At 39.1% G+C, this 72,089-nt stretch overlaps 1 protein-coding gene across 2 annotated transcripts; it reads left to right on the top strand.

Moving 5' to 3' along the window:
- The first annotated feature begins 27,410 nt into the window (after positions 1–27,410).
- fam174b (family with sequence similarity 174 member B) lies at positions 27,411–53,711 on the top strand. 2 transcript variants are annotated; one of them, XM_002933308.5, is made up of 3 exons: positions 27,411–28,039; positions 47,296–47,433; positions 51,185–53,711. In XM_002933308.5, the coding sequence occupies exons 1-3, from the start codon at positions 27,765–27,767 to the stop codon at positions 51,189–51,191; spliced, it is 420 nt and encodes a 139-aa protein (XP_002933354.3). In that variant the 5' UTR covers positions 27,411–27,764; the 3' UTR covers positions 51,192–53,711. The 2 variants fall into 2 exon arrangements, with proteins under 2 accessions (XP_002933354.3, XP_004912715.2); XM_004912658.4 differs by having other exon boundaries at positions 27,412–28,039; positions 51,188–53,705.
- Positions 53,712–72,089: the final 18,378 nt, after the last annotated feature.

Genomic DNA, 72,089 nt, shown 5'->3' with positions numbered 1-72,089 from the left:
CCGTTTACTATAACGCAATACGAAAAAATCGCGACAGCGAAGAAATAATCGCGCAAAATACGATAAAGTCGCGACGGCGCCGAAAAAGTAACGACAAATACGAAACAATCATGACGGCGATTTAAAAAATCGCAAAATTTTCGTTTCCAATCCGTTTTTTTCCCTTTCGGGATTCGGATTCGGGGATTAGTAGATGTGCCCCTAAGTCTACTAAAAAATCAATAAAACATTAATTAAACTCCAATAAGGATTAATTATATCTTAGTTGGGATCAGTTACAAGGTACTGTTTTATTTCTACAGAGAAAAAGGAAATCAGTTTTAAAATTCTGAATTATTTGATTAAAATGGAGTCTATGGGAGATGGGCTTTCTGTAATTCGGAGCTTTCTGGATAACGGGTTTCCGGATAAGCCATCCCATACCTGAATTTTTATGTGTAACTGAGTATTCAGCTATTCAGGGTCTTTGCCACGTCTGTGGACTGTTGGGTGTTTGTAATTGTGAATTAGATTCCTGCTTGCAGCTCTTTACTTATTCAAGTTGTGATTAGGTGCTGGTGCATCTGCCTATTTCTGAATTCTGGCAATATACAATGGATTTTGAGCAAAAAACATGGAGATTTATGTCCAAAAATTGCATCATGTACTTTGCACTCGCCTCAGATATAGGGCCTTGTGTTTCTTACACAGCATGATTACTTGTTGTGAGTTCCCCTTCTGCATGACAAAATATTACAGCTGACTTTTGGTTTCAGGGAAGAAATCGGGCAGAACAAACTGTACCCATTATCAAGCACCCAAGGTCAGTGGTTCAATGTCAATGTGTTTTCCATATACTAAGGAAAAAACATGTCCAAAGAGATGAATGGGCTACAGGCCATGTGATACATTTCCTAAAGCCATCCAAAGGTAACCAGTAAAACACCCTTGTATAACCCAGAGGATTACAGATAAGAGGCATGCAAGTCTATCCTCTTCTGTGAGCTGACAGCAAATAATCAGCAGTAAAGAGGTGCAATACATTTTATTGTGTATATATATACAGTATAAGTTTCTAGTCAACTGCCTGGCAACAGTATTGAAATGAGCACTAGCTAAAATACCAGCTTGTTCTATCTGTGTATTTTACAGATAAATCTATCATACAGAATTAAAGTGTGGCCTTGTAAAGGTTGTCACACCCTTGTATACTTTTTACATTTAGCTGCCTTACCTGTTTTATGGTCTAGCAGCTTATCCTTTGGCCTTCTACCTGCGGCTCTCCAGCTGCCTCACTTCATCTCTCAGTTTATCTTTCAGAGTGAAATGTCTGCCATGTGTTACATGCAGTGTATTTTTACATAAATATACATAATAATTGCCTATATATACAGATATATACAGTTATTTCTACATAATATACAGTGCTCTAGAAATGAACTAAGAAATGGAACTGGTAATAAATACTATTAATGAGCAAGAGGGAATTCTTGCTCTGAACAGTTTACATTTTGAGTGTATAGCACAGCATGCAGAAACAGCAGGTGTCCATTTATAGGGAAACATATGCATGCATATACAAGCGCAAGGGAAGATAACTGGGACAAATTCTATTTTACATTCTTCAAGCCATAGTTTAACCATCACCCTTCATCCCTCAATGCTTGCAGATAATAATAGTAAAAATCAAAATATTCAACAGCAAGTTCAGGACAGGAAGTTGAACTTTGGGCTTTCATTCTACTGTCTAATTGGAGAGTTGATCTTTCCTGCACAAAGTGAAGTTTCAGGCAAGTGCTTTGTAAGAAAAACAAAATCTGCTATTGAAATTGTAGTCACCAAGATTCTAATAGCTGTTAGGTGACAGATTTCACTGTAGAGCGTGGGTCTGATACAGCCCATAGGCCACCATTTGGACAGCCTTATTTAAATAAACACTGGCATATTTTATTAGTAGACTTTACTCTTAGGCAATATATATGCATTAAACCTTAATGGACCACAAATGTATATCATCTGCCCTACCTAACTTATGCGCCATTTATAAATGCAAGCAGGACCACACCAGAACAAAAAACACTATGACTGCCTGATTATTGCAAGCATGGCTTCCTTGCGCCTGTCACCAGCACAGGCACGATGCACCATCATAAAAGGATTATATGTAAGTATTTTGCACGGGGCACTCTTGCACTTGGGTCTAGCCCTCTGTAAATGACCCATTATATATCCCAATGAGACTAAATGGGACCTGGGCTATTCTGGATAAGGGATATTCCTTAAGTCTGCTAAAAATCATTTAAACAATAAATAAACCCAATAGGATTATGTTGCCATCAATATGGATTCATGCGGATTAGTTAGGATCAAGTACAAAGTACTGTTTTATTAATACAGATAAAAATGAAATCTGTTTTGTAAAGATTTGCTTAAAATGGACTCAATATAAGAGGGTCTTCCTGTAATTCAGAATGTCCTGGATAACATATTTCCGGATAAAGGATACCTGTATGCATTTTTTTTCTCCAATATTAGTAGGCTTTACTTATGTTCCAAAGGTATTTATGTCTGAGTACTTTGAACAAAATACACAAGAGTCATTTATATACTGTTAAATATTAAAGTTAATAGGATTATGTTGAGCTATTAGATTTGTTGATTTATGCATGGTCCATTTCAGACTCTGTTCCCAGACTTTGATAAATCTAGGGATAGATGTGAATCATTTAAAGAGCCAAAGTTACTGTCCTGCCTCACCTAGAACAGTGCAATTATTTGATTGAAGCACTTGCACTTTTCCATTTTTCATTTTCTTTGCTATAATTTTTGACGGTGTAGTGTGATTGCAGAGCTTTCCCTTACGTATTTTGACTTTTCATTAAGCTGCTCTCTATGTTCCCTCTAAGTCAGGGGTCGGGAACCTTTTTGGCTGAGAGAGCCATAAACACCACATATTTTAAAATGTAATTCCGTGAGAGCCATACAATGGCCGACGGGAGCTAGGCCGAAGCCAGGGCCTCGATTTGCAGCTGCCTGTGGAGGATGATGTGGCTTCAGGCCCATTCGGCCACGGATGCTGCGGGGCAAGGTAGGGTGGGTGTCATCTTTAGCTGTTCAATATGGCTAGTTAGTGGTATACTAGAGGGCTACCTAGCACAGTTGGCTTCTCTTTGTAACCCCATTGGCCACATTTTAATTTCAATTCAAGCGTGAACTGTCACAGGTTTCTGCTCCAATATCCCTTTCAGTTCCCTGGGCCCTGGTTCAAGTGCAACCCGGTAAGGATGCCGGATGTGGAGGAGGGCGTGGCCCACAGCGCAGGCCATGCCCCTTGTTATTGTTTTATTAAAGATTTAGCAGCGAGCCAGATGCAGCCATCAAAAGAGCCACATCTGGCTCCCGAGCCATAGGTTCCCTACCCCTGCTCTAAGTTGACCACTAGTTTTGTGTCCAGCACTGTTACATACAGTAGTTACATAGTTAAGTTGGGTTGATAAAAAAACTAAGTTCATCAAGTTCAACTCCTCCAACCAAACCCCAGTGCACATATATACACACTATTCCCAACCTATCTTTATACTCACATAAATAAACTAAACCAATATATACACATATACAATATACCAATATCCATACTAATTTTAAATTTCAGTATCACAATAGCCTTGGTTAAAGGCATTAACAGAATCTGCCATCACAACATCAATCGTTAGGGCATTCCCCAACCTCACTGCCCTCATTGTGAAAAACCACTTACGGTGCTTCAAAGGAAAGTTCTGTTCCGTGCGCTGGTAGTTGTTATTTGGAAAAAAGAACATCCCCTATCTGCCTATAATCCCCTCTAATGTACTTGTACAGAGTAATCATGTCCCCTCGCAAGCGCCTCTTTTCCAGAGAAAACAACCCCAACCTCGACAGTCTAACCTCATACCTAAAATCTTCCATCCCCTTTACCAGTTTAGTTGCACATCTCTCTGCTCTTTTCAGCTCATTAATATCCTTCTTACCAGTTACAGGGCACCGCTTAACTTTTTAAAGTCATGGGTAGAGGTAGAATCATATGGAGGGGAGCATTTCTCCTTTGAGCATATTGAGCGTAAGAATGAAGCACAGAAGAGGTTATGTATTAAAACTTTTTTGCTTGCAAAATTGAATTCAGATCTTTGCTGCAGCCCTTGTTTATTTTCTAATGCTGCATTCACAATAAACTTGTTCTCCTTCACTGGACAGGGATGTAGTCTGTCAGGATGTGTTTCACAACATACATGAGCTCATGTTCCAAAAAGATTTGTTTTTATTGTGGTTTCTTGCCTAAAATCCTTTTAGCAAAACTGTTTCCTGCTAAATGACACAACAAACGAAGTGGTCAGGAAGAAGGACTGACTATAAGCAAAGCAGGGATTGGGGGCGAGATCCTTAATTATAAGGGTTTCATTAGAGCAAAGCTATTTATGGGATTGAGGTAAACAGGCTTGCTGCGCGGCCTACAGCTATTGGATAGATCAAAAGACAGTAGCTCATTTGCATATGCCACTAAGTGACTTGATATATTGGCAAAGACAGAGATCTGCTTTTGAAGATGCTAACAGGATTTTTTTTTTTTACTAATGATTACCAGTCATAAGAAACTGGGATTCAGCCACATCAGAATTTTGCAGAAATTTCCAAGATTTGCCCAAATACCAATCAATGTATTGTTCATTCTAGCTTACTTGTAATTAAAGGCATCCTTGTTTTAGGATACCCGTTTGCTAAAGTTGTATAAAAATGTTTGAAAAGGAGAGAGTGAGGCACAGTAAGACTAAAGGTGGGCATCCACAGGCCGATTCTAGCTGCCAATATCAGTCCCTTAGACCGATATCAATTGGGCAGGTTAAAAAATTCAGTCGGATTGGGGACCGCATTGGCTCATTGATGTTGTCCCCGAACAGACTGCGCCCATTACCATCGTTATAATTTGATCATTTGGCCCCAGGGCCAACCGACCAAATTAACCTAAATTCCCCCGATATTGCCCACCTCTAGGTGGCGATATCGCAAGAAGATCTGCTCGCTTGGCGACCTCGCCAAGCGAGCGGATCTTGATGTGTATGGCCACCTTTAGGTGGACCATTATTTGATCTGGTACATGAATGATGTAACCTAGGTGCAATCATCTGCACCCACAACACCAAAGTGTAAGAACTGTGTAGCATCTGTTCTTATCAGTAGGGGTTTTCCCACTGCCCTCAAGTAAGGCAGTGCTCACATGATCCTCTAGCCAAAGAGCTGGACGCTATGGAGCCCTAACATTTTTGCAGCCCAGTCCTTGAACACCTGGATTGCCTTAAATAACACAGTGATTGGAGGTACCAGGAGCAAAAGCAGTAGTGCACTTTTGCTGTGGCACTTTAGCAGCAACTGCAACTTTTAACCTAGCCTACTGGGCATTGGGTGTAACTGAATTTTCAAAATCTGGCCAACAGGCTGGGGCTGTACACAGCCACTTTTTAATTATATTTTAATTACATAGTTACAGAGTCCATCAAGTTCAACCTTTCCAAGTGATTCCAGCACACACAAACCTATACTGACCTATCTATACACTCACATGCAGACTATGGCCCCCATACTGACCTATCTATCCACTCACATACAGACCCATACTGACCTATCTATCCACTCACATACAGACCCATACTGACCTATCTATACACTCACATACAGACCCATACTGACCTATCTATACACTCACATACAGACCCATACTGACCTATCTATACACTCACATACATAAACCCATACTGACCTATCTGTGCACTCACATACAGACCCATACTGACCTATCTATACACTCACATACAGACCCATACTGACCTATCTGTGCACTCACATACAGACCCATACTGACCTATCTATACACTCACATACAGACCCATACTGACCTATCTGTGCACTCACATACAGACCCATACTGACCTATCTATACACTCACATACAGACCCATACTGACCTATCTGTGCACTCACATACAGACCCATACTGACCTATCTATACACTCACATACATAAACCCATACTGACATATCTATACACTCACATACAGACCTATACTGACCTATCTATCCACTCACATACAGACCCATACTGACCTATCTATACACTCACATACAGACCCACACTGACCTATCTATACACTCACATACAGACCCATACTGACCTATCTATACACTCACATACATAAACCCATACTGACCTATCTATACACTCACATACAGACCTATACTGACCTATCTATACACTCACATACAGACCCATACTGACCTATCTATCCACTCACATACAGACCCATACTGACCTATCTATCCACTCACATACAGACCCATACTGACCTATCTATCCACTCACATACAGACCCATACTGACCTATCTATCCACTCACATACAGACCCATACTGACCTATCTATCCACTCACATACAGACCCATACTGACCTATCTATCCACTCACATACAGACCCATACTGACCTATCTATCCACTCACATACAGACCCATACTGACCTATCTATCCACTCACATACAGACCCATACTGACCTATCTATCCACTCACATACAGACCCATACTGACCTATCTATCCACTCACATACAGACCCATACTGACCTATCTATCCACTCACATACAGACCCACACTGACCTATCTATACACTCACATACAGACCCACACTGACCTATCTATCCACTCACATACAGACCCATACTGACCTATCTATCCACTCACATACATAAACCCATACTGACCTATCTATCCACTCACATACAGACCCATACTGACCTATCTATCCACTCACATACAGACCCATACTAACCTATCTATACACTCACATACAGACCCATACTGACCTATCTATCCACTCACATACAGACTCATACTGACCTATCTATCCACTCACATACAGACCCATACTAACCTATCTATACACTCACATACAGACCCATACTGACCTATCTATACACTCACATACAGACCCATACTGACCTATCTATCCACTCACATACAGACCCATACTGACCTATCTATCCACTCACATACAGACCCATACTGACCTATCTATACACTCACATACAGCCCCATACTGACCTATCTATCCACTCACATACAGACCCACACTGACCTATCTATACACTCACATACAGACCCATACTGACCTATCTATCCACTCCCATACAGACCCATACTGACCTATCTATCCACTCACATACAGACCCACACTGACCTATCTATATACTCACATACAGACCCATACTGACCTATCTATCCACTCACATATAGACCCATACTGACCTATCTATACACTCACATACAGACCCATACTGACCTATCTATACACTCACATACATAAACCCATACTGACCTATTTATCCACTCACATACAGACCTATACTGACCTATCTATACACTCACACTATACACATACATAACCCATATATACCAACATCAGTACTAACTGTAGAGTTTAGTATCACAATAGTGATACTCATCCAAGCTAGTGAAATCATCCAAGCTCCTTTTAAAGGGATTTACAGAATCTGCCATAATGACATCACTCGGACGGGCATTCCCCATCCTTACTGCCCTCACTGTGAAAAACCACCTACGCTGCTTCAAATGAAAGTTCTGTTCCTCTAATCCACTGATCCCCAACCAGTGGTTTGTGAGCAACATGTTTCACAAAACCCTTGGATGTGGCTCCCAGTGGCCTCAAAGCAGGTGCTTACTTTTGAATTCCTGGTTTGGAAGCAAGTATTGGTTGCATAAAAACCAGGTGTACTGCCAAACAGAGCATCATTTAGGCTGCCAGTCCACATAGAAGCTACCAAATAGCCAATTACAGCCCTTATTTGGCACCATCACAAACAATTTTCATGCTTGTGTTGCTCCCCAACTATTTTTACATTTGAGTGTGGCTCAAGGGTATAAAAGGTTGGGGACCCCTGTCCTAAACTAAAGGGGTGGCCTCTGGTGCGCTGATCGCTTTTATGGAGGAAAAAACACCCCTATCTGCCTATAACTCCCTCTAATGTACTTGTACAGAGTAATCATGTCCTAACCTCATAGTTTAAATCTTCCATCCCCTTAACCAGTTTAGTTGCAGTCTCTGCACTCTCTCCAGCTCATTAATATCCTTCTTAAGGACTGGAGCCCAAAACTGCACTGCATACTCAAGGTGAGGCCTTTAAAGGGGTGAGACCTGTAAAGAGGAAAAATTATATTTTCATCTCTTGCCTTAATGGCCTTTTTTTTACAAGACAGCACTTTATTTGTTTTAGTAGCCACAGAATGACACTGCCTGGAATTAGACAACTTGTTATCTACAAAAAAAAAACCAGATCCTTCTCAATTAAGGATACCCCCAACATACTAACATTTAGGGGCAGATTTATCAAAACACGAGTTCGAATCCCAAATGGGAAAAATTCGGATTGGAAACAAAAATTTCTGAAGATTGCAAATATCACGAAAATGCTTAAAAAAAATCGTATTAGTCACGATAATATCGTATTGGTGAAATACGAAATTTTCGTACCGAACTATTGTAAACAGCGGCAAAAAAATTGTGAAATCGCTGAAAAAGTCACACAAGCGTCGAAAAATTCGCGAAAAATATGATTGGACCGATTGAACGAACGCTCGGAACGTTCGTGAATAAGTAAATGTGCCCCTTGGTGTATAACTTGCATTTATATTAATTCTACCAAAATGCATAATTTTGCACTTTTCAACATTGAACCTAATTTTCCATTTTTCTGTTCAGTTTTCCAATTTAGTCAAATCGCTCTGGAAAATGGCAGCATTCTCCACTGAGTTTTGCACAATTTAGCAAAAATAGAAACAGTACTTTCTATGCCCACCTCCAGGTCATTAATAAAGAAGTAAAAAAGGACCAAGGACTGACCCCTGCGGTACTCCACTAACCACACTGGCCCAATTAGAAAATGTTCCATTTACCACCACTCTTTGTACTCTATCCTTCAGCCAGTTCTCTATCCAATTACAAATATTAGGTGTGGTACTGTATAAAATGCTTTAGCAAAGTCCAAGTAGATGACATCCACTGCCATTACAGGGTCAAGGTTCCTGCTCACCTCCTCATAAAAGGCAGTTAAATTAGTCTCCACCATATGTAATTTTTTTCTTTGGAATTTTATAAGGATTTGGTGCAATACATCTCCTCTGGGTCCTTGCATGAATGATATAGAGGAGAGACCAGGAGAGTGTGGCCAGTAAGCTCCTTCTCCCCCTGAAACCCTGCCCCACCGAGGGCACAAGCATTTTTTTCCCCTTTCTTTTTATATGCCTTTTGGCTGGGGGGGATTAGACAAAGGGACCCCCAGCCTTGCAGCAAAGGCAGTCTAAAGACTCTTGCCTCCTGCTAAGCTTTTAGTGAGGAAGGTCGGGGATAAAGGGGCCCACCCTACTCTCTGAGTGAAGGTGGGCCTGGATGGCACCTTGTAAAAACCAATGTTCAAATGAAGGTTCTGGTGTGGATACCTCCTTGGTTAATGGCCAAATTAGATGTAATGGTAAGAAGCAGAAATGCAAATGGTTTTGGAGTATAATAATCCCCCCCCCATCCTGTTGTAAGGCTTCGGTCTTAAAATAAACAGCAGATTTAATAATATTATATCCTTAAAATGGCAACTCATATGCGTGCAGAATTAGAGTAAGGAACCTATTGGTAGCCTAAACCATATGTCAGTTCCAATAAGACCCCTCTGCTGTGCATTACAGGTTTTTATAATTTGTACTTTTTAGAAGAAGGCATCTTAAATTACAAACAAGTTATGTTTAAAGGATCGTTTGAAGATCGGGAAAAGGAAATAAACAGTGTGACATTTCATTCTTTGTTTTTCTCCAACATTCCAAGGAGTTGTATGGTAAGTAAGTAAATATCACACAGTGCCTTAGAATAATCCTCCTATGCAAACAGCACAAAGTATTTAGCAAGAACAAACATGAAACCCAAATCTTTCTTGCTTATATGTTAATCTCTGTAAAAGCACTGCATAATAGTTAGAGCTACATAAACAATGGATAACAATAAGAGGGGGAACCAAGGAATAGCCCAACCATTTTCTAATATATTATTTAGAAAGTTGTGTTTTGCAATACACCAAACTACACCAATTAATTTCACAATACACATGTATGGTATGTGTAGTCAAGTATAATATTCTGCCATAAAGAGGTGATGAAACAAAGTGTTATGCATCCATGCTTTATACACAGCTTTTATACTTTCCATGCCAGAAATTCTTCACTTTATGAGTTTTTCCCCTTGACTTCAAAGGGTTATGCAAGGTATGGATTGAGGCAAAATAATGGGATGAATTATGTTAGTCATACAAACCTTTATGAAAAGGGAAATCAGCTCTTTGTAATTATTTCCACAATTGGTATACATGGAGGCTTATTTATCAAAATTCATATTTGTGTAATTTTTGTATTCTCTTCTACTTTTAAAAACGCAAATGCCTAATTTTAAAAAAATTACTAATAAAAAAAACTTCAGCATATAAAACAGTAAAAAAATTGAATAGCTGAAATTCGTAACTTTTGCGTCATTTTTAAAGGGTTGCAAAGCTCGTTACAATTTTGCCAAGGACAGCTCCCACTTATAAATGACCTTGCAAGCTTTTAGATGGTGAAGTTTTACATTACAGTTTTTTAGATCTTTGTCATTATTTTTTGCATTTTTGTCATCATTAGCCCCAAGATAAAAAATACAAGCTACATTAATAACCTCCTAAGTGTTAATTAACACAACAATGGAGTTTATAGTGCCATTTCTTCTTTTGTGTAAATTGTTTCTGTAGAGGGAAAAAAAATCTAAACAGATGTTTACAAGCCTAAATCATTACCTCAGGGCCGCATACAGCCTTATGCACATACATACACCAAGGGGCACATTTATTAAAGTACGACAGTTCCTATGGAAGGGTTCCAAAATCATGCACAGAAGGATCAAAGTCGGAAAGGTTTTCTGTTTTGTGACTTTCGGATCTCTAATACAATATTATCGTGACTATTCAGAATTTTTCATAAGCATTTTCGCGATATTTGCGATCATCAGAAATTATCGTATCTAATCCGAATTTTTCCCATTTCGGGATTCAAACTAGTACTTTCATGAATGTGCCCCCAAGAATGCACTTACTGACCTGAACTGAATTTGCACTTACAATTCTAACCATGTAACTGGGGGAAAATATACACTTACACCTGGATGCAGGTTCTCGGTCAGTTCAAAACTAATTTGGTATGTAAGCAAAATGAATGCATGACGATGACTAATATCACAAATAAAGTATATGAAATACTAAAGCAAAAATTTACGCCTGTAACATAATGATGTAAGGGGCACATTTACTAATCCACGAACGTCCGAAAAGCGTCTGAATGCGTTTTTTCAATATGAAAAAGTCGCGACAATTCGCGAAAGTCGTAATGGCTATGCAAAAGTCGCGACAATTCACGAAAGACATAATGGCTATGAAAAAGTCGTGACAATTCACAAAAGTCATAATGGCTATGAAAAAGTCGCGACAATTCACGAAAGTCATAATGGCTATGAAAAAGTCGCGACAATTCACGAAAGTCATAATGGCTATGAAAAAGTCGCAACAATTCACGAAATTTGTATTGGCTATGAAAAAGTCGCAACAATTCGCGCAAGTCGTAAGGGTTACGAAAAAATCGCAAAAAATACGAAAAAGTCGCAAAATGTTCGTTTTCCAATCCGAATTTTTCTCATTCGGATTCGTGGATTAGTAAATCAGCCCCTTAATCTACAATCTTTAAACACTAAGAAAATACTTAAGCTCTGTATCTATAAAAGGCACCCAACTACTACAAATATATTATAGATTCTTGGATCTGGAGAGGTACCAACCCTACTCGGACTAAATATCAATCTCCGTTATTATTATTGCATAAAAAATATATATTTTTCCTTGCTATGGATAGATGCTTTGAAAGAGATTTTGTAGCTAATTGCATAGAAGCAGCAAGAATTGGCACTAAATCATGTGTACTTGTTACTTGCTTATCTGTCAGTGGTTGCCCATTATATCTCAGTTTTATTAGTAAACTGGCCATCATTTTTTTGCAATTAAGTCTCCAATCGGTGTCAAAAACAGAACAGTTACTATGGACTTGATAGCTAAATGTTGGTATGAAAAAAACTGTTGGCTGATTAGTAGAATTATTGAGCTGTTGTTTTTGTAAAACAAATAATCCTGATTAGAATGGATCAAATTATCTTAACTGGACCACATAGCTGTGACAAGAACAGCAAACTGCATTATCAAACATAATACAGCACTTAGGGGCACATTTACTAATACCCGTTTTTTTTCTGGCCTACAAAGTTCTATAAACTCAACATAGTATAGATTCAAATTTAACTCGATCATTGCTGTATTTATAAGATGTCACAATAATGCTTAAATTGTTTGTACGAAAAAGTCTACATTCGAAAGTTGAAAGTATTGTTAAAACTTGAAAAAATTTGAGTTTAAACAGATGTTTGTTTCCATGAACTTCCCCTTGAAGCTGGGTGAAACTGAAAACAATGAGGGGATTAACTTCTCATTGAAAGATGAAGGACAGGCTGTTACTGACTATTCTATTCCTCTACTATTCTAAGCCTCCATAGGACTCAATGGTACTCGACAGAAACATTAATGAATCATCAGTTATTTTAGAAAAACTTGAATTTTTCGGGGGAACAATAATGAAAAAATCGAGTTCTGGCAAAAACCATTAGTAAATCTCGAAATTATCTAGAAGTAAGAAAAATCCGACTTTATCTCAAAATTGCTTAGTAAATGTGCCCCATAATGTACAAATGATATAAACATTGGATACATGTTATATATTATTTGCATTTCTGCTGCATTTCTGCACAATTGATTAACTAGTATTTCTAGGAAGAATCACAAGATGGTGTAAAAAACTTTTTTCAGAATGAAATAATAAAATGTGTGACATTTGTAGGGACCCATAGGGTTAAGCTCCCTATGGTGTTATCCCCTATCTTTTCCTTATCTGTGCTGTTATAGGGCAGAGCCCTCTACACTCAGATTACAGTTATTAGGCTGCCCCTATAGGTTTAGCCAGGTTGACCACTCCCCTTGGCAGACTATATAGTGTCTTGCACAAGGAAGTGTCTTCCTCTCTGGCTGCTGTTGTCCTAAGGCTTCACGTCACTGAGCCTGAGGCAATTAGGCCCCAGTAAGGAGAACCTGCCATTTGTAAGTCGGGGACAGGGCCCCGTGAATGAGATAAAGCCAGCACAGTCAGTCATATGTAATAGCACCCTCTAGGAGTGGTGAGCATAGATAGCTTATTTAGTAAGGGCAGCACTGGCCCCATCAAAGGAGATTGTAAGGGTTTAGTCTAACCCAGGCTTTGTATGCCTTGCTGTAGGGACCACAGTTAAGACGCAGGATTCAGGCAGTTCCTTACCCTGAACCATAGTTGGCTGGAGGGGATCCGTTCCAGTAAAGGGCATCCATTCCTGGCATACAGCTAATACTCTGCATAACCTCCACGTGGGCTATACTGTTTCCTTAAGTGTCACATCTGCTGCTGTTCTCTGTGACCAAGTTCTATACTGCTGTGACTGTGAGTATATACCCTGCTGCACTATTCCATATGTGCCTTGTCCAATAAAGTATTATCCAGTTAACTGCAAGAGCTCCTGGCATCCTATCACTTATTATATTGCACAACACCAGTGTGGGTTGTAGTTCAGCAACACCATAAAGCCCCTGACATAGCTCCCATATAGCGGAGGCCCATTCCTGGGAAAGGGGGTTGCTGTAACACGTGCTCTAATTGTCCAACTAGCCTGGTATAATACCCCTATTAAGCCAAACAAATGTTACACATTTTTTTGGAGAGACATGGAAGTAACAATATTACAGTCTGCACAACAGACAGTCCAAGGTACTATCACAGTAGGGAGATACAGATATTATGCAAGAATCCTTTCCTATTTGAGCTAAGGAAAGGGACATTTATACAGGCATTTTAAAGAGTTCCTGTCTGCTGCTCTCAGCAAAAACCTGTTTGTATATTTACACTAAAATGCATGGAAGTGCTTACATGTGCTATTTAATCTGAGGTGTCCTGTATTTCCATGGGATATTGCATGTGTCTTTTATGTATGAGAACAACAAATGATTTAACAATTAATGTACTGGTCTTTTTTTGTATCTGTGAAATATTAAGAGCTGGATATATTGAAAAATATATATTTATATATATATTATATATTTAAAAAAATCCTTTATGACTCCAAGATGGCAATCAGATCAGTCCCTGAGTCAACCTGTACTGAGAGCTATCTCCCATAACCCTGTTTTTCCTCACTTGCTAAAAAGCCATCCAACCTCTACTTAAAGCTATCTAATAGTTACATAGTTACTATCTAATGTATCAGCCAGTACAATTGATTCAGGGAGAGAACTCCACAACTTTACAGCTCTCACTGTAAAAAAAACTCTTTCTGAACATTAAGATATATTATCCTTTCTTCTATCCCTTCTTCAGACTTTTTTATATGGTGATCACAAAACAAAAACTGTTGTAGTACCGTGTTAGCCAGTGTCAAAAATGATTAAAAAAAAAAACACAAATACAAGAGTATTATAGAAATAATACCTATATTGGCTAACAATAAAAATACATTGCAAGCTTTCGGAGCTCTAAGGCCCCTTCATCAGGCAAAATACAAATGAAAACTGGAATGGCACAACATTTATACTGCTAAATCAGAGAAAAGTGTTCACCCTAATAAACCTTAATTACTTTTACTATCTTCACAAGTTATCTCTCTCTATCTGTAACTTCCTAATTTATTGCTTGTGAACACTTTTTTCTGATCTAACAGTATAAATGTTGGGCCCATTCATTAAACCACAATTTTTTTGTGGTTAAAATCACGATAGCAATAATTTCTAATGTTCGAAAAATGTCACGAAAATTCTTTTATCGTGGTACAAAAATATTGTGGTTGTGTTCCGAAAGTCGCGAAAACCTTTTTGGCTTTGAAACCTTCAATGTATGATTTTGGAAGCCTTCCATAGGACTCAATGGCACTCTACAGATCCAACCTGGCCAAAAGATAGTCACAATACCAAAGCTTGAATGAATTCCAAAATGGTTGTAGTCTTTGCCAAAAATATGACTTTTTCGTGGAAGTAAACGAAAAACCACAAAGAATTTTAACAAAATTATCGTAGACATTACGAAATGTTCTATAAGTTAGAAAAAAACAGGGTTTAATGGAATATGTTTCCTCTATTTCTCTTTCTCTGAGTTAAATGCATAAAATAAGTGAAAAGGTATATTAATTACCCATTGTATTTTTTGCTCTTTCCTCAAAAGGTATGGTCTAGAGCAAATGCCCTTTCTGCCCTACTCTAAAACTGCTGACAATCACCAGACTAAGAAGTATTAAGCAAGCTCCAGCATATTTCTCATCTGTTCATGAACTCATATTCCCATTTTGATACGATTTATTCAGTTTTATTATGCAATTCTGTTTACACACATGTTGTGATATTCCACATGCAAACTGCCCAAGGGGCTTGAAAAGCATGGCACTACTCCCTGTTAGGTATGTAATTATGGAGAATGAAGCACTGACACAACAGCAGAAAGAACTACTGTGTGTTTATTACATGAAAACGCAACATTTTGGGGGCGCCCATTCGGCTAGAATACAAACCTGTATAAGGTTCAACAATGTAATGCCGATAAATTAACATAAGAAATCAGTTATAATATACAATCATTTTCAAAAAGTCCAAATCAAAATCCAAATGGTTTGGTGGCTGCTGTGTCTGGCCATTTGACTTCCTGTTCAGTGATGTCTAACTAGGAGTGTGCATAGTTGCAGTCAGGTCTGGCGTCAACAGTGTATCCTTCTGTACAGCCATTGCTGCTAGGGAGCTAGGGGACAGGATATGGTGATCCCAACCCCAGGTTTGGGAGGGGAGCCTCTGCAGAAGACTTATGATTTATTTACAGTATAACATTTTCATTGTCCTTTTAAAATAGCAGGTACAAGTCTGAGAGAGCTCTTTGCTCTACGATTAATCCCACAAAACCTACTTTATATTGTAAGAACTGAGAGCAATGGCTCCCTCACACTTGACCTAGATGTAAGTCAGCAGGTAACAATAAACCTCAGTGCTGCTGTCAGACTTTTGATGGTTAAAGCATTTTATTAGCATGTTACCTAAGCCATTTGGCCTCAAAGGCACCAGCACTACCACCATGACAGGTATGGAATGCACAGCTGCGTCTGCAGTTAGTTTGTCTGCTTCCTTTGAAAAGGGGCACTCACTTTAAAATAATGTGTCACTGTATATCCTACCATCCTGTTATTATCACGTCATGGTGCTGGATAGGAGAAAAACTGCTTTACGTTACATGCCACTAAGGAGATTTGACAGGCCTCGCAGAACACAGAACACTTTCCCAATGCTGAATATGCAGCAAACTGTGTACAAATAGTGCTAGAGTCATATGTCATGCAAAGGCTCTTGGCACAACAAGAATTGGGAAAACCAGATCTATATCCTGGAGGTTGGGTTTGTTTACTGTTTACTTTAGAGGTTTAGAGATGTCAACCCTTTAGCTGCCTGGTACATTGTTTTATCACGTTATCTAGATATTCAGGCAAAGAATGTGAATATGAAGAGAAGAGGTCACACACACATATTTGATTAGAGATAATTAATAAATTAGATTTACCCGTACAACATACATCCCCAGAATCAGATTTGGATTAAGGTTTATAGATTTAATAGAACTAAATTTGATATCATGTGATCCTAAAATATCTTTATTTAACCAAGCATGGGAGACACCAAGTGCACACAACGTATTACAAGCAAATCAGATTAAAAAAAATAAACAGTTAATGTATTATGCTTATCAATGCTTTAGTTTATAATACAAAGAAATTTCATGTACTTAGATGCACTTAGAATTGCATTTGAACCTCTGTTGTCCTACTGCCAACTAAGCCTGGTCTGGCAATCTGTGGATTCTGGCAAATAAGAGGGGTTGCAAGATACCCTAGACAGTCACTATTTATTGGGCTGGTGGTGGGGAGGGGGGAAGTTTGGGCCTCTGTGTACTTAAAATGCCAGGGCCTATTTTGTATCCCAATTTGGACCTGCCACCAACAGCCATATTACCAATCATATAATAATTTATGCTTGGTGCACTGCAAGGACAAGGGTTACTAAAATTTTATATAGACGTCATATTCTGTATCACTACAAAGATTATACATCATTCACATTAATCCCTGGCTAAGAGAAGCTTGCAATCTAAATCCCTGTCATGCACTAGGGTCTTAAATGGGTTGGTTACCTTTGGGTTAACTTTTAGTATGATGTGGAGAGTGATATTCTGAGACAATTTGCAATTGGTTTTGATATTTTACTATTAGTTCATCAGCTCTCCAGTTTCGAATTTGGGCTGTTATCTGGTTATGAGGATCCAAACTACCTTAGCAACCAGGGTCTTGCAATGAGAGACTGTAATATGAAGATAATAATATGAGGATAAGTAATAAATAACAATAAGGGGCCCATTCATTGAAGCACAAATTTTCGCTACTAAAAAGCACGACTGGAAAAAATTTGGAGTAACCACGATAATTTCTGATGTGCGAAAATTGCGCGAAAATTCTTTTCTTGAACGTACGAAAAAATCATGGTTGCGATCCGAAAGTCACAAAATTTTTGTACCTGAAAGATCGTAAATGATGCGCAAACCTTTCTGGCACTGATGTTATAAGCCTTCCATAGGAAGCCTTCCATAGTTCCTTCCAGCTCAATGGCACTTTACAGACCCAACCTGGCGAAAAGATAGTCACGATACCAAAGCCTGAATGAATAACAACATTTTTGTAGTCATTGCGAAAAGTACGACTTTTTCGTGGAATAACGAACGTACCATGAAAAAGTTGTGAAATTTTAACTAAATTATCGTGGATATTACGAAATGTTCTATAAGTTAGAAAAAATTACAATTTTTCTCAATCGTGGTCAATCGTGCTTTAATGAATGGGCCCTAAAAACTGTATCCAAGTTCAACCTTAACCCGCACACCCTTAGCTCTCCAAAATAATTATCGCTCGGTGCACAATGCCTAGGGGGATCGGCACCCCCTCCACAGATTCTACACAAACAAATAGCAGTGGCACTCAAGAGCTTCAAACGGGACTAGCCCTTAAAAATATTTATTGCGGAAAAAACATGCAACGTTTCGAGGCAAACTGCCCCTTTATCAAGCGTCAATGCTTGATAAAGGGGCAGTTTGCCTCGAAACGTTGCATGTTTTTTCCGCAATAAATATTTTTAAGGGCTAGTCCCGTTTGAAGCTCTTGAGTGCCACTGCTATTTGTTTGCCCTAAAAACTGTAGCCTCACAGAACAATCGTTTTTTGGCTGCCGGGGTCAGTGACCCCCATTTGAAAACTGGAAAGAGTCAGAAGAAGAAGGCAAATTATTAAAAAAGGTACAAATAAATTATAAAGACCAACTGAAAAGTTGCTTAGAAAAAAGAAGGTGAACCACCCCTTTAAACTACAAGATGCTCGTTGGGGTTTCTTGCATCATATTTGTAACATCACTTGTATTATAAAGGGTGAATACATCCCCAACTAAAATGTATAAGGACATTAGACAGGGGTGCCCAATACAGGCTCTCTTGCTTTTTTATGTATAGTTCACAACATAGTAAACAAACAGTATCTCTGTGTCTTTGTTTGTTAACTGTACAACAAAATGCACTGCTTCAAAGGCGAGGCTGGAGAAACTGGATTTTGTTCTGTTATTCAAATGAATGCTGTAAAACTGGTCCAACTAGAAGCGCAGTAAACCAACTGCAGTACTCTCTATATTCTATGTCTATATTCAAAGTGGCTGAACTGCAGTAGGCGACTTTCTAAATGTGTTTCTCTTTTCCTTAAATAAAAAAGCCAATATAACATAATGGACTTCCTGAAACCCGCTCTATAAAATGTCAGCATTACACTTCAAGATGTGCTTTCTGCATAAAAAAAAAAGGTTAAAGGCTCTTCCTACCCCTTATAAAATAACGTAGACTAGGCAACTATATTAAAAAATAATGGCACTTATGCGACTACAAAAATATGGGCAAACCACATAAAAAGATGCACTTGTTATTTTAGGATCTGCCTCTTATAATTGGTCGTTTAAAATTTGCTGCCGCAAAAAAATGCCATAAACCACACTACATTTATAGCAGTGTGAAGCTGTCTCCAGACTGTTTATGCTTTGCTCAGACTCATTGTAATGAAACTGTTTTCTGTTAAAAGCTTCAGCTGCTTGGAATTAAATGTGAAAATATTTAAATGTCATCCATCTGTATATAAACGGAATATCAAGCATAATCAGAGTGAGAAGAACAGTACAATAGATATGGACGGTTTATTAAGCTTCCCACGTTTATTGGTTCTTCTTGCCTTTTGGCTCAGCCTTTATGTATACTCCGGCAAAGCAATTACAGTCTTCCTGGATTCTTCTACAGTCACTATTTATTAAAAATGCTAACCTATTCTGCTTTCAGAGCAGACCATAAGAAAGTTGCTAAAGCCCTACCTGCACCAGATCCAAATGGTAATGAGCATGTAATGCACAAACCAAAAATGTGCCTATAAGACAGGACTTTGAACTGTCTTTTTGCTGAAGTCTGACAATACTGTGCATGCTGTTTAGATGGCTTTAACAAAGAGGATTGGCAGAAGCAAACCGAGGTAGAAAAAGTTGCCACTCTCCATTAAGTGGCCCTTGGGGGCACATACCTTGTACTTGATCCCAACTATGCTATAATTAACCCTTACTGGTGGAAAAAAACATCCCATTGTGTTACGTTAATCGTTAAATTATTTTTTAGTAGACTTAAGGTATGGTGATCCAAATTACAGAAAGACCCAGAAAACCCCAGGTCCCTAGCATTCTGGATAATAGGACTCATACCTGGTACCTGCCACAGATCTCTTTGATATTCATGCAAATAGGAAATGATTCAAAATGGTAATAACTGCTACCTAAAAAATGCAGGATACGTGCCCACACAATACACAGGAATAATCATACAAAGTCCAAACCTACTCCTAATCCAATACTTCATACATCATTATTTTTATGGTGTACTTTTTATTTCTAAATTACACTGTTTACATAGCAAATAATTCACTCTGTTTAGTTGTAATAAAGGAGTCAGCACTACATATTAGAACTGCTTTCCGATAACCTATCATTTCTCCTACTCCCATGCAACTGGAGTCCCAAGCAGGACTTGGATTTCTTACCATTGAGTGCTTTTCTCATATCTTTTGGAAACTCCTATCTTGCTCCCTTCCCATTGTTCTGCTGATCGGGTGCTGGGAGTGGGGCGATTTCACTCCAACTTGCAGCTCAGCAGTAAAGTGTGACTGAAGTTTATCAGAGCACAAGTCACAAAGTTGTGGCACCCTGGGAAATAGAGACTATGGCCAGCTCCATGAAATTTTAAAATTAAATAAAAATTAATCTAAATAAAAAAATGTTTGTGTTTTTGAAAAACAGTTTGAATAAGGTGACTAAATCTTCAGGAAACTTCAGGGACATGTTTAATAAATACAAATTGCAGGACGGCACCAGTTGCACTTAAACTGGAATCAATTCAGCCCTGCTAGCTGGATTTTTAGACATGTGCCTACATTTTCAAGTGATCTGATCACCTAGGTTTAAAAATCATGCAGTTCAACAGCTGTTTTAAAGGAGAAGGAAAGGCTAGTAAAGAGTTAATCTCAAGCTGCAGGCATACCTTCAGTTCTCTCAATAGTGCCTTAAGTCTCCCCATATTTCACCTGTTCAGAAGATCAGAAGCCAAACAGGAATAAAAAACGCTGAGCTGTGTAAAGAAAGTTCCCATAATGCCTCACTCCTGCACAGACACCCAGACCAAGTGAACATGCTCAGTTAGTAAGACTATGGGGCACATTTACTAATCCACGAACGTCCGAATGCGTTTTTTTCGTAATGATCAGTATTTTGCGATTTTTTCGTAAATTGTTGCGCCGAGTACGAAAGTTTCGGATTCATTCAAGCTTCAGTATAGTGACTTTCCTTGGGCCAGGTTGGAGCTGCAGAGTGCCATTGAGTCCTATGGGAGGCAGAGAGCTGCGTGTCTCTGGCACAGGAATTACAGACACAGAAATCTTTTTTCAGAGAAGTCAGTGCAGTGTTTCTGTGAGTGCTTATGGCTGTATTTACATAGACCTTTCTGATAAAGCTTACTTAGCTTTTACCTTTCTTTCTCCTTTAAAGCAAGAGTCTACTGTGTAATTATAAACTTAAGCCAATTATATCTTTCTTCCTAGCTCACAGTTCAGACTTGTAGCCCAGCCATGGCACTGAACATTTAGAACTAGCCATAAGGATTTACTTTGGCAACAAGAAATTAAACATTTCCTGCATCAGTATCAGTGTCAAGCATTTGCGTTCAAATTTTAGTTTTCTTCTGCCGAACATTTGTATATTGGTCGTATGTTTAAATGCAACAATCTGAAACTAACATTCAGACTGAAATTGTAGGATAAAGCCCTTAAAATACAAATCAGAGGATGTTCTGAACATGAAATAGTTGGGAGACACCAATCGTACGAAAGTCACTTCCATTGTAGGTCCCCCAAGGATACGCATGTCCGATACACAATACATTTATCTTTATCTGACCAAAATTTTTTAAACTGGCCGATCGACAAAACAACTGATCGCCACGGTAAGAAAATTATCGTGATGGTAATTCGGAGCCCACACACAGTTTGAAAAAACTAAATTTCGTACGATTTTAACTGTACATGGATGGCCAGCTTTATTTTATTCCCATAGTCCAGACTTCCTAACAGATATGTAATTTGATTCAGATGGTTCTGACAATTTATAGTCTAATCAACGGCAAAATATAAAATATGAAGAATATAAATTTGCACAGGGGGTAAATAATTTTTTTCACAGCTAAATTGCTCATTTGTCTCTCTAGATCGGGGATCCCCAACCTTTCTTACTAGTGAGCAACAGTCAAATGTAAAAAGCCTTGGAGAGCAACACAAGCACCATAAAAGTTCATGGAGGAGCCAAATAAGGGCTGTGATTGGCTATTAGGCAGCCTCTATGCACACTATCAGCTTACAGGAGGCTTTATTTGGTAGTAAATCTAATTTTTATTCAACCAAAACTTGCCAACAAGTCAGGAATTCAAAAATAACTACCTGGTTTGGGGGCACTGAGAGCAACACCCAAGGGGTTGGTGAGCAACATGTTGCCCCCAAGCCACTCGTTGGGGATCACTGCTCTAGATAGTACCTGTATACATACGCCAGCAGAAAATTGACCGGCACAACGAGTGTGATGCAAGTGGGGCTTTGCGTGTTTATTCAAAGTATAGCAGCAACATTTTGGGGGCGTACCCCTTCATCAGGCATATATGTTTACATACTCCCATTCCTGAATAGCACACAAGCAAGCTTAAAGGAACAGTAACACCAACAAATGAAAATGTATAAAAAAAATTGAAATATAATGTACTGCCCTGCACTGGTGAAATCTGTATTTGCTTCAAAAATAATACTATAGTATAGTTTATATAAAGACAGCTGCTGTGCAGCTATGGGGTAACTATTCAAATTGAAATATTCCTAAAAAAAGAGGAAAAGGCACAGGTTACATAGATAAGCTCTGTAAAACATCATTGTATTCTAAGCTTATCTGTTATCCGCTATTCAGCCTGCTATACAGCTCTGTTCTAAAAACGACAGTAGAGTTTCTGAAGCAAACACAAACCTATTACCAGTGCAGGGCAAGAGTGCATTATTTTTAATTAATGTGATACACTTTCATTTTTGGTGCTACTGTTTCTTTGAGCCATAATCCTATTCCTTAGTAGTACAACTTCTATGGGGCAGATTTATCAAAATGTAAGTTTAGAGCTTAAAGCTGGCCATACACGCACCGATACTATCGTACGAAACCTCGTTTCGTACGATATTCGGTGCCATTCGCCGATCGGCTAGGTTAGAAAATTTTGATCGGGCGCCATAGAAGGCGCCTGACCAAAATCTGCCGTCAGGGCTGAATCGGCGGAGGTAGAAATCCTATTGTTTCTACCTCCTTATCTGCTGTTTCAGCCCTGACTGTGTGTGGCGGATCCACACACAGTCAGTCGCATGAAACATCGTCAGATCGCCACGTGTATGGCCAGCTTAAGACATAAAAACTCACCCATGTTCTATTCATTCCTATGGGATTTTTAGAAGCGTATTTAGCAATGAGTTAAAGTTAGAATTCACCAATTGATAAATATGCTTCTTAAAATCTAATAGGAATTAATAGATCATAGAACGTGGGTGAGATTTTATGTATTAAACTCACACTGATAAAAGGGGCAGATTAACTAAAACTCTAACATTTCTCATTTTTTTCCACAAATGTCTGGCATTTACTAAAAAATCTGAAATGAAAAAGCACCTGCGAGAAAAGTCGCCGAAAAGTCATAAAAAATGATAATTTTTCAACTTGTGCATGAAAACTGCAATTTTTTAGAATTGTCGCACAAAAAACAGCGTCAAAAATCCAAAACCTTCTACATGATCTTGGCAAGTTTTAGCTGGCAGATTCTGATTTTTAGGTGTTTTGACACATAGAAAATGTCTTTTTCTGCAATTTTTAGCGCTAACAATCTGAATTGGGAAAAAAAATCCAATGATTGGTAAATGGCTTATATATCTACATACATATTATTATAAATGCACCTTATTTTGCCTTAAATTTCCAATTAAATAAGTAAACCACAATTTCAAAAATGGCTGCCAGTATCTGGGTAGGATGTCTGTCAAGCACTTCAAGGACACAAACACCCATTAACTAATGTACAATATAGCACACTGATCACTTGTGCCAGAAATAATGCCAGAGCTAGTTCACTAAACTCGGACCACATCTGCAATTGTTCATTTACCTTCTTTTAAATATCAGATTGCATGCTCCTGGCTATTGCGAGTAAAATCTCTCAAGCTCCACATTAGGTACATTCTTTGTAACATTCCCTTTAAATGAGGGAGACGATTGAGCCCACAGTGCACTGCTGCTAATCTAAAAAGTGCATCTTTTTAAAGGGGATATTTTGGAAACTAGAGTGCGAGTAATGTTTATCTTTCTGGGAGGCATGCTGATACCATCTAACCTAGTGACTGCCAGTTGATGGCAGATAGCAAGCTAAGGCTTGTTGTAGCCTTCATATCAGATTTCTGTTGCTGGTGCTTTAATGGCAGTGGGTAATTATAAGTTTAAGTGTGGAACTTTAAGCAGCAGCTGGATAGAACCTATTTGCCCTTGTAAGTAAACTCAAAAGAAGGATTATAACCACTGCACTGTGTTTTTAATAAAGCAACTAGCAACATAGTAAATGTATAAGTGACTCCTCATTTTAAGACTCAGATACAATCATTGCCAAATTTCCTTTATTAAAATATTTCTCTTTCATTGTCATGCACTACTGCATGACTCTCTTGCTAAATATGTCATACAAATAAATCTGTTGCTGTTGGGTTGTTTCCATTGCTACTGCTAAGCTTTCTTACATTGGACCCTTACACATAGGGGGAGATTTATTAAGACACAAATGCTCGGAGTGTATTTTCGACAATTTTTTCTACCCTTGCGCAACTTTTTCGTATGCCGGCGTGACTTTTTTGTACGCTTGCACGACTTTTTCGTATGCTTGCACGCAAAAATTCGGAAAGGTTTTGCAGCTGTTTACAATCGTTTGGTATGAAAATTTTGTGACTTTCGGATCGCCAATACGATATTATCGTGACTAATATGACTTTTTCGTAAGCATTTTCGTGATATTTGCGATCTTTAGAAATTATCATATCCAATCTGAATTTTTCCCATTCGGGATTCAACTCGTGTTTTAATAAATCGGCCCCATAGACATTTGAATGTGCTTCTAGACATGCATACTGAACATGCCTAAAGGGCTAGTTCTTTTAGTGTGCAGTATAAAAAGTGCTATTCTGAGACAATGTGCAATTGATTTAATGTTTTTTTTTTACTATTTGTGATTTTTTTTTTTTTTTATTCGGCAGCTCTCCAGTTTGAGATTTTGCCAGCTCTGGTTGCTAGGGTCAAGATTATCCTAGCAACCAAGCAGTTGTGTAAACGATAACTGAAATATGAGGACAGGGGCCGAATAAAAAGATAAGTAAATAACAATAAAATTGTAGCCTCACAGAGCAATAGTTTATTGGCTGACTGGGTCAGAGTCAGAAGAAGAAGGTAAATAATTAAAAAACTGTAAAAAAATATAAAATGAAAAACAATTGAAAGGTTGCTAAGAATTTGCCATTCTAGAACATACTAAAAGTTAACATGAAGGTGAGCTACCTCCTTAAAACTCAAATATTGCCATTCAAGGTGAGTTCAGCGTGTATTTTCCTATTACAAATAGAGTGTTAAAAGCATAAAAATGCAGCATGCTGCCTTTATTACAAAATGCAACAGAATGGGATTGTGCAAAGATGAGAAGGCTTATTTACAAATACAGTATAAAATTCAAAATCCTATTTTCTCACCAAAATGCAGCATCTTTGCACAGACTTCTAACATCATTGCAGCTGCATGTAAAGTTGCATCCAACTCAATTGTGTGTAATGCACCAAAATGTGCTTTAATTATCTTGTCACCTAGTTGTAGCTATTGGCACAACCTGCCAAGAGAACATACCAGGGCATTCAGGTAAGGGGTAACCCTTTCCATCAATGCCTGCACTTGAGCACAATTTATCAAAGCAGGGTGGACAGTCACATTGGTGCCCCCTGAAGTGCAAGGAGCATATTGGGTATTAGTACCTTTTATGAAAGGAATTGATACAGGTGCAACTTTGCATCTAAAGCTGCCCATATACTGAAAGATCTGCTCCTTTGCTGAGATCACCAAACATATTGATGGGGTGCATGCTTGGCCCAAGGGAATATTTAAACCTACCCAATCAACATCTAGTCAATTTGCAGCCAGATATTGGTCAGATAGGCCCATCAGAGGGTCCCAAACACAGGGCAATAAGCTGCAAATGCAGTCCATCAGCTTTTATTTGCCCATGTATAGCCACCATAAGAGCATTGGAACTGCATTCCATTCCAAACAAACCTTTTTGCTGTAACCTGGTACAACAAAGGATCTTAAGTACTTAGGAGAGGTCCCAAGTGAGCAGATATTTTTACACATTTCTGCAGTGCTTTACAGAGATTACACATTATTCATATCAGTCCCTGCCCCATAGGAGCTTACATTCTAAGGTCACTATCACATTCAGACACACTATGGTAAGAAGCCTGTATGTTTTTTGGAGTGTAGGAGAAAATCCACACAGACACAGGGAGAACACACAAACTGCTTGCAGATAGTGCCCTCTTTGGGACTGAGCATCTGTAAGGCAGATGTGCTACCCGCCTTCTCGATATGCCCATCAAGTGATCCGAAGTAATGGATCACAATTAAAGTATGCAGGCTGTCCGGGCTAGGGCTCATCCCATCAGGATTTTTAAACCTGCCCAATCCATATGTGGCTGATTTGGACCCATTGGAGGGCCCATACACAAGCAGCTATGCTTCCAGTTTGGTCTGAGCCATATAGGCAGCTTTAAGCTGGCCATACACGCACCGATAATATCGTACAAAACCTTGTTTCGTCTTCGGTGCGTGTATGGCATGTCGGCGAGTTGACCAATATCGCAGAAAGCTGCTGATATCGGTCGACTCGCCGACTGGACCAGTTAAAAAATTTTGATCGGGCGCCATAGAAGTCGCCTGACCAAAATCTGCCGTCAGGGCTGAATTGGCAGAAGGAGGTAGAAATCCCATTGTTTCTACCTCCTTATCTGCTGTTTCAGCCCTGAACGGTGTGTGGCGGATCCGACGATGTTTCGTGCGACCATCGCCACGTGTGTGGCCACCTTTAATCTGTATGGCCACTACCATTGCTGATAGTTAGGAAGCCATGCAAGAAGTGTACATATGAAGGTTATCATGGAATTCAGAGAGTTGTAGTTAAGGAAAACCCTTATTCCAAATGGAATTGGACAACTTCTTGAAATTGCAAAGAGAAAATGCAGAGTGTGCTTCTGTTTGTAGATATATTGCAGTGGGCATGCAATGACCCCCAGTAGTCCTCTGAAGAACCTCGAAATCACAAAGATCCGACCGAGTCGTCCAGGCACCGCACCTATTATTATTATCGGCAGATGTGTGACAGCTCCTCATTAGCCCCAAACCAGCAGGGATCCAATAGGCGCCTTTCCTATGAGTGGCAATTGCCTGCTCAGCCCTCCCACATGTGGCTGCCTGTGCCCCTCTCTATCAAATGATTCACTGCAACGTGGTGTAAAAACTCTTCCGGGTTCCAGATCCCATTTCCTGCGCTGGGCAAACACAGGGAACAGCGGGAGCTGCGAGGGGAGAGGGAGCTGAGAGAGAAGCAGTGGCAGCTGCCGACCCCTCTACTCGCACAGGCACAGAATCCCCCCTCTGTCCTGATTGGGGTCAGGAGCCTCCCCCCACCTGCTGGAGGAAGCAGCAGCAGCAGCCACACGCAGGGATCCATACACACAACTTGCAGCCCAGAGCGGGCACCTCAGCGGGCTCACCATGAAGGTCCTGCTGCTCTCCGTGCTTGCCTGCCTGCTCTTATATAATCCAGCCCTCGGGATCCCCGTGGAGAAGCGAGAAATGGAACATTCCACCGCCGCTACCAATGTGCGCAACAGCACCGCGGAAATCCCCGCACCCCGGGATAACTCCACCGCTAAGGTGTCCCGCTTTAATGTCATAGAGAGGTACATGCCCACCATCAAGAACGTCTTCATCTTCGTGTGCGGCCTGAGCACCTTCCTCATCGTGTGCCTGGTCATCAAGATCTTCAGGTACCCGTCTCCCCCATACCAAGCCTGCCATGCTACTTCCACAGCCTATTCCTTACAGGTGGTCTCTACCCAAAAAACTTGGGGATTATCATTCCAAGCAACTTTGCTAAGTACAACAGTTCAATGTGCTGTATGGCTTTACAGTTACTTGTAATTGCAATTGTAAGCAGTGTTTGTTCATCCCTTTCTCTACATCCCTCTTGTAATTGCTGCAAAAATCAGGTCTCCTCCAGGTCTGTTAATCAGCTGCAAGTCAGGAGTCAGAACCAGTAATGCAGAGGATAAAATTAGCCAGCAAGTTACTGCTTTTAGTAGCTATTACATTTGCACATAACTGTTGAATGTATTGGATTGTTGCTTTAGAACAGTGATCCCCAACCTTTCTTACTCGTGAGCCACAGTCAAATGTAAAAAGACTTGGAGAGCAACACAAGCATCATAGAGGTTCATGGAGGTGCCAAATAAGGGCTAAGATTGGCTATTAGGCAGCCTCTATGCACAATATCAGCTTACAGGGGGCTTTATTTGGTAGTAAATCTTGTTATTATTCAACCAAAACTTGCCCCCAAGTCAGGAATTCAAAAATAACTACCAGGTTTGGGGGCACTGAGAGCAACACCCAAGGGGTTGGGGAGCAACATGTTGCCCCCGAGCCACTGGTTGGGGATCACTGCTTTAGAATGACCATTTTTTATTATCTATCTTTGAGCTGACACCTCTTTTTTTAACACATACAATCCAGGTAGGAGTGTGTCCTGGTCCCTGCAGCTTGCATCCTGGAATACTTTTCTAGTATATGGCTACTTTTAGGGTGTACACTTCACCCACTGACTGTCACTGCTTACTTGTACCTTATGCATGTCTGTTGGGGTAGTTGTTGTTGCAAATGTGATATATTTAAGTGGAGATTTTAGCACGTGCAGAAGGGGCAAGTACCAAGACCAATTCAGTAGTCTGCTGTGAAAGCAAAATAAGCCATAATGAGCTGTAGTGAACAGTGCAGTGTGCCTAAGGCTCTACTCATTTACAGCCATTTCTGATTGTGGCTGAGCATTTAGTTGATTAAGTCGAGTTTCCAGTAAAGCAAGTCAGGGCGTGCAGTCAGCCTCAGTCACTTGCATAACTACTGTAAATCTTTTATTGAGTGATAAAATTAATTTTCAAAGCCAGTGCTGGAACTATGTTTTAGTAATGCTTGAGTTGTGTAATGTATGCAGTGGCTATCTTTGCTGTAGGTATTGTGGCCTGCAGATCCTGGTATGTTTTGCCCATGAGTTAGCTGGTGGGGAAATAATGTAACATATGGAGTGTCAAATTAACATAAGCAAGAACTGTTTGGATCTCTGTGTAGAACCAATTCTACAGAAAGTCCTTTGCAAGCAATCGCCTGTAAGATGATGTCATGATAATGATGATGCAATATCACATATAATTTTATAAAAATATATTGTGCTTTGGATCATTACAGCCGGAGGTGTGTGTGCTAAGAGGGGGCGTGCAGTTGCATTTTGTTTTTCCTGGTGCATCCTGGTATATTTCCTGGTCTCCTTTATATCTATATGTCTTTGCTTCTTGGCACAAATAGTGGCGGTTACCATTTATGGCTTTGATTGTTTGTTTTTCTTTTTAAACAAAGAAAAAGTCAGAATAAAGTAAGACATACTTGTTTAGGATCTTTGGATTTTTTATTAATACCAAGGAAACATTAATTGACTGGGGGTGGGGTGCCAATGTGATATGATATTATAGACACCACTGGTGAATTATCTTTTAGTATGAAGAGTGCTATTCTGAAGCAATTTGCATTTGGTCTTAATGTTTTATTATTTGTGGTTTTTAAACTATTTTAGCTTTATATTCAGCAGCTCTCCAGTTTCTACAGGATTTTAGCAGCTGTATGCTTCAAGTTACCCTAGCAAACACAGGTGGTGGTTTGAATGAGAAGTTGGAGTATAAATGTATCTGAAAAGAAAAATAAGTAATAAATAGTAGCAATAGCAAGGAAATAGTAGCCTCAAAGAGCAATAGTTTTTGGCTAAGTGACCCCATTTTGAAAGCTGTAAAGAGTCAGAAGAAATAACTCAAAAATGATAAAAAATAAATAAATAAAGAACAGTTGAAAAACTTCTAAGAACAGCCATCTCTCTTCATTAGAAACAAATTCCCAGGGTATCCCTAATGTGGGCTTAGACTGTGAAAATCTTAAGCATACAAAAGGAATGCCTTGGAAAGTCAGGTGGTTGGACAGGGGGGTGTCCAATATTTTGGCATCCCCCAGTGAATTAAGGTGTGCTGGCGAGACTTTTTTACAAACTATTTTGTTTGTATATTTGCAGAAATGTAAGTGCTTGTTAGCTGTGCTAGAGACAATAGAACATTTTAGTTTAGTTTAGTTATGTTTATGGCTGCTAGTATACTTTTTGACTTTGCCCCTTACCTGAACAGCCCCTTCCTGTTCATCTTCCAGTTTATCATGGGAAGAACTGCAGAACACAATGGCAAAATAATTCCAATAAGAAGGAAATCTTAAAACCAGGTTCCCTGGAATGCCATTGTGTATGTCTTAAATTTATTACAGTCACCCATCAGATGGAACTTGTAAAAGAGTAGACCTGTAGTTATGTCTACTGATTTATTGCAAATCGCAGGGCACTTAAAAGGGAACTACATTTATTCCTCAAGGGTCTATCTACTAAATGCAGACATAACAACTTAGACACTAAATTTACATATGCTAGGAAAATGTCCCCTGAACCCCCATGCACAGCTTTAATATGGTCACTCCCCCTATATGGAACATACTGTAGACCACAGTCATAGTTATAGTTAAAAAAAAAAATCTGGCAACAATTTAGATCTGTTGATACATTTTCCTTTTTTAACCAAAACCTGTTTTGCAGGTCCCTTGAATAAGATAACCCATTAGAGAGTTTTTTTTTTTTTAACCCATTGAACCCAAGCCCACTTTCCTTTTTATTATTCTTGCTGCCAAGCTAATCACTCATAGGGTCCTATGGTTCAGATTTGCTCAGTGTTGGTAAATGAATGGACTGTCCACCAAAGTAAGAGGCATACCTCCAGTATGCGGCCACTGATTGAGTGTGTTAAAGTCAGTGGGTGAATTCAGTGGGCATATTGTATAAGACAGGTCTGCAGCTGTACGCCAGTGTGCGTGGCCTCCAACAGAAGTATGTAAACAAAAACAGGAATTAGTATAATTGTCATTTTAGAATTGCATTCTTGGTGTGTGTTCATTAACTGGATTACTGGTGTGCTGTGCAGCCTAAAGACTTGAAAATTCACTTACTTACTGAAAGATTGTATCTTTTTAAGGCTGCCAAGCATTGCTAGCAGATGTTGTTCAGGTTGGGTATCTACTCTGGCAATCATGTAGCATTAACAAGCATCCATGATAAAGTATTTCAAGCACATAAAGGGTTACAGACACCTTTTTAAAACCACAGGACCTAAAAATTCCTTTGACTTGCAAAGGAGAACCTCCTTAGGGCTCTGGTACACGGGGAGATTAGTCGCCCGCGGCAAAACTCCCTGCTCGAGGGCGACTAATCTCCCCGAGTTGCCTTCCCTCTGCCATCCCACCGGCGAACATGTAAGTCGCCGGTGGGATGGCAGACGCGGCGAGGCGAAATCGCGCCGCCGCGTCTGCCATCCCACCGGCGACTTACATGTTCGCCGGTGGGATGGCAGAGGGAAGGCAACTCGGGGAGATTAGTCGCCCGCGAGCAGGGAGTTTTGCCGCGGGCGACTAATCTCCCCGTGTACCAGAGCCCTTAGGTAGTAGAGTTGCTGCTTGATTGTATGGAGAAATATCTACAGCAACTTAAAGGGATACTGTCATGACTCTTATGGTATACTTTTTATTTCTAAATTACACTCTTTACATATATAATTCACTCTATCATTTAAAATGTTATTCTTGAACCAACAAATGTATTTTTTTTTTTAGTTGTAATATTGGTGTGCGCCATCTCAGTGCATTGTGCCTGAGTCTGAGCTTTCAGAAAGAGCCAGAGCTACACATAAGACTCTTATTACCTCTCTTACACCCATGTAACTAGAGGAGTCCCAAGTTGGACTTGAAATTCTTACTATTGAGCGCTATTCTGATATCTACTGGTAGCTGCTATCTTGCTACCTTCCCATTGTTCTGCTGATCGGCTGCTGGGAGGGGGGTGATATCACTCCAACTTGCAGCTCAGCAGTAAAGTGTGACTGAAGTTTATCAGAGCACAGGTCACATGGCTGTGGCACCCTGGGAAATTAAGTATATGGCTTCCCTTCTGTTAAGCAAAAAAAAATACAAACCACTGGAAAGTTAAATCAGTGTACCTGGAGATGTAGTAGCAGAGCGTAGTATCGTCTTAGCCATAGAACAAAACCAGGAATGATAGAGTAGGTGATAACTTTATTGGCTAACTAAGTAGATTAAAAATGTGAGTTTTTGGGACTACTTAGGTCCCTGCTTCAGGCATGGTATACCATGCCTGAAGCAGGGTCCTAAGTTGTCCAGAAAGCTCACATTTTTTTAGTCTACCTAGTTAGCCAGTAAAAGGTATCACTTACCCTACAGCCCTCTAATGTCCCTTGACACTTGATTAAGGCTAGTGCATACATTTAATTGTTCACCAGCGTTATCATTTTAATGTTACATCCCTCTGAAATGTTCCAGTTGCAGGCTGCATCACGGCATCCTTGCCATCCAGGTGGTTTAGTTGTTTTCCATAAACTGCCTTTTAAGAGCTCATATACCCTGGTTTAGTTGATTTGCTTGAGTGTTATTTGTAACAGAGTGAAACAGGAGATTAACCCATTTACACCACAGTTCTGTATGCTGAAGCTGCCAGCTGTGGCATCTGCACTTTAGGTAATGTAACTGAGTTTATGTATGTTACAGTTAGTTACAGTTTTGAATATGAATGGAAAGAATAACTTCTGCCTGTTCAATTCAAAAGGAAAATTGTGTGTTTGTGCTTCTGCCAGTTATTTGTATTTCCTTTCCTTGACCTGTAGCCACATGGAAAAATCAAGCCAAGAACAAGTCTGCCTGTTTTTAGGTGATTATGCACCATATTGACAATTCCAATCTTGAATCGGATAGATCCTTTCTGGGTCTTTTGTTATATCATCCTGAAGTGGGGCATTTTAGATTTTTGAGGTGTTCATGTCTTTACCTGTTTACTCAATTTCTGTGTTAGCCAAAGACTGTTTTCCACATATATAGTTCTGTTGAATTAATGACCCTACAGTAGGTAGTAGATAGTGTCCAGAATAGGAAATAACCAATCACCTCAAATTTAGACAGGAACCCCTTTTTCTTGTTAAGCCACTTAATGAGCCAGCCCCACAGACCTGAACTTTTTCTTCTAAAGGGGATTGCACACCCTATTAAGAGTAGCATTTCTTTTCCATGGACCATAAAGCAGGAAGGTACAGAATGTAAGAATGTGTTATGTCAATAGGAAATGCCTTTTTTGACTGTGGCATTTTCCATAGACTTCAGCAACAACCCTGAGCGTCAGACTTAAAGCAGAAAAGGGATATGTCATCATATGCTGTGTCATGCCCCCCTAGGATGGATCTTTCCTTTTGCTGCTCATGTTGCATGTAAGAGCCTGTTATATTCTCTCAAGGGGCCTACAATTGGGTTTGTGCTGACAGAGCTTGCTTTATGCCCACCATCTTTCTAGGATGCTTGAACGTGTAACCACAATGGTTTCTGTACTACATTGCCCTTATTTGCTTTCTAAGGCTAAAATTGCATTCACACCAGGCTTTGCAGAGTTTTGTGATGCAGTGTTTATTTGAAAAGTAACAGCTTTAAAATACCTTGGTAATGTCACTGTTAGTGGAATATTGCCCATCTGCATTTACAAGTGACAGATGGCAAGGGTGTGATTCTAGCTACTGGCTTTAGAACACAAGTAAGAATTGAACACATTTTCTTGCTCTTACTCTTTTTCTTGTAAAAGACCTGCCATCATTAGCTTTAGCGGGGAAACACAGCAATTTCTTCTCTAGATGGGTTGACATGATACCTGTTGGGAAGAACAAGAATACCATCGTCACCATTGCAGTTCTATTAAAGTGATTGGTTTGTGATTCCTTTGGAACCCATCTATGATATGTGCCCACTTATAAATCCCCCAGAACCTTATAGGGGAAGGCACCGTGTAAAGGGCGGAAGAATTATAGACCGCGAGGACTGACTTTAAGTTGGCATTTGTTGATTTGTGATAGGTTGATAGAAGTTGATTCCTTTTGTCTCCATACTTTGTGCCAGTCACTGTGAGCTTTCCACAAATGTTAGATGTGGTATCCCAAAGGCTCAGCTACTAAATGTTTCAGTTGCTGACATTCTCTTACCATTTTCCACAGGAGTAGCAGTAATAGCTAGGGGCTGGAGCAGAAAGTACTAAGCCAACACTAATGCCAGAAAATACTGTAGGTATATTAGTGTTTTATTCTGTGAAAATTCAAATCTAATCTAATGCTTTTTTTATGACAGTATGTTCTTTAAATAGTACAGACTGGAGGAAATCATGTGGTGCTGTATGCTGCTGTTTTTCATTTAAATCTGGGCACGGCAATAAGAGTAGTGCAAGTGTGTCAGTTATTTTATGCTATGGGAAGTGTCCCTCTCTCTCTGTTTAAAACAAGGCTGTCTAATCCTTTGCATGCTGGGAAATTGTTGCTGTTCCGCAGCTGGGTTCACGCATGTTGGACAGTCGTTCTGAAACATGTGCTTTCGTTTAAGAGCATCGCCTATTTTAGCCTTTGTATCCCTTTTAATAGATTTCCTTTAATACCAAACAGACGCACATAACTTATTGAAGCCTTTCTTCCCCCCCCTTTGGCTTCACATGCTTTTCCTATGCCAGGTCTGCAATTGCTAAAAAATATATATATATAATTGTTCTGTTGATGATTCCGGTTTGGTTTCTGTAGCATGGCAAGCATATTGTGCAAGACGGCCAAGTTTATGTGAGAGGAACCGCTTTATTTATTGCTGCGCTTTCCTTCAAGACAATTTGTAATTGTTGTGACGTCAGAGTCCAGGAGGCCCCTCTCCAGCATCTTGTATAGATTTGATCTACACAGCAACATCATGGATTACTTAAAGCAAAGGACAACAGCAGAGCCTCAGGAATGAGCCCCTCCTGATTTTGCAGCCCCCCCCCCCCCCTTTCATTACAAGTTTCTTATCTAAACACATGCTGGATTAATTCAGCAGATGGCCTCGTAGCAGCAAAGTTTAATTCTCCACCATTGTCATTTCAGGATTTAATCATAGTGCTGTTTGTATTGGGATTCCCAAGGTCCCACTGCCACCGCTAATTAAATTATGAACCCAGCAAAGTTAAGGGGTTTGCCAAGGCAGCAGCAAATTTTAGATTGCAGTTTGACCTCAGAATGGGTTTATTGAGCTCCCGTGTGGGTTAGTTTCAGCCTGAACTACTGTACAACCTAAATGTTATGAACATATTTATCAGCACTTACACTAAGAATTTCCAGTGAGCTTTTTTCACATTGCGGACCTCGTGAAAACTGCAGTGCTATTTAGCATGATATGTTGTATACAAGAAAACTAAAGCCCTGTAGGGACTTGGGGTTTAATTAGATTTATGGAATAGAGCCACTATGCAGGTGCCAGTGTCTGGGAGCCCCATGCCAGCCTTCCTGTTCTGCCAATGACAGCTTGGTCCTCCTTTCTAGCGGGGCAGTGCTTGTGCAAAAAGCACATGTAATGTAATGTAATGCCATCATTTGGCCTCAAATTGTCCCCTTTTGTGCAAAATCCTTAAACATCCTTGCTGGACTGGTTCATTTGTGACCCTTTAGTTTTAGGTGATGGGCTTCCCTATCAGCTGGGCTGATTTGCTAACAGAGTATATGGAGGGGGGAGAGTTTGTTTACCCTGAAGTCAGATGTTCATTTTGATTATTGGATATGACACACACTGTGCTGAATAGTGAATCTTTGATCTGATGCTTGCTGCTTTCTAAAGCTGGCCATACACGCACCGATAATATCGTATGAAACCTTGTTTTGTATGATATTCGTGTGTGTATGGCAAGTTGGCGAGTCGACCGATATCGCAGGAGGCTGCTGTTATCGGTCGACTCACCGATCGGGCGGGTTAAAAGATTTTGATCGGGCGCCTGAGCAAAATCTGCCTTCAGGACTGAATCGGCAGAAGGAGGTAGAAATCCCATTGTTTCTTCCTCCTCCTCTGCTGTTTCAGCCCTGAACGTTAGTGGCGGATTGAACGATCTTTCGTGTGACCATCGGCACGAAGATCGAAAATTGCCACGTGTGGCCACCTTTAAAGCTGCCAATACACATTCAGATTTTCCGAAGATCGTTCGGATATCGGTTGTACATTTAGGGCTCTGGCACACAGGGAAATTAGTCGCCCGCGACAAAACTCCATGTTCGAGTTGTCATGACCCGCCATCCCACCGGCGAACATGTAAGTCGCCGGCGGGATGGCGGGTCATGGCAACTCGGGGAGATTAGTCGCCCGTGACAAGGGAGATTTGTCGCGGGCGACTAATCGCCCCGTGTGCCAGAGCCCTTAAATGCAATGATCTAAAAATAACATTCAGACTCAAATTGTAGGATAACACCCTAAAAATGCAAATCAGAGAATGTTCTGAACCTGAAATAGTTGGCAGACACCAATCGTGCGAAAGTGACTTCCATTGTAGGACCCCCAAGGATATTGCGCGATACACAATACATGTGCAGATTTTTTCAGACCAAAATTTTCTAACCTAGCCTAGCGCCATGGTGTGAAAATTATCGAGATGATGATTCTGAGCCCACTCACGGTCCGAAAATCGTACTAAACTAGGTTTGCTTTGCCAGCTTAAGTTAAACACATCAATACTTTCTTACTAGCTAAACCTACAGAACTAAACCCACAGAGGGGTTTAGGAGCATAGATGCAGGAATGGGGTACCAGGAATTATTTGGAAGCTCTCCACTTATTATACAGCCCAAGTCTAAACAGAACTTACCCTGACATATCTTTTATTGGCAAGCTCTTATTGCTACGTTTTGTCTCTCAGTATTTGCAGGGCTTCCTCTGATAATCCCCTGATTTACTACGTGCATCTTCCTCTTTTGCCTATGATAATCATGCCTAAGTCTTATTTATATTGTATTGATGAGTATTTTCTGTTTAATGTGTGTAGAAAGCATGCCTCAGCTCTGGTCATCAGAACAATAGAAAACCAATTTATATTCAGTAACATTTTCTGCACTTTTCATAACCCTGGTAAATTGGGCCCACGTAGTCACCATGTTGGAAGTTATTAAATTAAATGGCACTGTTGGCACAGGTCACTCAATATAAGCTGTAAAAGCAGCGGTTAGCTGTTCCCTCTAAAATATTGAAAACAGAAAAAAACATGGGCACTCAAATCACAATTCAAAGGTGGTAAAATTCCTTTATTTGTGCTCATTAACTCTACTGGTGACAACAGTGTAAGATCTGAATGAAACATCTTGCCTGTACCTTCTATGCGCAGACCAAAAGCTTGCAGGCCACTGGCTAGCTAACCTTTGGACATTTAAACATTGAAGGCAAATGGTATAAGGACAAATAAGCTGCATTTGTTGATGGCCCGTGAGCTAGCTGAACTTCAATAATTATCAATTTAAGGATAAATATAAAAATGCCTTCATTTGTGCTCATTACACTGGTATAACCCCAACCACTTAATAGAACATGACCAAGGTATCAGATTAAACATTGCATGTATAAATACTCAAATCTTTTTTTTCAAATCACCACATAAAATACATTGCAGTCCAATTGTTATTCAGACAGTCCTGGGGAAGAGGCAGAATAGGAACAGTAATCTCAGATTAAATGTTATTAAAGTTCAGCTAGCTCATGGGGCATCAGCAAATGCAGCTCATTCGCCCTTATAATGCCCATAGATTAGCAAGGCAGTGGCCTGCAAGCTTTAAGGTATGTACATAGGCTTGGAGGTATGGGAATATTGTTTCATAAAGGAATTTTACTGCTTTGAAAGTGTCTATCCTCTGATAACTTGGACCTTATTTTCTTTTTTAGTATATTTGGAAGATAGGTCAGTCTGATTTTTAATGAAATCACTTATCAAAAAGCATGACAGTGTGCTACAGTGGTGTGAAAAACTATTTGCCCCCTTCCTGATTTCTTATTCTTTTGCATGTTTGTCACACAAAATGTTTCTGATCATCAAACACATTTAACTATTAGTCAAAGATAACACAAGTGAACACAAAATGCAGTTTTAAAATGAAGGTTTACGTTATTAAGGGAGAAAAAAACCTCCAAATCTACATGGCCCTGTGTGAAAAAGTGATTGCCCCCTTGCTAAAAAATAACTTAACTGTGGTTTATCAATTTCAATTTTCAATTTCAATATCAATTTGTGTAGTCACCTCCAGGCCTGATTACTGCCACACCTGTTTCAATCAAGAAATCACTTAAATAGGAGCTACCTGACACAGAGAACTAGACCAAAAGCACCTCAAAAGCTAGACATCATGCCAAGATCCAAAGAAATTCAGGAACAAATGAGAACAAAAGTAATTGAGATCTATCAGTCTGGTAAAGGTTATAAAGCCATTTCTAAAGCTTTGGGACTCCAGCGAACCACAGTGAGAGCCATTATCCACAAATGGCAAAAACATGGAACAGTGGTGAACCTTCCCAGGAGTGGCCGGCCGACCAAAATTACCCCAAGAGCGCAGAGACAACTCATCCGAGAGGCCACAAAAGACCCCAGGACAACATCTAAAGAACTGCAGGCCTCACTTGCCTCAATTAAGGTCAGTGTTCACGACTCCACCATAAGAAAGAGACTGGGCAAAAACGGCCTGCATGGCAGATTTCCAAGGCGCAAACCACTTTTAAGCAAAAAGAACATTATGGCTCGTCTCAATTTTGCTAAAAAACATCTCAATGATTGCCAAGACTTTTGAGAAAATACCTTGTGGACCGACGAGACAAAAGTTGAACTTTTTGGAAGGTGCGTGTCCCGTTACATCTGGCGTAAAAGTAACACAGCATTTCAGAAAAAGAACATCATACCAACAGTAAAATATGGTGGTGGTAGTGTGATGGTCTGGGGTTGTTTTGCTGCTTCAGGACCTGGAAGGCTTGCTGTGATAGATGGAACCATGAATTCTACTGTCTACCAAAAAATCCTGTAGGAGAATGTCCGGCCATCTGTTCGTCAACTCAAGCTGAAGCGATCTTGGGTGCTGCAGCAGGACAATGACCCAAAACACACCAGCAAATCCACCTCTGAATGGCTGAAGAAAAACAAAATGAAGACTTTGGAGTGGCCTAGTCAAAGTCCTGACCTGAATCCTATTGAGATGTTGTGGCATGACCTTAAAAAGGCGGTTCATGCTAGAAAACCCTCAAATAACGCTGAATTACAACAATTCTACAAAGATGAGTGGGGCAAAATTCCTCCAGAGCGCTGTAAAAGACTCGTTGCAAGTTATCGCAAACGCTTGATTGCAGTTATTGCTGCTAAGGGTGGCCCAACCAGTTATTAGGTTCAGGGGGCAATTACTTTTTCACACAGGGCCATGTAGGTTTGGATTTTTTTTCTCCCTAAATAATAAAAACCCTCATTTAAAAACTGCATTTTGTGTTCACTTGTGTTATCTTTGACTAATAGTTAAATGTGTTTGATGAGCAGAAACATTTAAGTGTGACAAACATGCAAAAGAATAAGAAATCAGGAAGGGGGCAAATAGTTTTTCACACCACTGTATGTATCATCATTGCTAATGGAGAAGCTGGACCTTCTTTTCTGACGCTAGCATTCATCATTCCTGTTAGCTTTATATTTTCCTTGGGTTTATAAAGATTTAATTTCATTAAATCATAGCACTTTTACCCAGTACATGGGATTTAGATAGACCCCAATAGATTGTGAGCAGAGAAATTGAGTAGCTGTACTAAAGAAAAGCAGCCGTTTCCCTCCAGCTCTAGTCCCAAGAGCACAGAGAGAGCAGTATGCAGAGTGACATTTCATTGGAGATTCTGTCGGCAGATTCAGTCAACCATTAGGCTGCCGGCACAGCTGAAACCCTTTTTACAACATCTAAAAAATAGAATATTATAGTAAATTACAAATGTGCTTAGCAGTGCACTCTGAGCAAGGTTAGTGTAATGTTAATCTTGGCTTTAGATTTAAAATGTGTTTTCTTTAACTATGCAGACCTGTGTGTCCTATTTCAAAGTCGGATATACTGGATAATATTCAGTTTCTGTATGTGCTGTTCTATACATTGATTGAACCTTTGCGTCCCAGACCCTGTTAATCTCATTACATGCAAGGGGTACTTTTATCACTGCTGTCTATATAGGGATCATTTACGAACATTGGTGCTCAATAGCACAGGTAAAGTTGCCCATAGTAACCAATAGCAGATTGGATGTGTCTATCAGTTAGAGAATGAAAGCTATGAGCTGAATGGTTTCTATGGGCAACTGCGGTTTAGCTTCTTAAATTATTAAAATACTAAATGAAAGGAAAAGTTACTTTACAAGACCTTTAGTGGATTGTGCCTCTTGCCAAATGTAATCTGGGTCACACTGAAGATACTTATATCATTTGATACATTATTCTGTTGCTAGCTTTGGTGAACAACATGTGGTCCATGTCTGCAGTATATTGCAGCTTGAATGTGGCAGTTAATGTCACATCAAACCAATCCAAGCTGGCCATCATACCCTGCTTGTACCCAGGCGTTACTCTCTATTTCCAGCCACTTCTCAAAAAAGACATGACAAAACAGACTTGTGCAGATACTTTATTTGGTTTTATTGTGCCAACATACCGTATATACTCGAGTATAAGCCGATCCGAATATAAGCCGAGGTACCTAATTTTACCTAAGAAAACTGTAAAAACGTATTGACTTGAGTATAAGCCTAGGATGGGAAATGAAGCAGCTACTGCTAAGTTTCAATACTCAACTTGATTGGTATCAACAATGTGTTCAATTTTAAATTAAGTAATTAATAATAATTAACAATATTCACCTGTATTGGCAATGCTGATCACATGATATGGATACACTTGATCAGTATTGCTAATACTGGTAAATACTGTACTTACGGTACCTGCTAATTATAGGTAATTATTGATTGATTGAAGTTAAATACACATAAGTTTAACTTCAATCAATTTTGATTAACTATAATTAGGATCTATGTATGCGATACCGTGCCAGGTCCCTGCGTGTATACCACGTTCGTTCATATGTAAAGTTCTTTAGGTGTCTGACACAAAGATTGCAAAGGGAGGCTTATAAAAGGAGCCAGTTTATTCACAAACACCACCTTATCGAGTTCCTCTGTGCACACAGCGCAGTACCTCTGCTCGCACAGGACTCTCATTTTACAAGTGGACTATCGGCAAAGTGAAGGAGAGGGGGGGGCGCGTGACATCACTTCCGCCCAGGCGCGCTGAAGAGCGCACTATTAGAGGGCCTGGCAGAAGCAGGAAGTGTACAGGGGCTGGGACGATCGCCGGCACTGGCTTTTGCAGGTGAGACTCGAGTATAAGCCGAGCCTGACTTTTTTAGCACATTTTTGGTTCTGAAAAACTCTGCTTATACTCGAGTATATACGGTACTCAACACATTTTGGGGTTTGACCAGTTTATCAAGTTTACTTGACTGTGGATTGGCCTTGTTATGTCAGTGCAACATCCGACTGGTTTTTGTTTATACTGGAGAGCACTCAGAGGGAAGCATTAAAGCTCTGGGGGTTAAGCATTCTGGTTGTGGTACGGCAACTGCAGTTATTATTTTACATATGAGGAGAATTTGTGGAATGATGCAAGTCTGACCATGAGAATTAAAAATAGGTGGACTATTTAATTTTATAATACCACCATTGAGAAATATCAACTGTTGCTTAACCTGAGAATGAAGTGAAAGTCATCCAGACTACTACTGCTACTCACGTTCCTTTTAATTTTTTGGCGCATGATTATATTTAAAAAAAAAACAAACATTTTTTTAGTTTAGACTAAATTAATAATTACATACAGGTTATTGTCATTGTAGAAGCTGCAACTTAGGTAAAAGTGGCCCATGGTGTAAACAATGTGCCAGAGGAACATGTACCACTGGTTTAAACTGAAGGGTCCATTATATTCAGCTGAACTAATATTTCTAGCTTTTGCCCCCTTGTGTGCTGGCCTGTATGGGTCAGTATATATATCGATGCCCCAAAAAAATCTTATACAAGTGAATAGAAAGTTGAGAGGTTTCCCTCTAGTGGACTGTGGCAGGAACTTTTTTTCTACTTTACTTGCTTCCTTGTCTGTTTTGACCTTCAGAGAAAGCATTTATCAACATGTTATGTTTTACAGATATTATTGGTTCCATTTATGTGAAGTATTTAATTCCTTATACCTATGGGGTGGATTCAAGACTGAAATGAAAGAGAACTTTATAGAAAATTGAGTGTAGATGACCATATGTTATCTCATCCTTTTATATTTTAAACCTAGTACATGGAAATATTGACTGCAACTGGTTTAGAACAGGAAGGTTGAAGCCCTTAAACAGTCTTTGCATTATTCATTATAACTCTAACTCATTTATAAATACCTGTGTAGCTTGGGATACAGGAGAACAGCAGTAATGGTTGTGCATTCTGTGTGCTCTTTGTAAGACTTATTTCACCTTAGTGAAGCTTCTCTGAAAACAGTGGTAATTCACCCTATGCTTGATTTTGTTCTTTAGTTGGCCTCAGCACAGAATGGGGTGGCATTCCTTTAAGCAGTGAATTTCAATGCTTTCCTGGCAGGCATTCCAGAATATAGCTGGCAGTCAGCATAAAGTTTGTTTTGTAGGAAATGTAGTAGGAAATGAGGGAAGAAGTAAAAACACTTTTTCAAGACCTGGTTGGGGGAGTACAAGCAACACATGCCAATTCATCTGATGCTTAAAATAGTCTCAAGGCATAACTGGCACAATAGAATACTGTCCCTAGAATCTTTATTTTTACATGTGAGCGTATATTTATGTATATGTGTGTGTGCCTGCTGGCGCATGATGCTTTAACAGATTGCCATGAAAAGTTTTCTATGGTTAGGACTTGAACAAAACACCCTGAAGTTTTAACAGAGGCTCCTTTCTCCCCTGCTGCTTGGAAGGCATGTCATAAACATCAATTCAGGTTCAGTTTGCTGCTAATAAAAACAAGATGTGTTTACGTCTGTCATAGGGATTGCACATGTTAACATAAGGGGTTCTTATGTATATAATAAAAAATGCTTTGCCTTGAGGAACTGGTCATAATTTTCCGGAAGTATTCTGACGTTCCTATTTCATAATTTATATTTTCTGTTGGAATGATTAGTTAATGGTGAAAAACAATAGTCCAGCTCCTTTCTCCCTATGTGATATTTGCATTGGGATGGCAGGTGTTTGTGAAGAGACAAGTATGGTAGTACTTCTGTAGTTCCCTGGCCCTGGGGAAGTTTTTTGGGTCACAGTGTAATGCAACCCTTTCACTCGCTTTGTTCCATTGTGAAGTGGTGAATTCTGGGACTTGAAGTCCCTCAACTTTCCATAGTGCATGGTGCACTGATTTTTGTGGGAAAGGAGAGGGACTCCATGTTTCAGAATCCATTCAGTGTTATAAGTTATAGGTAGGGGATTGATTCACTATTTGAGCCTGAAGCTAGCCATACACGGAAAGATGAGGCTCATTTGATGAGGTCACCAAACAGTATTGTATTGGGGTGTCTGGGGCCACCAGGACTGCCACACTGGGGACCCTGTCTAGCTGTTAAGTCAGAGCTGCCTCCACCCGCTGTTCACCCCCCTGCGTTCTTTTATTTATATTTGCACCTGATGGGGGGGGGAGAGCGGCCAAAAGTCAGGGATTGGGTCGGCAGGGCCTACAAGGATTTCCTGGTGTCCCCCTGTCGCCAAATGAATGGATCTTTCCCTGATATGCCCACCTTGATGAAATTCAGATATTGGTCGGACAGGCCTGTCTGAGGGCCCCATTCCCAGAGCGATGAGCTGCTGACTCAGCTTTTTTTCACCCTGTGTAAAAAAAAAAAAAAAAACCTTACCTTCTCCTTAAAGATCCGTTTTACCTAAAGAGTGACCCTATAATTTTACACTGCATCTGAAACTTTCCTATAATGCACACTCACTCCAGCTGTATATTGATGGTATAAAAATGATGTGCTCTATCCTAATATGCAGTGACAACATATTTTTTGTTCAGAAAGCAAGTAATATGTATTTTAAGACATCTTTAATGGATGTTGATATTCATAAATATGTATGTGGGCTCTTTCTTTGCATGAATGCTTGTTGGCGTAGACTGACTGGTTACATTATAGACTTCCTGAATCTAGGCTGTGGCAAGGTTCAGTATGGAAATTAACTTTATCATGAAGGCTGTAATTCTTTGAACCATGCAGTAATCGATTTAGAATATCATCTCTGGTGTGCACTTACACAAAGTCTAGCAGTTATCAAGTTATATAATCATGGATGTCCAACCTGTGGTCCTCCAGCTTCCGCTGAACACAGTTACCCAGCACCCAACAAAAGCTGGTTGTTGGTATTGTTGAGAATTGTAGTTCAGTCCCTGATGAAGATACATCTACTGGTCATTGTGTAGGCATTCAACCCTGCCATTGGACTTTTCCATGTTTTGCTGTGTTACGACTTGGAATTACGGTTGCTTTTTACTGGGATTTTTACCAACATATAAACTGAATAAAAGAGCAGTAGCCGTAAAGTTGGACTGCCTAAAGCTTGTGGTATTCCACAAATAACTCATTGAGATTTTCATTCAGGGTTGAAACGGTCACAGATAGTGTATTTTTATGTCTTGTGCATATGAATCCCACGGTTATATGTTAGGTTTTTTTTTTTTTTAAGCATGATTTTCCTGTTAAAAGGGCCAAGGCAAACTTAAGACTTCTGCCTTTGAAATTTGGCCCAAGCTGATTTCCGGCGTTCATGACGTGTGCCTCAGAAGTTTTACATTTCTTGCTGTTTTTCTAGTCGGGGAGATGGACAACAGACTGTCACGAACAGGGTCCATAATATTTAATCCATTTACCCCAGAGGAATGTTTTTATGAGGTGATTTACCCTGGCGCAGTGACTACCTAACACTTGCTTAAATAGTCAGGCATGTTTATGACATCATTTGAACTAGCTGGAAAAAGGCACCAAACCTGCACTTTTTTTTTTTTTTTTATATACTCCGTTCTGTGAAGCTTGATCTTCCCATCCTTACAGGCTAGTAAACAAATAAAAACCTTTTTATGAGCTTTTTCTGTTGCACAATTTATTGATGTTTCTTCCAGGTTATGCAGTGTAATATTTTTATTTTAGTTATACCAGATTATTTCTTCCTACCAAATCCTTTCCACTGTATGCATTAGTTCCACTTGAGAGAGGACTTTGTTTCCTTAGAGTAATATAAAATGGATGTCACTGCTGTGCCATGGTTGGGCCTTCATGTCTGTGGTAGTATACAGTGGATATAAAAAGTCTACACACCCCTGATAAAATGTCAGGTTCCTGTGCTGTACAAAAATGAGACAAAGATAAATCATTTCAGAACTTTTTCCACCTTTAATGTGACCTATAAAATGTACCACTCAATTGAAAAACAAACTGAAATCTTTTAGGTGGAGGGAAGAAAACCTTTAAATACCTTTTATACAGGTACGGGATCCATTATCCACAAAACCCATTATCCAGAAAGCTCAGAATTATGGGATGGCCATTTTAATTAAATTACATTTTTTAAAAATGATTTCCTTTTTCTCTGTATTGGTAAAACTGTACCTTGTACTTGATCCCAACTAAGATATAAGTAATCCTTATTAAAGGCAAATTCTATTGGGTTTAATTAATGCTTAAATAATTTTTACCAGCCTTAAATTATAGAGATCCAGATTACGGAAATGTCCCACTCCCTAACAGTCTGGATAATAGGTCTTATACCTGTGTCTCTTTCTCCATGACTTAAGCTTTGTAAAACATAGCTAGTCTTTCTCAGCACAGTTATAAGGTGCCTGAGACCTCTGTCGTTCTGGTTGGATCAGTTCATAATGTCAGTAGATGGAGCTGCAGGCCCTAAAGCGACTATATTCTTGGCATAGTGACCCATAAAGCACCTTATTTGCCCAGTTTGGGAGGGTGTAGTAAAAACTTTCTCCTGCCAATATTTAATGTTCTTTTACAAGGGTTCTTTTTGTTCCTGGTCCTCTGCAGAGGCTTGCTGTTAAGAATGTTACATGCAAGAACAATGAGATTAAATTAAAATGTAAGTTTATCAAACATATCAAAACAATAACATTGCAGCTGTTGATATAACTTCTATATAGAGATTTTGACTCTATGCCCTTTGCAATCTTTGTTGTAGTGTTAGCTCTAGAATGAGACAGATGGCCCCCATTAAATATCTTGAAATGTTGTACTATAGGAGAAAAAATTCCAAGCCTGCAGTTAGATTTTTCCTTGAATTTGTTTTTAAGTCATTTCATGTAATCTTGGATATCCTGCTGTTCTGAGAAATTCCCCAGCCCTTTGAAAGGTGTTTATGTATCTGCCAACAGAGCCTCCTGCATTATTTTTGCTGCTCTCCATATGAGCATTCCTAAATTGAAAATGGCTTTTCCTGTATAGGTAAAGCGAGCCATACACGCACAGATATTGTCATGTATGGTCACCTTAAGGAATGGTTTCTCTAACTGGCTTTGACTTAAAAGAACTGCCAATGTCGGCGTTGTATTGATCAGTTGTATGCTTATCCCCTTATAAGTGTGAGATCAATAAAGTAAATTGACATCTTCATTTGAATTTATTTTGTTTTCTGTCTTCTGTCTTGTTTGACAGATAGAAGGCGCATGTTAACAATCATATGTAAAAAACTGTGTGCCTTTTAGAAGAAGCAAATAGTTAGACGGTAAATATATACATACACTCTGGAATTCACCATAAAACAATTGGTTAAGGTTTTGGTTGATGTTTCAGTCTTATACAGATATGTGAAAACCAGAACCACAAATGTGATACCCCAATAGTGGGGATCAGGCACAATCAATTATATCAATTATGTCAATGCATATGCATGCTTCATAAATATGATTCTTGTTTTGCAGTTCTTTTTGCAATCTTTACATAACAAATACTTTTTTCCTCCCCACCCTATAGGTCTGGAAAAAGAATACGAAAGACTCGGAAATATGACATAATTACGACTCCTGCTGAACGGGTAGAAATGGCACCTCTAAATGATGACAACTATGAGGATGAAGATGCAACAGTATTTGACATAAAATACAGATACAGGTACTGTGCAGCCTTCGTTTATAGTCCTTAACATTGTAATTTTGCCTGGATTCCTCAAATCCTATTTCTTAAAGAGGGACTATCATATTATATAGAGCTTTTGTTCTAGGGGGGAAGCTTCTATATTTTGTTCCATTGCTCTATGAATTTTAATAGTGGAACACCTGATGTTTCACATGACAGAAGAGGTATAGACCACTGAGAAACTTTCTATATAGTGTTAAGTATGGTACCAAAAGTAGCACAGGTATGGGATCCCTTATCCGGAAAACCGTTATCCAGAAAGTTGTGAATTTTGGCCATCTCCCATTGACTCCATTATAAGCAAATAATTCTAATTTTTAAAAATGATTCCCTTTTTCTCTGTAATAATAAAACAGTACCTTGTATTTGATCCCAACTAAGATATAATTAATCATTTTTGGAGACAAAACAAGCCTATTGGGTTTATTCAGTATTTAAATGATTTTTAGCACACTTAAGTTATGGAGATCCAAATTATGGAAAGATCCCTTATCCAGAAAACTCCAGGTCCCGAGCATTCTGGATAACAGGTCCCATACCTGTACATATTAGTAGCTGGTTTAGTTGTAGTGACAGTACAAGCTTGGCAATGTCTGTATCAGATGCAAGTTTCTGCTGCAACTGCATTCCAGCCAGGTCTAGTATATATATTCTCTCATTCAGGTTATTCTCAAAAAGTTCAACTTTAACAAATGGCTGCAGGTAGTTAAGAGCTAATTTTCATATTACTTACTCTTCAGACAAACACAGTCATTCTGTAGTATATAAAATAACATATCCACCTTTATTAAAGTATTCATTTCCTGTAATCACAGGCACATCTAACAGAATGAAACAGGCACTGCTTATTCCATTTTAAGAGGCACGCTCAAAGAGCTGAGTAAAGCAGTGTTTAGCATATTATCAGCAAGATGCAGTTTAATGAGAGGAGCTTATCTCATGGTTTATTTAATGAAAACACCATTGAAGTCTGCAATTCACCTGAAAGTTGTTTTTCTCATTATATTAAATTAAGCCTTATATCTTTTTTACCTACCAGCACATACACTTGGTACTAGCAGTTTATTTTTCTTTTTTTGTTTCATCTTGTATAGAGCTACTAATTCTGTATGGCACAGTGAGTCCTAGTTAGATTTTAATTGTGCTTGTAAGGAAAATTCACATGTTATAAATGGGTACCTCTAGTAAATAAAAGTGCCCAAAATCTGAAGGGATTGCTCTGTTATCCCTATATATTTATATGTAAACTGCAAGGAATAACATGATGCTATCATGTAACCAGGCCTTCACGTGCAACAAGGCATCTTTTTGGACCACAGGGACGAACATGTCAAGAGAGAGAGTAGTACAGGTATCGGACCCCTTATCCGGAAACCCGTTATCCAGAAAGCTCCGAATTACGGAAAGCCCGTCTCCCATAGACTCCATTTTAATCAAATAATTCAGAATTTTAAAATTGATTTCCTTTTTCTATGTAGAAATAAAACAGTACCTTGTAACTGATCCCAACTAAGATATAAATAATCCTTATTGGATGCAAAACAATCCTATTGGGTTTAATTAATGTTTTATTGATTTTTTAGTAGACTTAAGGTATTGAGATCCAAATTACGGAAAGACCCCTTATCCGGAATGCCCTTGGTCCCGAGCATTCTGGATAATGGGTCCTATACCTGTACTTGCCTTGAATAACACTGAGAAAAGGAAACTTTATTGAGATATATTTGCAAGACTATACTGTGTGAGGTGTTTAAGTGGTTTTGTCTCCCTCTGCGCTCCTGGCAGGTAGTTTTTAAGTCAGGCTTTGTATGTGTTATTTAAAGCACATAAAATAGTTTAAACAATGAAACTTAATATGTTCCAGAGACGCTTGATTTATTGAATGTATACAATACAATACATTTATAGACCAGTGTATGCTTTGCTGAAATAATTCAGAGGCTCATTAACCCCCATAGTCCCAAAATAGTACATATCAATTATGGCTTCTGAGTTGTCCAACAGATTAAAAATATGTTTGTACACCGCTGGGGAGAAAGGTAGAAATGCCCTGAAGGTATAGTTACAGAAATAAGAATACAGTGTTTATCCATAAACAATTCACCATTCTTTTGGTTCATAAAACCTGTATTTGATAAATATACCTCCTAAGCATCATATACAAAGATAGGCCGCTTATATCACAGTAGTCTGTTGCTGGTATCTGTATTTATTGGTGATTTTTTCTTTATCTATCTTAGGCCCCAACTCCTTCGTTGAAATCTCCATTTGCAGCTCTGTCACAGCAAGCAGGGGTGCTTACCAACCTTGAGTAAACTGTGTTCATTTAATAGGCAGATATTTGAACAAAGGAACTCCCAAACTTACCATTCATTTTGGTTTAATGGCAGTTACTTAGCACCACATAGTCTATAATAGTGTTAAATTGTGTTTATTTAGTATTATTATAGCCTTTGTAGTGAGTGGTGGTCTGGGAAGTCTAAGAAGATTGTGGAATTCTTGGTTCAAAGCCTTTGCCTAAATTTGGTAGGAGATTGAGGTGCTGGCTTTGATAAAGATGCCAAATACTGCTTGAAACATTGTTTTCCTTCATGTGAAAATAAAGACTTTTTAATTTTTTTTACAACCGAGTTAGGCCTATAACCAATTTTTGCTGGCTTTGATAGACATAGCCTGCAGACTAGTATCTGCAGTGGCCACACAACTTGGGCATATACATCCAGATATTTGACTATATTTCTTTCTTAAAGGCTAGTTCTGAAAAGATAGCTATTATGAAATGTTTTTCCCACTAGTAAGGTAAAGAACAACACAGAATTGGCATTAAATCAATTTCTTGATGAACTAAACTAAAAATTATTTTATTAAAGGGAGTCTGTCATGATTTTATGGTGTTGTTTTATTAGTAAATTACACTGTGTATCTAGTAGAATTAAGTCTAAAACAACTGGACTTTTCCGATTTTTTTCTTTGAAAACGTTTCACCACTCAACCGAGTGGCTTCTTCATTTCAAAAGACTCGTAGGGAATTCCCTGGCATTTAAACCCTTGAGCATCCAATCATAATGGTTCCTTTGAACTTATCCAGTTAGGTGTTGGCATGAAACTGACAGGTGTAAGAAGGTATGATCCAGTCACAATGGTACTATGATTCTCATTGATGCAGGTGTTAATCCTTCAAGGGTTTAAATGCTGGGGAATTCCCTACCAGTCATTTGAACTGAAGAAGCCACTCGGATGAGTGGTGAAACATTTTCAAGAAAAAAAGGCCAGTTGTTTTAGACTTAATTTTACTAGATACTGTCATGACGTGGATGAATGAGAATCTACATAGACATGCACTGTGTATATTGAAAATCATCCTACCATTTAAAATGTTCTTGAACCAAGAAATTTAATTTTTTAATTTTTTTTTTTAGTTGTAATATTGGTGTGAAGGCCGACATCTCTGGTCATTTTGCCTGATCCTGAGTTTTCAAAAAAAAAAAAAGCCAGTGCTACACAATAAAACTGCTTTCAGATAAGCTATTATTTCTCCTACTCAGTGTAACTGTAGGAGTCATAGCTGGACTTGGGTGTTTTACTATTGAGTGCTTATACAGTTAGGTCCATAAATATTTGGACAGAGACAACTTTTTTCTAATTTTGGTTCCGTACAATACCACAATGAATTATAAATGAAACTCCTATTAAAATTCTTAATTTAATTAAATACCTTTTTGCCTAGCAGGTAAATGGATCTTCTTACACCTGGTCGCCAAAAATAAAAAAAATGACACTGAAGCCAAATATCTGAAGTGGAGTATTCTTTTCTCATCTCCAAAGACGAAATACCAAACAACTCATATCTACGTGCAGCATGGTGTGCCAAGAAACAAGATAGCATAATCTGCATCCAGCACCTATTGGTTTATCGTAATAAAAGCCCTGAGGCCTTCACAGTCAAAAGAGAGAATTATGAGCCTCCGAAAGAATCCCTATTTCAGACTTTTATTTTTTCACATGCCAAGGAGGGATTGCGGCTTGTGTAAAGACATTACGTGACTACTTTAATTACAGGAAACCGTCCACTTTGTAAAACAAAATCAATAAGCCTTCAGGTAAAACTTCAATCAGTTCGTTTTTTTTTTTTTCTCCCCTTTCATGTAATAATTAATTAAGCCTCCCACACCATGGTCTACAGTCATCTGCTGTGACTTAAATCCTTAACATTGGCTAAACAAACTCACGAAGATAACATCCAGATGACACAAGCTCACCAATTAAAAAATTCCTCCGAAAATAGAACACGCAAATTGAAAGTTTTTACATGGATTAACCTGTTGGTGAATCTCAATCCGCTTTTTTTTTTCTTATTATCAGACCGCTTCATCATCATTTGTTTTACTGTGTATATAAATTAAGGTTTTCTCTGGTTTTATATTCACAAGGTGATGTGGGATGGAAGTTGATGTTGCAATTATTTGATGGTGAATACAATAATAATAATGCACTTTCCTGAAAAAATTAGCTTTTGATGAAAGGAGAATATACTGTAACTAGTATAGTTTTGAGAAATGTGCCTAGGTATCCTGTATGCACCTACGGTATACTGAGAAAGAGAAGCCTTTGTGCAAAAAGGATCTAGAACGTGGCTTAGACATTTGTTATTTTCCAGGAACCACTAGGTTTGTCTCAGAGGGGCTGCTGGACATTCTCTTGATTGTAGAATTTTTTATGGGGGGGGGGGGGGGCAAAAAGCTTATGTGTTTTTTCAAATACTTTGGTGTGTTGGGAATGCTTAGCTCCCATTTTCCCTGGGCCCTGCTCACTTTTCAGATCTGTGAGCCAGATCCTAATTTGTTATATGTAAAAACATATAGAATCCCTTACTTTTTGTGGGGGCATAAGCTGGGATGAATTGACAATAGATTTGATACAAACTTTGATAGGTTCCTCAGTTGGTTATACAAAGAAGATTGTGACCTTACTTCACCCTCAGTATGGGTCTGTATTAAAATTATTTCACAATTTATCCTTTGGTGTAACCAATGTTGAATTTGACCCTGAAAACCTTTCCTTGCTGTCTAGTTGAAAGTCCGGTCCCTGCATTGTTGACCTACAAGTCTAACTTGCTGATACTATATTTCAACATCTGTCATTCTAGTGTTTTACAGTTTTGAAAGGCTAGTGTGGTCTGCTTTGCAACAATCTGTAATAGGGAAGTATATGGGAAAGCCCAGTGTGCAGAGCTGTGCTGCAGTCTGCAACCCTGCTTTGGTATATAGTCTGGTATATGGTCAATATTCCTATCCCACTGCATACTGTTGCACATAAAGCAATGACCAGATATAGGTAGTGGTGTTCAGCAGCCTTGCTGTATAGATAAACTCTTGGGGGGCATATTTATTAAAGTGTGTAAGGCAACATCACAGGTGATGTTGCCCATATCAACCACGAACGTTCAGTTCTCATTGCTGATTGGTTGCTATGGGCAACATCACCAGTGATGTTGGCTTATATACTGTAATAAATATTCCAATTGGTCTTGTTAAAGCCCGCAGAATATCACTCACTTTGGACATTTGCACTTTTCCCATAGATGCATCTTTAAATAAACCTTTTAAATGAAAATATGACCAAACATACCCCATTAAATACAGCAGTGATATTTTAGCAGTAAAATTTGATTTCCAGGCACTAGCCATCTGAGCAACCCAAGGGACAGGAAGATTAATTGGCTCAGCCTTAGAAGCTGACAGTTTGTGTGCTCTCTTCCATATAACAGATACTGTCCTTCCCTGTGGAAAAATCTGTTTATAGAACTGGGTTGTTATCCAAGGCATTGTGCTTACGGGAGCAGAGAGTTCCTTCCTTTACTCCTCTGGATTATTGCCTGCAGGAGTTGGGCCTGTTCCGCTTTCTAGTGGGTGGGCTGTAATGCACAACACAGGTGGCTCCATATTCATCTGCAAACCTTAGTGCCCCAGGCAAAATCTCCATCCATTAAATGTCTGCTATTTGTAAAGGGGAAATATAGCTCAGATACAAATTGCTACTGTATGTAGGCATGAAACGTCAAGTTGTAGAACTCCATCCAACTAAAGTGACCCTTCCCTGGCCGATCTCAGTAAGTTAACTAACTAATTGGCCTGTGGTTCCCCTTTATTTCCTCATCTGCCAGTGCATCATGAACAGGCCAACATGGTATGCCAGCAGATGACATTTTTAAACCTGCCCAAATGACAATCCAACCAGTCTCCCTGGTACATAAATATGGGAATATAATCATCAGCCCAACATACAAACACTGATATACTTTGAAAAAGGAAAATAAAGTATAGCCACTAAACTGGACCAACTAAATAATGCCTTATTTACAGACAAATATGCAGCTAGAACTATGAAAAGGGTTACCACCATCATCCTATGAAATACTGCCTAGCTCTATGGCTTCAGCAAAGCCAGGCAAGTGTGTTTTTAATAAGCATTCCATTTTAAAAGTGCTCCCTGGTACCACCTGCATAGGGGGACCTTGTACAAGTATGGAATCTATTATCCAGATGGCTTGGGATCTGGAGTTTACCGTTTCTGTAATTTGGAATCACCATAGCCTGTCTAGTTTGGCCACCAATATGGATTCATGCAGCTTAGTTACCATTAAGTACAAGGCACTGTTTTATTATTACAGAGAAAAAGGAATAATTAAAAACATTTATTATTTGGTGTCTGTGGGAGATGACCTTTCCATAATTTGAAGCTAGGGTTTCTGGATAAGGGATCACATACCCATTTAATATAGTTTAGCTATATTGCAAACTGCGGTAATACCTTTTCCCCCTGCGGCTGATGCTGAATTATCCCCAGTTTCCTTAAACTATCAGCAGCAGTTCCCAGTTGTAGTTCAGCATAAGCATCCATTTTTAAAAGGTGAAATAAGCTACTTTCATGTGTCCCTGTTGGAAGATTGTACAATATGTGAAGCAGCACCTGATAACTGAATTATTTTCTAGTCTCACAAATGCTGCAATAGGAACGGGCTGAATGCAGCAGGGCTTGAACCAAGGGCTTTCCAGCTGTTCCAGGACTTAAGCTCAGACAATCCATCCCGCTGGCAGCTGGAGAGACATCATTCTTGGCTTGGTGGGAGGTTTTTCTATGTATGCTCCAGTTTGTAATTAGTAACATATAGAAAAATATTCTGATAACTCCATGCGGGTGGGGAATCAGTCATGCTGTGACTACGAACAGTATATATATATATATAAATATAAAAAAATGTATATCTCTATAGTTTATATAAATCTATTTTATGTATATGTATGGTATTTTATGCATTTTGGATGTTGGTGTGGTGAATGGGTGGGGGGGGGGGCTTTTTTTTTTTTTTTAACCCATTCTTTAAGCAATGGACCCTAGCAATGAAGGGGTTAATTCTTTCTGTGCAATGTGTTTTTTTTTTGTTTGTTTGTTTTTTTCAGACTCCTGTGCCATGGAAGGGGTTAACTGCTGAGCTAATGACTTTGGCTCTTCCTTTAGGGAAGTGTGTGACACTGCCAAATATCCACAAGGATGTGATTGTATGTCTTTATTTTCAACTTGCTGCTATGTGATCTGTGTTCTGGGGTTTTTTCTGTTCTGTTATGTGTGGTTATAGGAAAAACAAGCTAAAAATAGTATTCATGTTCTTTGTCATTCCTTTTTGATTAGCTTTTAAATGACTGCAAGACCTCATCTGTGCTTTAATTACAAGGCCGTTTAAGCAACTTAGCATGCTGGCTGCAGCTTAACTGTGTTCTTTGTAAGGCATTGGCCACATTAGCCTGATGCCTGTGACAGGACCTGAGACTGCAGTATTCTTCTGACTGGCCTGGTCTGTGCTAGCCATATGACAGAATACAGATACCCACACTATTGATGTGCGGGCTGGACCAAAATCCATGGGACCTGTGGGTCAGGCAGGTTCAGGCCGATATTCGCACAAGCTTTGCAGGTCGTGGGCAGGTTTGGGGCTGAACTCTTCCTTCCGCCCTCCCTGCCCGCGACCTTACTGCAGCCTCTATTTATAGGCACATGCCTACAACGCCCCCTTTGTGAGGTTGGAGATGTGGAGGCTTGGGCACGGGTCTTTAAATAGAGGTGAATTGCCGTGTCATGTGGGGTGCAGGTTGGGAGCGGGAGGTTTATCTGCCGCTCTTCGGTACTTGCTCTTAGTTTAGCAGGGCTGCCAACTCATCCTTTGCATTCTGATACTGTCAGCTCCTTGCAGATTGGTACTTTCACTGCATTTTTCTCTTATTAGCATGGACATGTTCTCAAGCTAATTGAGCGCCGCCTCCACAGACTTATCTCTGGTTACTCAAAGGTGGCTACACAAATGGGAAAAATGAATGGGCACATGCTGCATATGCCAAAAAGTAATTAGTAGGTTGGATTGGTAGCCTTCTATAGTATAAAAGCAATTTTAGAGACGTTTTGTGGTTTAGTAACACCTGGCCGTCCTCAGTTTATTGTTCCCAGTGTAACAGTTGTGTAGATAAAGTTTACAGCAGTGATTATGTGTGGCCTCACTATTTTCAGAAATGCTTCCCTAAAGACAGTCTAGCAGTCTGAGTGCAATAATAAAAAAACATGCCTCCGGTGCTAATTCCAACAGCTCAGGATAAGAGCTGAAATTCTTCAACAAAACATTTAATTCCTGAGTTACATGCAACTATCCCATGATAGCTTAATGGTGATTTATTGATATTATCTGCCCACAAGTACTCATTGCACCCTCGCTCTCTGCATGTAGGATAATGGACTCCTGTTGACTTTTTCCGGGTATTTCATATTCGTTCAGTGAAAGTCTGCCCTCTATTGTGCCAGACTGCTTGCTCTGAAACCTACATATCTGATTTCTCTTCACCGACTACATCAAACTGCTGTTTTAAATCCTTAACTGCTGGAGAGGTCTGCAAAGCAACATTTCCCTATTTTAGTTTATTGTTGTTGTTTGTTGTGTTGCAAATCCTTACCTTCTTTTTTCCATTTGTTATTTAAATAGAGTATACATTATACTTGGTCAAAGTTGAAACTGAATAGAAGTTTTATTAATTTATGTTACCAATAAATTGTACATAAAATATGTTAGAATATATATTTCTAGCTGTAGAGCATATGTATTAATGCCAGTGAAAAATTGGTTTTCCCTGTACAGCCCCCTGGCTTGCAGGAGTTTTCAGGTTTAAGGTAAAAGCGCACTCCAATGAAAGGAAACATTTTAATATCCTGTTTTCTTCTGGGGAAACGCACAAGGTGCCAAAATGCAAAACATTCCAGCTTTACACAGAAGCAACGGCATTGCTCTGCTGAGCCCCTGTGTTCTCTGATGAAGCACACTGAGTGCCAATAAACTGCAACCTATAACCTGAAGAATACAGTTAGTGTCTCTCTTTACATGCCAGTCAAGTCTGGTTGTTTGAATTTCTTTAGCCTTTTTTCCCCAAAAGATTTCCTTTACATAGCATCACAAAACCTGCTCATAATGTGTATATTTAAGGTCTGTTTCTTTTAAAGCTATACTTTTGAGTTCTGTCCTGTTTTCTCTTACGTGTTACAGATGTTAAGTTACAAATAAAAAAAAGTCATAGCCTTTGTATTCAGACTCAAGTCTCCCATCAATGGAAACTGATTTTTGTTTTGTTTTGTTGACACTCCATTCTCATTGCTATGGTAGATTTCTGTTGCAAATAAAATGTTCTTGGAAAAAAACACTGTGGTCCTATTGTTTGTCTTTTACTGTTTGGAATGCGGAAAACAACATGGAAGATGCTGGAATTGGCTTGGAGCAGTTTCACTACAGAAGGGTTGTTACTAAAGCAGATTGGGTGGGACATAAAAGCAGTTTAGAGTATAAACTGATGTCAGCTTATGGTATTTACCACTGGTCAGTGGGCAGGAGAGGGGCTCAGTCCAATGAGAAGCCTCTGATAATGAGCACTCTTTATCTCTAAGCCTAACAGGCTGCAGCTGGGGAAGGGAATGCTTTATGTATAAAATAGACCTCTCAGCGGTGATATGCAGTCCCTTTAACTCTAACCTTGCCTAGTTTAAATTCTTGTCCTGCCTTTCCTTATTTCTACCCGTCTAGTTCATTGTTTCTCTGTCCTACTACTGTCTGTCTACACCTTCATTTACACTTTCCTGCTTTAGTCTGTACTGCTTTTGTCTGTGTAGACTTTTGCAGCCACCGCCTAGCTCCTGTCTTTGCAGTTCTACTGGCTTAGTCTCAGGGATTTTCCTGTAGTCTGAGAAATCTTCCCTAGGTGGCCAGTATGTAAACACAATCTCTTAGTATAGAGCAGGGGTCCCCAAACTGTTTCACCTGTGAGCCACATTCAATTGTAACGCAAGCATAAAAAATTCCTAAGGTGCCAAATATGAGCTGTGATTGGCTATTTGGTAGCCACTAAGTCAACTGGTAGCCTACAGAAGACTCTGCTTGGCAGTACATTTGGTTTTTATGCAGCTAAAACTTGCCTCCAAAGCAGGAATTCAAAAATAAGCCCTTTCTTTGAGGCCACAGGGAGCAACATCCAAGGGGTTGGTGAGCAACATGGTACACATTCTGTAACGAAGGCATAACAGTATCCAATAACCTTTTATATTTTCTTTAACCAAAGCGAAAGAGAGAGGCTTATTTGTCCTATTTGGATCGACCATGCTGTGAAAGATTAATTACACTTAATTCTGTAGAGTCAGTCTGTCCAAAGTTGCATAGTCTTCGCTTTCCTGAGAATAGAATGATTATATAAATAAGCTTAAGGTTCTCTTCCAAGTGTCTTCCTACTGAAATCAATGTTTTGCTAAAATCTTACTCCTGTGTTCCAGGAAGAAATAATTCCAAATTGTTTTTTATTGTGTTTGTCAAGCAAGATAAACATTACTTATACTATATAAATTATTTAAAGGAGAAGGAAAGGCTAAGTCACTTGGGGGTGCCAAAATGTTAGGCACCCCCAAGTGACTTAGAGCGCCTACCTTGTACCCCGGGCTGGTGCCCCCGTTAGGAGAAAACAGCACCAGCCCGGGGCACCTGTAGACACCGCTTCCTCCTTCCTTTGCGCGCTGCCGGCGAAATCCGCCGGCCGGCGCATGCGCAGTAGAGTGAAAAGCCGACTTTAATGTTTAAGTTCGGCTTTTCACTCTACTGCGCATGCGCGCGCAAGCGAGGAGGAAGCGCCGGCAGCTACCCCGGGCTGGTGCTGTTCCCTCCGTACAGGGGCACCAGCCCGGGGTACAAGGTAGGCGTTCTAAGTCACTTGGGGGTGCCTAACATTTTGGCACCCCCAAGTGACTTAGCCTTTCCTTCTCCTTTAAACCTTGTTTCCTTCAGCCTTGGAATTCACAATCACAACAAGCAGGCAGGTGCCATTTTTATTAATGCAAGCTTTGCATCATGCCAGAATCTTGTTAATGTGCCAAGATGGGGGACCTGATGCACATGCCCAAAAATGCAGGTCATCCCATGGTTCAATCAAAACTAACTGGGTACATGTAGGTGACCAGCAACACCAAGTTTTATTTCAAAAAGATCAATCGTATGAACAGCCAATACACGACTGATCTTTTTTAAATAAAAGTCGGTGTTGCTGGTCTTTTTTGGATATTTAAATCATTTACCTTGCACCTGAGGTAAGAGCTGAAGCAGAGTGCCACCCTGGGTTAGATATATATATATATATATATCTCAAATGGTTTTTTTTTTTCTCCATGACCTAAACCTTTAAAATTCTCTGCTAGTTCACTAATAAAAATGGTGTTCACGGATGGGATGGATGCATGTAAAAAAAAAAATCTGTTGCATTCCATATTGGTTTAGAAGGATGTTGGTTATTAGATACTCATACAGCTTTCTAATGTTGGTTTTTATTAAATATTTCAAGTTCACATGATTTAGTATACACAGACTTAAGTTGTTTATTTAAAATATAAAGCTCACTGTCATTATTGTTTTTATATTTCTGTTATCTCCAAAACGAACCTTGGCACTGACAATAATTTACACCCAAAAAACAGCATTTCCAGTGATACGGCCTCACAAACCTCTAGGCTTAACTCACTTTAGCTTTAAAGGTCAGGTTGCTAATCGTTAGGCCAAAAGATAGGATCTCACCCTTGAGATGGAACAGTCTGATCACAGCATTTACATTATTTCTCTGTTACTAAACACTTAAGTGATTGGTTTATCAAAGCAGTAAGATGTGTCAGTTCTTCAAAATGTGTTTACCCGTATGGAGCCGTCAAACTCCATTCTATTCACTGAGCACTGAGCTCCCCAATGAACTGATACTCCTCCAGAATGAAATAGCAATGCGTTAGCTTGAATGCAAGTTAATAAGCATTAATTCATAATAAGTTCTCTACTGGAATGATATGAATTAAACTGACTTGGTTCTCAAAGATAATCATTTAATTGTCATTATCCTGATGTGGCGAGGCCTATGGGCATTGTTCACCTTAAAATTTGTACTTGTACACGTATGGGATCTGTTATCTGGAAACCCGTTATCCAGACAGTTCTAAATTACGGAAAGGCCATCTCCCATAGATTCCAGTATAAGTAAATAGAGGGCCTCAATAGAAAAATAAGTAATAAAAAGTAACAATGACAATACATTTCTTGGCTGGTGGGGTCAGTGACCCCTTTTTGATAGCTGGAAAGAGTCGAAAAAAGAAGGCAAATAATGAAAAAGCTATTAAAATAATGAAGACCAATTCCAAAGTTGCTAAGACCTGGCGATTCTATGCTAAAAGTTAACTTAAAGATTAACCACCCTTTCAAAAGCTGTACATTAGTCAGTACTTATTACATTATAAACTATTCCGTGCTCCGGTATAACAGCATATTACTGCTCTCTATTTAAAACAATGAATATGATTTATAATTGTTTTAATTTTGGCTCTGTATATTGTTTGTATCTATGGCATAAATTATTTATGTTTCAGTATCGGTTATAATAAGTTTTTATGTAAGACTCACTAATTCTGTGTTTCCGTTATCATCTGATGGTATTATATCTAAATATGTAATACAAAAGGTGCATAAATTATTTAATTAAACATAGCCTCTGGCACACTATTTTGTTTAAAAAATATATATAAGGGGGTTTATCAATGTGTTTTGACTGGATTTTGGGTTATTTATGGGTGTCCATTTTATATCTGGCCATTTTCTGCTTTCTAGTTTTTATTTTATAGCCTGTAATATGTGCAACTTAATCTGAAACACACACTTTATTGCAGTTAACTATAGAGCAAATAATGTGACGCAGTTTGCTTTTTGTATGTTAAATATAAAGCCTCTGCTCTGTTTTGAGCAGTTATTCTGGCAGCAGTTTCTATTGCTAAAAGTCCAGTATCCGGACTGAAACTTTGCATTATATTTCGAAGGAAGAGCCCAGATTCAATTTTAGATATTAGTTTCATCTTTTTTCCATTCTATATATATTCTCACAGCTGCACCTAGGCAGGTAATTGAAAACTGAAATTGCAAGGATATTCTGCCATTAATATTTATATTTATATAGAGAGCTTTAAAAATGTATCTGACCCTTCAAAGCTGTTTATGCTGACCTCCTCAGTCTAAATGAGCCGAGGCACAAGTTACTGTGGTAAGTCACATAATTACATGAATGGCCATACACTGGGTGCAGCAAGTTGTTAATATTATTGTACAACTTATACACTCACTCTGTAAAGATCCTTCATTGGGCAGCCAATTGTTAGCACTGTAACCTAGGAGGCCTTCAAAGAACATAGGGGTGAAGGTATGGAATACTTATTTTCATTCTTTATTTTTGTAGGAAGAAGAAACCATTTATACGTGCAGTTTTACACAGATGGCTGTCAAGTCTAATACCAAGCAGTTATGTCTTAGACATCTCTGCATGATTGGGCAGCCACTTGGCTACAGTTGGGCTGGTTTTGGAACTGAAGATGATCAGTGAAACATTTCAGCAACATATGTTGACTAATCACTTGGTGGCCCAGAAGATAGGAGGCATGTTTAGGGCACGATATTGCTTACAATAAAGCAGACTTGAAGATAACTATTGGAGAATTATTAAAGTGGAAACATTACTATTCTAAAAAAAAAAAAAAAAAATACTCCATTAACCTCCAGCACATGTAGCATAAATCTTTTCCAGAACTGCAATAATTATTTTCTTATGTTTTTTACTTACATTTTCTGTAATTCACAAACCTTTTTTTCAAACCTGCAGACAAAATACTGTGAGTCACTGACAGATTCCACCTGCTCTGATTGGCTGATTCCCATATGAGTCAGCAATTTGCAATGTATGACTGAAGCACAGCATGGCTGAAGTTTTGGAAGAAGGGAAAAAATTAGGTCAAGGTAGTCCATTAAGAGATCATTTATATCTCAAAAACTCTAAGAAAACCAATCCTAAAATCTATTTGTTAAAAAAAAATTAAAGCAACACTAACCATAAAAATAAATATAGGTAGAAATGACATAGTAACATAGTAACATAGTAACATAGTAACATAGTAAGTTGGGTTGAAAAAAGACATACGTCCATCAAGTTCAACCATAATGCCTATACCTAACCTGCCTAACTACTAGTTGATCCAGAGGAAGGCAAAAAACCCCATCTGAAGCCTCTCTAATTTGCCTCAGAGGGGAAAAAATTCCTTCCTGACTCCAAGATGGCAATCGGACCAGTCCCTGTATCAACTTGTACTAAGAGCTATCTCCCATAACCCTGTATTCCCTCACTTGCTAAGAATCCATCCAGCCCCTTCTTAAAGCTATATAATGTATCAGCCAGTACGACTGATTCGGGGAGGGAATTCCACAACTTCACAGCTCTCACTGTAAAAAATCCTTTCCGAATATTTAAATGGAACCTCCCTTCTTCTAAACGGAGTGGGTGCCCTCGTGTCCGTTGGAAGGACCTACTGGTAAATAAAACATTAGAGAGGTTATTATATGATCCCCTTATATATTTATACATAGTTATCATGTCACCTCTTAAGCGCCTCTTCTCCAGTGTAAACAGACCCAACTTGGCCAGTCTTTCTTCATAACCGAGACTTTCCATACCCTTTACCAGCTTAGTTGCCCTTCTCTGGACCCTCTCTAGCTCAATAATGTCCCGTTTGAGCACTGGAGACCAAAACTGAACAGCATATTCTAGATGGGGCCTTACCAGTGCTCTGTAAAGGGGAAGAATAACCCCCTCCTCCCGTGAATCTATACCCCTTTTAATACAGCTCAGAACCTTGTTTGCCCTTGCAGCTGCTGCCTGGCATTGCTTGCTACAGCCAAGTTTATTATCTACAAGGACTCCAAGATCCTTCTCCATTATGGATTTGCCTAGTGCAGTCCCATTAAGGTTATACGGGGCTTGCATATTTTTACATCCCAGGTGCATGACCTTACATTTATCCACATTAAATCTCATCTGCCACTTAGCTGCCCAGATTGCCAGTTGGTCAAGATCCTGCTGCAGGGATGTCACATCCTGGATAGAATTGACTGGTCTGCAGAGTTTTGTGTCATCTGCAAACACTGATACATTACTCATAATACCCTCCCCTAAGTCATTTATGAACAAATTAAACAAAAGTGGACCCAGTACAGAACCCTGAGGGACCCCACTGAGAACCTTACTCCAAGTAGAGAATGTGCCATTAACAACCACCCTCTGTACCCGATCCTGTAGCCAGTTTTCTATCCATGTGCAAACGACTTCACTAAGACCAATAGACCTTAGCTTAGAAAGCAGTCGTTTGTGGGGAACGGTATCAAATGCTTTGGCAAAATCCAAATAGATTATATCTACTGCATCCCCACTGTCCAGCTTCTTACTTACCTCATCATAAAAAGCAATTAAATTGGTCTGACATGACCTGTCCTTCATAAAGCCATGCTGATTACTGCTCATAATGCCATTCTCCACTACATAATTTTGAATGTGATCCCTTAACAAGCCTTCAAATAACTTGCCCACCACGGATGTCAAACTTACAGGCCTATAATTGCCAGGCTGAGATCTTATTCCCTTTTTAAATATGGGAGTGACATTCGCCTTCTTCCAATCACTAGGTACCATACCTGATGAAAGAGAGTCTGAGAATATCAGAAACAAGGGCCACTGCAATTCTGCCCCTAGCTCTCTCAGTACCCGAGGGTGTATTCCATCTGGCCCAGGTGCCTTGTTTACATTTATCGTGTGTAACCCTTTAAGCACCATATCCTGTGCCAACCACTGTGTAGTTGGAGCTGAGGCAACAGTGAAGCTATTGGGTGAGACTTGGCCCACTGGCTCCTCTACTGTATACACAGAAGAAAAGAACTGGTTAAGCACATCTGCCTTTTCTGTATCCGCTGTAACCATATTGTTATTATAACTCAATGGGGCCACACCCTCAACCTGCATCTTTTTACTATTAATATACTTAAAAAACTTTTTGGGGTTAGTCTTGGCCTCGGCCGCGATGCGCTCCTCATTTTCTATCTTTGCCTTCCGGATTGCTGTTTTACAACACTTGTTATAGTGTTTATATTCATTAAACGCAGCTACTGTCCCCTCTGACTTATATTTCTTAAAAGCTTTCCTTTTTTTCCCTATTAACTTCTTTACCTCAGAGTTAAGCCACATGGGGTGATTCTTAACACTTCTACTTTTTCTTATTAATGGAATGAATTGAGAACAGTAATGATTTAATATCATTTTAAATGACAACCATTTCTGCTCTGTATTTTTATCAGAAAACATAATGCCCCAATCTATGCCCTGAAGCGCTGCCCTTAAGGAGCTAAAATTTGCCTTCCTAAAATTCATTGTCTTTGTTGCCCCCGTGTAAATTTGTTTCCTGCACCAAACATCAAATGAAATAACATTATGGTCACTATTACCCAGGGGTTCAACCACTTGCACATTTGCTATACGTTCTGGGTCATTAGAGATCACTAGATCTAGTATAGCATTGTTCCTGGTTGGCTCCTCAACAACCTGTGACATAAAGTTGTCGTGCAGCAAGTTTATAAACTTGTTCCCATTTACTGTCCTGGCAGTACTATTGCCCCAGTCAATATCAGGGTAATTAAAATCCCCCATTATTATCACTTGCCCCAAACTAGCAGCCTTTTCTATTTGCAACAGGAGCTGGGCCTCCTCCTCTTCGCTTACATTAGGGGGTCTATAGCATACCCCTACAATTAGCTTGGTAGATTCTTTACTATCTGTGAGAAGCTCAACCCATAAGGATTCAGCTCCCTCTGTTAACCCCATCACTTCCTCCTTAATATTTGCTTTTAAGTCGTGCTTAATGAACAGACACACTCCTCCTCCTTTTCTATTGCCCCTGTCCCTCCGAAACAATGTATACCCCCCAATATTAACAGCCCAGTCATGAGACTCATTCAACCAAGTTTCAGCAACACCAATCACATCATATTTCCGCTCCAACGCCAGTACCTCCAGCTCTCCCATTTTACCAGTCAGACTCCTTGCATTGGTAAACATACATTTAATACTGGTTCCGGCGTGAGAATGACGTGTAAACAACTTATGGGCCTCCCTGCCATTATCAGTATCCCGAAGCAAGTCTCCTCCCCCAATTTTCCTTACTATGCCCACTACCTCATCTATCCTGTCTACCACAGAATTTCCCGCTGCACCCTCCCCCCCCACTCCTAGTTTAAAATCTCCTCCAACCCTCTAGCCATCTTTTCCCCCAAAGCAGCTGACATATTTTATATACTGAATTTAATTCACCATCCTAAAGGTTCAGCTTCTCTATAACAGTAATGAATCAGACCTTCAAAGTTGTGCATGGGGGGGGGGTCACCATCTTGGATTTTGTTAGCAGTGTCAACACTCACACGCATATTGAGCTCTGGGCAACTGGTAACAAGCTAAGCTTATGGGTTTTCACAAAATCATCAAGCAGAAAATGGGGTTCAAATGTCATATAAGCTGATGCTACAAAGCTGAATATTAAATTCTGATGCTAATTGCACTCACAATTACAATTTATTTACAATTATTAAAGTGATACTGACACTAAAAAAAATACTCTTCAAAATATTAATGTGCATAAAAAGTTACCTCTAGGTCATGTTGAACCAGTTACAGCCTTGTCTAAAGCTTGGTCGACTCTAGACAATGCTATTGGATTTCTCACAGTGGCAGATATTGTTCACGTGGTTGCATAAATTCTCTGTGGGTTAGTATATGCAAACCATTCGTTAAAATAGTAAATTGTGGTAGGTATCTATCTGGCCTATCTGTTTTTCTATATAGTTATGCCTAGGTGGGTCCTTGGTTCTGATTTGAGGCTTGGTTGCTTGGCTGTCCAATAGGGTGATGTCCTTCCCTGAGCACACATAAGTGAAACAAAGCATCATAGGAAGGACACCAGCAGCCGGTGGAGCAGGAATCATGTGGAGAGAACATCTAGCTGGACATGATACCTCCGGGTTTTTTCCCGGTGCCCTGGCGACTCAGTCCGACTGTGTTACCAGAGGTATCATGTTCAGCCAGATTTTCTCTTCACATGATTCCTTGCATGGTGTATGGGTTTTGGGTCTAGGGTATGTGCAGGCCCTTATGTACTCTGTAGATGTCAGGGTTGGAGAGACATATTTATCTTCAATATAAAGCATATGTTTTGCAGAGGGAAACAAGATGGCTATCTGCAGAAGCTTATATAGGTCTGGTACATGTAGAATGACGTTGTTTGTGTTACTTTCCCCTGCTAAGTCTTTTCTGCAGGTGCTCACTACTTTCAATGTTTCCAGTAGTGATCATGGGGGGAGAGTGCCAGCTGGGTTGCACATTCAGTACCATTACTTTGGTGTGGGATTTGTCTCTATAGAATTATAGTCCTTAGTATGGCTATTCACATGGGTCTCATTTGTTTTTTAATTTTGGTCCAGATTCCTGGGCAGATATAGAAGTCACAGGTTTATACCAGATGTTTATTTTTAGGCTCTCCTGTGTGGTTTTTACTTGGTTTGGGATGTATCTGGAATAGTTACATTCTGGGATCCAGATCTCCTTTTTTCATGGAACTGTTGCATTCCCCATTGGGGATATTAGCTTGCTATATCCTGGTGAGTGTTGACATGGAGTGGCCGGGGAAAGGGAAAATTGTATCATACTTACCGTCATCTTCCTTTCCTGGCTAACTCTTTGTAAACAGTTTCCCACCCTTTTGGTTGTTTCTAGAAGCTTATTACTAGACACCGTATTGGGGATAGGGTTTTATTTCATTGATTTCAATAGATAAATTTGAACTGCTGCCATTCTCACACGTTTAACGTCAGGGTCCCCAAACTTTGCACAATTTGTCACTGGGTGACTACGCTTCAAGTGGGTGGGGCCACCAGCCAATCAGATTTTGCCTGTTGACTTTCAGTGGGGAAATTGAACCTGCTACCATTCTTACACTATTAACGCCAGGGTCCCCAAACTCTTCACATTTGGTCACTAGGGGAAGGGGACTGCAAAAATGTAGGTGGGGCGAGTTGGCTTCTCCACTTATTCGGCACAGTGAATAATCATTATCTAGTTGTTTGCAATATTTTTAAATCTCTTCTCAGACTCTGGCATCTGTGATGTAAAGAGTGTTATGGTGATAACACTCTTCAACAATAAAAAAAGCAAATCAAACTAAATGCAGATGCTTTCTATATCTAGGTATTTGAATCAGAGGTAAATGTCGACGTGTACTTACATTTCCCACATGCAAAATCTGCATTTATGTTTATTTTATACACTCGGTAGACTACAAAATATATATGGTGAATTATATCTGCTACATTATACCACCTTTATGCATCGGTATTGTTCAAATTAATATAAAGTATCTGTATGTGGCAAAAAGTCTAAAATTGCCACAGGGTGTACTTACTTTTTCACATGAATGTATATGTTGTTTTCCCAGTCCTAAATGCATTTTCCTGATCCAGAATGTAACTATTAAAGAAACACCGTTGACATACTTAATTATATAGATGTAGTTCCACTCACAGGCCTTATAAACTCCAGAACAATACATTACTCTAATAGGTTTATTTATCAATTTTCAAGTTTGTGAATTCTAGTTTGTTTTTCTACATTGAATAAACTCGCATTATTAATTAATAAGGGAAACTTGTTCGAATAAAAAACTCGAATACCTTGAAAACTTTGAGTTTGCAAATATGGCTTGACGTTGACAACTCGCATTGACTTCTATAGAAACTCGCAAGCTTTTAGATGGCAAATTTTTACATTCTAGTTTTCGTTTTTTTTGACACCTTATAAATACCAGACATTGGAGTTTTTGAAACAATTCAAATTAGTGTAAAAACACTAATCATGAAAAAAAAAAATTAATTGTGGTTACCAGTGTATTATAGTGACTATTGCACTATTTAATATATAATATTGCAGGCATACGTTGACTTCTAAATGTGAGTGCCTACGCTTTGCATACTTATTTATAACATTATATTACATACATTTGTAGAACATAAGATAAAAGGCCTAAGTCTTTTTGTAACAGGAAATATATTTTTCCATCACTCACAATATCCTAGATACCTGCTGCAGCGTTGTATCACTGAGCTATAGGAGATAAAAGGTTTCCTTGTTTGTAAATATTATGTTAGCTGTTTGCTTACTTATTTAAGACTATTTTAAGAGCTTGATAAGAAATAAAACTTGCAGTAAATGGGTTCTACAAATAAAATTGCCTGTAATTTCTCTCTTTATACTAGTATAATGATTTTGTGCTGTGCTCTCTACATAATATTTCATGTATAGGGAAACTTTGCTTCTAACACTGGAAAAGAGAGAACAGAAATTGGACCAAATTATCACTGATTCAGGATCCAGTTAATAATTGAGAAATACTTGATATTGAGGTCTGCAGCTTCCTCTAATCACTTGCCCACATTCATTATTAAAAAAAATCTAAAAGAAACTACATCATATAGATTTAGTTCAAGAGCAGCAAAACTCAACTCCAACAACACCTCTAAACTGTTAGTGCCTCTATGGGCTAATAGCACTGCTGGTACTGTCCTGAATTCTAGCGAGTTGGTAGACAGGAAAAACTGCCTATACTACCTTCCAATAATTTAGGGTGGCTTCAGAAGTAGTGGTACCCAAAATACATTAAATACAATGAGAGACAGAAGGTAGTGCCACCCAAAACACATTAAATACAGTGAGACACAGAGGGTAGTGATCCATAACAAAATACATTAATTACAGTACAAAACAAAGTACAATGAGAGGCAATGATTTTTGACACCCCAGACCACCTTACCATTTAAAAAAACAAGCCTGGAGTAGATTTCAGCATTGTAGGCATCAAAGCGAGTTCACAAATCATTTGCATTGCTAAAATTGCTCACTTGCCTAGACTAGACATGAGAATAGCACCCAAGCAGGAGATGCCCTTTTTATCTATTATGTCATTTGGGTCCTATTGAAAGTATATTGAGTATGAGAAACAATAGCTTATCTGAAAGCAGTTCTATTGTTTAGGGCTAGCTCCTTCTGAAAGCTCATTAAGTCTGTTAATTAAACATTAACTATGGCTGCTCAACAAATGAAGAAAACTATTGGTCCTTTGAAGACCAACAAAAATGTCACTGCATTGAGACAGTTATATAGGTATCTATAAAATGAACACCAAGGATGATATTAGACATGAAATAAATAGTGACATAGTCCTTTGAAAATGGTGTTACATCTTGCCAGGATGTCTCAAGACCTATTGAAATGTTGATTAATAAACATTCATCAGTCAAGTGTAGGTTCTTTAATTAATGTAAAGAATGTTCTCAGATATTACAACATTACTGGCTGTGTCTCTATATTGCCTCAGGTCTATTAGACTGTTTTATGCTGCAAATCTAGCCATACTTTCTCAGTCACCATTTATTCCTTAAACAGTGAAGAAATGTCACTCACTTGCACTTTCCTAACAGATTTGCCCAGACATAACTTTGTGCAATGGGAATTTGATTTAGTCCTCTCCCCAGATCTGCTAGCCTTCATTCTGCTAGAATCCAATTGTATGTGCTACATGCTGCCCTGTCTCTGCCTTGACAGTTTCCACAGATTAAATGGAGGGTTAATCAATGTACTGGAGTACACTGCTTGTTTTATGCTTGATCTAATTCTCTGTGTATGGGTCAATAGACTTTCTGCAGGCCTCCTGATGTCTAAGGTTTGACACATGGAGACTTTATCTTTGTCTGTCTGTGGATAGTGTCGCAGCTCATTTATTTTTGATGGTTCTCTGTAGAGTTGTTTTCTTTTAACATTTAAGTTAACTTACGTCTGAATAAGGACAGATCAATAAGAGCCTATCAGTATAAACACTGCTGAATGCTTTGCTGCTCTACAGATTCCCAAAACATATACAGAAAGTTAAATGCAATATCAGTATTCCTGGCACTGTGAGAATTTACTGTTCTAGCTGTACAAATATGTAATGCATCATTAAATTCATCTTCTTTCTAAAGTTTTTGCTTTTCCTTTTTGATATATAAAATTATTGTTAGTGTGCTTCCACCATCAAACATACAACTCAGCCATGCTGTTTCCCAGCTGGACGTTTCAGGTGTCTAACTTGCTGCTGTATTTGGTTTTACAGACCAGGATAATAACTAAAGGACATTCTCCCTGAAGCTAAATATTTCCACATCTACTTAATAGGGTAATAGATCTATTTTCCAGAATGCTCAGGACCTGGGGTCCAGATAAGGCATCTTTCTGTAATTTGGATCACCATACCATAAAGGGGTTGTTCGCATTCAATGTCCAAATCATTTTGGAGCAGAGTCTACGCAGCTCTGTCCTCTCTCCCTTTTCCTGCTCCTCCCTCCCATAAGAATGTGTGATCTGAGCTACCAATGGCTAGAGCTGCAGCAGCAAGCTATGAAGACCAAGCTAAAATGGCAGCTGCTATCTAAAACAAACAGAGGGAGCTTCTAGCGCTGTCTACTCAGGCATAGTAAAGCTTTCTGCAGAATAAATACAGCGTTCTAGCTTGCACTAATGTGGCTAATCTATTGGCAATAAAATGCCAAAATCACTTTCCTTCTCCTTTAAATTGTTTACTAAGTCATACCAAAATAGTAGGAGTTTGCAAAGGAAACATATTCCCAATACAAAGCTTTATGAAAAATTGCTTGTTTATAAGATATTACCAGTAAATGTGTTCCCTGTGGTTTTCTCCTTTGGAGGAGAGGGTCACTGACCCACTCTTCAACTAATCAGATCACCAGCAGGTAACAAGAATCTTACATGTAACATCACTACTATTTCCAGTGCTACTGCCTGTGTCCTTTAATCATATTGGCATCCAATAGGATTAATGCTATAAAAATGAATGCAGACAGTGGGGTATGTGCAGTATCGCTAGAAGCAGGCTGTCGCCTATGTTATTTCTCCGCACTTAAGCTCTCAGGGGTAAATGCACATTTCAACTGGTAATATGTCTTAAAGTAACAGTTATTCATGAAGCTTTCTATTGGGGAAAATGTTTATTTCGCGAAGTCCTGCCTGTTCAGCGAACATTGCAAAAGGTGCACATCTTCTTTATTAACTCACACCTCAATATCAGTTTTTATAAAAAGCATTTCCCCTACATCTCATATTGGCTTCGTCATCAGAAAGTGTTCCCCGAGTGAAAGAATTCAAATTGCATTGTTTCTTATGCAGAATGCTACCGAGAGAACCCATTTCTAAAGTCACTCTTAAAATATAAAAGCATTTTACCAGTTCCTAATGTCACCCCATAGATATGTATTGCCTTCAGTTTTTGATAGCAAAATGACACTGGCAAAACTGTAGCCTGGAACTGGACATTCCTACTTTCCCAGCTGTCACTGTCACTGACTCACAAAAAAACCCTTTGTAAATTTGCCCCTTAATCTTGTTTAAACGCGGCATTTCCCAATATGGTGCAGGATGCATATTAACGAATGTTCCAGTCAACCCAGGGTTTGTTTGTAATTTACTAATTATTTCATAAATAAATTACTGCCTTCATATTACAACAAACCATTGTTCCAATGCAAATTAAAATGATACGTGATGCTTATTTTCATTTTGCTCGGCTCAAAGGTGTAATTTTATACTGTAACAGCAGGGAGAATGTGGAATCGAGGAATAGTGCGGTTTGCATATTTATAAACACCATATTTATTATTAATGGAGTCTTGCATCAGCAATATTATCACTTTGTTCCTATCTAAACCTCACCACTGTCTCATAGAAATGATGAAAAGAATGAGTTTGTTTTTTTACAACATTAATGCTTGTTTTATACAACTTTTACTTATGTAATAAACTTAACTCACGCGCGTTTGTGTTGCTGTGCCCAGAGTAAGAATTATGGAGCTGGCAGATAAAATGCTATTGGAAATGATGAGAGGAGATGGAATTGTCTTCTCTGATTAGTGATTGTTACTTTTCCTACAGGTTTATTAACCATCAGTGTGATTCTTCATAAAAACTCTTTTCCTGCTTTTCATTTTATCAAGAGTTTCAAGAGTGAGTGTGTGCTTTAGAGTCTAGAGTATAAAACCTCAAGTCTTCTCCTCATTCAAACACTTCTAGACTGTTAAA

Source organism: Xenopus tropicalis, chromosome 3 (genome assembly GCF_000004195.4).
Source record: "Xenopus tropicalis strain Nigerian chromosome 3, UCB_Xtro_10.0, whole genome shotgun sequence".
Classification (NCBI taxonomy): Eukaryota; Metazoa; Chordata; class Amphibia; order Anura; family Pipidae; genus Xenopus; species Xenopus tropicalis.
The sequence above is the reverse complement of the archived record's forward strand: the minus strand, read 5'-3'. Positions and strand labels throughout refer to the sequence as shown.

What these genes read in the sequence shown, in the direction of transcription:
- fam174b (XM_002933308.5), top strand. Translation starts at nt 27,765, where the DNA reads ATGAAGGTCCTGCTGCTCTCCGTGCTTGCCTGCCTGCTCTTATATAAT. An exon ending in CTGGTCATCAAGATCTTCAG is followed by an intron (nt 28,040 to 47,295) that starts GTACCCGTCTCC and finishes CCCACCCTATAG; the next exon opens with GTCTGGAAAAAGAATACGAA.